Below are 72,089 nucleotides of genomic sequence, written 5' to 3' on the forward strand. Positions count from 1 at the left end.
TTGAGGCAGTCATAAATTCTCACACGAGTGTAGGGGGAAGGGAATTAGACTCCATCTCTTGATGACTGATGGCAAGGTTCTGAAGAACATGGGGGACCAGAGATATTGCTGTGATCAATTTTGGAAAACACAACGTGCTTCTGACTTAATATGGTTTTCATTATGATTAAATGAGTCAATTCATACATAAAATGTTTAGCACATATTAAGTAGTAAATATAAGGGTGTGGTGTTATTATGGAGCATGTAAAATGTGTGAGGGGAGTGTCTAAATTCTTTAGTTTGCAGAGACTCAAAATTCTAGACTTGCCAGTTTAACCCCTAATTTGCACATAAGGAAATCAAAGCCCAGGGGTTAAGTTGCTCAGTCATGCAGTGAAAGAACTGGGGTCATGAGACTAAAGTTGTGAGTACTTATTACTTAAGGTCAGACTATGGAGTGTGGAAACTGACAGAGCTGGCAATCATGGAAGTAGACCTTTAAATAGTTAAAGTCAACTAATGTGTGGTCTGTCTCCAGAGATCCTTGGAGTCAAAGATAGACTTGATACAAAAGGAATAGTCCTTCTCTTTAAATTGTGATATATTTGTGCTCAATGGCAAAGTTGTTTTTTTTTTGCCTTTATTTTGTGATTGATAGGATCGGATAATTTCTGCCCAAATCTGTACCATATATTTTGCCACATAATGCATAATAGGCAGTATTTTTGTTAAAAATCAGAATATTTTTGAATATCCCAGATATGTAAGCTAGTAATACAGAAAGTATGCCCATCTTATATACAAATATAATTGTACCCAATGTAGAATCTCCAATGGTTACAGTTATTAAAACTTTAGTCCAGCACGGGACTGAAAGGTCACAGGTGAAAAGTAACTATAATTGCTGGGCATTGACTATAATTGTAAATAGTTAATATGAACAGGTTTTAATATGAGTATGCTCATTTCTTTCCTAAAGAAGTATTTGGATAGTTTATTATAAATCTTTATCATTTTGTTAAGAAATATGCTAACTGAGAAAAAGTGCTTTTCTCACTTTTAGTTTATCTGGATTTTCTAAATCTGTCCATCGGACCCTCTAGGGACCTCATAGGAGACTGGAATTGCCAAGTTAGTTGGTGGGCACGTTGAACATGATCCATGGTCATGGTGCTGGTGTAGGGAAGGATGCTACCAATATTATCTCATAGGCCATGGATGGCTAGTAGATTCCATTTAATATTCCAACTCAGCCTGGCTTCCCGGAGCTAAGCTGTGTCGAACTCACTGGGGAAGAGGGCCTTGGCTGACGAATGGTGTCTGTCATGGTCTCAGGCAGAGGTGGTGGCTGTGCTGACATGCTCTGTGTTTTCTGTCCTCACTGTGATTTTCTCTCAACCCTCCTGTGATGGTTAATTCTGTGTGTCAACCTGGCTGGGCAATGGTACCCAGATTTTGGTCAAACACCAGTCTTAATGTTGCTGGGAAGGTAGTTTTTAGATGTGAATAACATTTAAATCAGGAGATTTTGAGTATAGCCAATGACCCTCTATAATCTGAGTGGGCCTCATCCAATCAGAGGAAGGCTTAAGAGAAAAGGCTGAGGTTCCCTGAGAAAGAAGAAATTCTTCCTTCAGATTGTCCTTAAGCTCAAGACTGCAACATCAACTCTTCCTCCTGTCTCCAGCCTGCTGGCCTGTCCTGCAGATTTTGGACTTGCCAGCTCCCACAGTTGTGTTAGCCAACTCCTTAAAACCTCTACCCTACTTCTACTGCGATCTCTACCTCTCTCTCTCTCTCTATCTGTACCCTATTAGTTCTGTTTCTCTGGAGACCCCTGACTAATACACCTCCTTTAGGTCTCTTTTGTAGTCCCTCCACTTTCATTAAGAATTGCCTCATGTAGAGAGATGAGCACCTGTTTATTATCCATGTCATCCAAACGCCACATTTCTAGGGAGTCTAGATTTGGAGGCAGGAACCATAAGGAAGGGTTCACACTTTACACACCATGTTTGGATAAAGATACAAAAAGTTGATAATAGGTTTCAAGATAAAGTGGCATTTTAGACAAAATAAGATACGGAAACATGAAGACAGTGTGATCCTGAGGAGGAAGGGGCATGAATTTTAGAATCGGGTGGCTTGGATTTGAATTGTGATCTGCAACTTACTGGCTGTGTTACCTTCGAAAAGGTACTTAGCGTTTCCAAGCTCCCATTTCCCTTATCTATAAAACAGGGGAAACGATACCTCCCTTTTGTGATTAGTAGATAACGTAGGTGCTTAATCAATGGTGGGTGCTTTGGCTGTTTAGGTTATTAAGAAAGCCTGTCGATGGCAGAATAAGGAGATGGGTTATGTTTTTATTTATTGCTTCCTTCTGGTCTGCTAAATACAAATTTTTCGTTACTGTCCTCTCTTTACTTCACCCAACCCTGTTTGTAGACTCTTCATTCACGTCAAGACGTACGTGATAAATAAGAGCACAGATTGTTACCCCTTTTTGGGTAACAGGGCTTAAGAATAAGCGAAAGTGACAAAATTCTGGCAGCAACCACAATGCAGGGGAAATTGTGTTCAGACTGACTTGGGGGCAGGGAGAGAAAACAGTAGAATTCTCTGCAGTCAGCTCCAGCCTATGCTCGTGGTCCTATCTTTCCGCCCGTGTGTAGGAAAGCAGCGCTACTTCCTAACGGTGTTTAGAGGAATAAGTGAGATAATTCATGAAATGTGCTTAACCGTGCTGGGGACGTAGCAAGTTGCTCAGTGAAGGTTAGCTAGAAACAGTAGCAGCCTCAGCAGCAGTAATTTTGTTACAAAGATTGGCATAGAGCACTTCAGTGGGGTCAAAGTATGAAAGAAGGCTACTTGGGGAAATACAAGTGGTGTGTTTTCTGGTGCCGGTCAGACTGTAGGAAAAAGCTTGTACTGGGGATTAGTGAAAAATAAAATATTTAAGGTAGAGCCAGACAGTGTCATAAAACTCAAACCACTGTTATGTGTTTATTCTTACCCCTGTTTGGCAATGGTTTATAAGAAGCTGTCCTATAAAACATTACTTCTGTTGTAAATGCAATGATGTTGCGTGGTGTTTCTGCAAAGTTGACAACACTGATGTGGCAAACATTGATGCTTGCCTAAACAATAGCAACTCCTCTTTCATGAGTATGAAAGAGTCTTCATTTTGTCCTACTTTTCACCCATGTGACTCAGGTAAATGCTGACTAATCTAGGCTATAACGATGGTTCCATGTCTATTGCCAGTGATTGGTTCAGAGGTGGCCGTTTGACCAAAGAATAAGAAAGGAAGCCTTCTGGTTGAGATGTGTGTGGAAGGGGATGGAAAGTGTAGAAGACATCTTGTAAAAAAATTTCCTAGCTCTTAGAAACAGTCACAAAGAAGAAGGAGTCCACTATCTGCCTCTGGATGTTGTTTTATAAGGATGTGTTACCTGGATCTATTGCAGCCATCTTGTGGACATGAGGGAGACAATAGCCATCATTTTATTTTTATTATTGGTTTACTTTCGCCAGGGGAGAAATGCATATTGTAATATTTTTATTCTGGATGAAGACAGGGCTGAAGAAGGAGGATGAATACATGTTGCTGTTGTTTTTCGACGTTCTGCCTGTGTTGAATCCTACTGCTTACTTCTATCTCCACAATACTGTGGATTTTGATTCCAGGGTTTCTCTGTTCTCTTAGGCTGACTGAGTTCCACTTTCTTGGCAATTCTCTTAGGGTACATTCCAGGCTGTGGCTTTTCTTGACTATTTCTTATGTCTACTCAATCCCATATGCTTTCCTTCTTCCAGAAATTTGTAGAGATCTCTATTCATTGGTGCCCTCTGTTTGACTCTCCCTTCTTTTCATGGTTGTGGGTTTATTCCTTTTTGTATTTTTATACATTGGAAGGTGCACAGGCTAATGTTTGTATTTTGTTGATCATTATCACTATTTCTTTTGTAAATTATCCATTACAATTAACTCATATTTCTACTGGGATTGTTACCAATTTTCAAGATCTATTTTCATATAAAGATATCAATGCCTTTTCACACATATAGCAAATATTTTTCCTAGTTTATTCCCTTTTAAAAATTATTTGTGTTTTTCTTGACAGACTTATTTTACTTTTCTTGAATATTTTATTGTAGTATAGTATAATTTATCCATCTTCCTCTCTGTGTTTATTCTTAGAAGCACTTTTTCACCTCAAGATCAGATATATGCTCACTATGTATTTTTGATCCTCTCTTCCTCCTTTTCTCTCTTTTTTCTTACTTTTTGATCCCCAATGTGCTGAATTTGATCACATTTCTCAGTTCATGGTCCACCATCATCATTGATCCATGCAGAGTCTCTACTTTTTATTTTATTATTTTTTGCTCTTTAATCCTCCAGCCTCCATGCCATTCCTCTCCATTTCATTTCTCCAATCATATACATCTACTCTAGTGTCTATAGGAGATGTTTTTCAGGTTTTTTTTTTTTTAAAGTCACTATTTTTTCCTCCTTTGGGAGTTAGAGATTTTAAAAACATTTATCCAATTTTCTCAGTACCTTTTTCTGCTCATTTGAACTGCCATCTTTACCAAATTCCAGGTACCCAGGCTTTCTAACCTGTTCCATTTATCCACCTGTCTGTTTTGGTGCCAGGATCACAGGGATTAATTATTATACAATTTTTAAAACATGTTAGAATGTAGGAATGAAAATCACATGTAATGTCCTTCATATATCATTTAATTCCCTTTTCTCTTTTTTAATATGGCAGAGAAGGGAGACCATTCTTTAATAATTAGCACGTTTGTATGTTGACATAGCAAATGGCTAGTCACTGTCACCTAACCTGATCACTTGCTGCTTTTTGCAGATGGTGAAAAACATTGTGGAAGATTTGACTTTAGGAGCAGAAATGTATTTAAAAGAAGTGCCTATCACTGATTTGAAAGGAAACAGATGCTCACTTGTTTGCGTGAACTCTGACTGAGAGTTACTCGAGATGCTTACTGTGATTAACATTCTTGCAACCTTAAATCATGCTCTGTCAACTTTTAAGAAAAGAATTTCAAGTGTCATTTTGAGTTTTGGGGAAAGAGGAACCAAGAATGAAATCAAGTTTTGTCTTTTTTTATCCATGTTGAGCAGACTCTTCTATCTGGAGTTGATTTTTATCAACAACTTTTGTCTTTTCTGCATGTTTATCATCGAGATATGGTTCAAATATGGTTTTTGTTCCCTGAAGTATGTGGAAATATCATGGTGGCCCTCAGAATCAGATAGTCTGCTCTTGAATACAAAATGGTGCCTTGTTCTGGGAAGCAGCACTGGACAATGGTTCTATGTGCCTGATGTCAGGGAGGAAAGAAATGGAAAAGTGCATAGCAAAGATGTTTTCTATGCCTCCAAGGACAAAACGAGAGGGGAAAAGTTGGCAACTCACTAGTGCCTGAGGAGTCAAATTTATTGATTCAGAAAAATTAAAACTCTAGCATTTCATTGTGGCAAAACAGCACAAACCAAATTCATTGCTGTAAGACTTGAGCATTTTAATTCCTACCAATAATCAGTAATATAATAATGACTTGGAGGGGGGCTTATACACAGATGACAACATGATACTTTAGGTAATTTGTTATTTAGGTCAGGGAACTTTCTTGCTAATAGATGCTTATAATCATTCTGGATACTGTCTACATTTTAATTAATTTGCTAAAAATCAGATAGTTTAAAAGTGATGAAAATAATAGCTTATCACAATAATTGCATAACACATTTTAAAATGTGGAATATTAGAGGAATTTTTCTTTTCAGAAAAGGAAGCTTGAAGCCAGACAGGTCGAATGAATTGTTGAAGTGACTCAGTAGGTGAGTGGTGAAGCCTGCTGCAAGTCCAGACGTTTGTTTTCCGCCCAGTGCCGGTTCCATCATCGAGGAAATGCAACTGCTTTCTACGAGGATCCACTGGCAAAGGCCGTGTGGAGCACTGTGTGAAGGTTTCTGAGGCTACAGCCATGAAGGGTTGGCAGTGCCTGCCTTAGAGGAGTGGGAGCCCTGAGGCCTCTATCCACTCTTCCTATATTACAGCTTTCTTTTACCTCGAGAAACCCATTTATAGATATTCTTAGCTTATCTGTGAAGGGTTCCACTTAGGCCATAGTGGATATGTGGGTAGAGCCCCTTTTACCTGATTTGAGGACAGGGCATGGAGGTAGAACAAGTGCTCAGATAGAATCCCTTAGCGTCCTGTCTTCGAAAACTCTCATCTCTCCTTTATTCAAAAACTAGGTGAGGCCCCAGAGTCTCGTTGTTCTAACTAACACTGACTTTAGGAGTTTAAACTCATATTGTAATTGCAGAGAGGAGATGGAGCAGAAGGGAGTGAAGTGCTTCGTCATTGCTGCTCTTCTTTCTTGCACCTTACTCATCTTTTCCTGCCACCCTTGGGGTGTTGACAGGTATCTGCTAGGCAAGCCTTGCCACTCTCCAGTTACAAGCCAAACATGGGATAGAGCCAGTAACTGATGACCCATTTTAGCTGCTTTTATTAGGCACTGATTAAAGTCTGGGATGACATCTCCTCTTGATTAGCAGAACCGCAGGTTAAAACATATCAATAGAATATCTGGCTGGGTTCGTCTTTCTCTTTTAATGGGCATTTGTACTGATCCATATTTCCTCAGTTAGTTTTTATACTCTACAAGCTATTTGACTGGCAGGTCGGAGTAAGCATAAGAGAGACATCAGTTGTAAACAACAGGAAATGAAACGATGACTTGAAAATTAATAGGCTAGAAAGGTGGAAATTAATTCAAATAATTGAAGACAATGTTACTTATAAATTTTGTTGATTTGAGATATGATGGAATAAAAATTAATGGTTTTTACCCCAACTATTACTCCAACTCTTTAATATCCATGCAAAAAGACCAATGATGTTGCAATTTCCCTTAGCCATCCGACTGGGAATGCATTATTCCACCAATTTATTTTTATGTTGTATGGATGATATAAAGGTTATGAGCTGCCCTTTGTATAAAGAATGACACTAATGTATTATGTATTACTTGTAAGGCAGGTGCTTGTAAATGTTTTCAAATGTTGTGATGAAGTGTTTTTTTATTATTATTTTATTGAGGTCATATTGGCTTACAACTTTGTGTAAATTTCAGGTGTACATTATTATATTTCAGTTTCTGTATAGGCTGCATCATGTTCACCACCAATAGTCTAGTTTTTATCTGTCACCATACATATGTGCCACTTTATCCCTTTAGTCCTTCTCCCACCCCCTTCTCCTCTGGTAACCACTAATCTGTTCTCATTATCCATGTGTTTGTTTATCTTCCGCATTTGAGTGAAATCATATGATATTTGTCTTTCTCTGTCTGACTTATTTCGCTCAGCATAATACCCTCAAGGTCCATCCATGTGGTTGTGAATGCCACAATTTTGTCTTTTTTTAGCTGAGTAGTATTCCATTGTATATATATATATATACACCACATCTTCTTTATCCATTCATATAATGAAGTTTTGTTGAGCTACTCAGTTTCCCCCTTTACCCCTTCCCCCATGGCCACTGGCAGATATACTGAAGAAAGCTTACATGACTGAAAGACGCTATCTGTATTCCTGGAAGAGACTGAGGACTCCTGGTTCATTCCAGACTATAGGTATGACCTTGACCTTCTTACGTCTATGCAAAACAGTTGAGTTCATTGGATTAGAGATAATGCAGTAGAAGTTAGGAACAGATATTTTACTTCCTTTTCCAGAGGTAACTTTTTTTTTCAATGACTGAAAAATATATTTGATAAAATAAATACAAAATTGTAATATACCTGCAATCCACCAGTGGCTCTAAATTGTGTTAGCCCTACCCCAGATCACAAACAGTGAATTGCTTACTCCTCTGCTTCACTGAATTCTAGCCTGTTAAGGCAAATGAACTTTGCAATGATAGCAGGCACTAAGAGAGTATATTTTTCATCCTTTAGCATCTTGCTATGAATGAATTTATCCCTCACACTGAGGTAACATGATTTTATATAAAATCATTTCCACGTGCATTTAAATTCAAATATGAGATGCTTTTTCTTTCACTGTCCTTTTTTGATCTTGGTCTAGATTTTCTACACATGGTAAGAGAATATTTTCCAAAAACAGGTGCAATATCTACCTATGCTATCTATTCAGATGTGCAATGATCTTTCCTGCTCATCTGATAGTTAGAATTACAGCCCTCCTCTCCACCCCAGCCCCCTAGTTTTCTAAAAAGACATAGTTGTTGTACTACTAGATTTCTAAAATAAACTGTCCCGTACGTTATGTGACTCACAGAAGTACACCAGATGGATCCCCAAGATACTGAGTCATATTGTTCAGCCTTTTGAACACACATATTGATAACATTATCTGCTGGCATTTCTTTTTTATCATTTGTGAATGTTCTACATTGATTCACCTGTCAATGCTTCATGAGATTTGGAAGTGTGTCTTTTAATTTTCTTACTTCTCGGAACCCATTTTAGTTCATACCTATTAATGCCAATCAGGTATTGAAATCAATAGCTTGAAGGTTGCCAAGAAGACGATATAACTTTAGTTTAACATACAAACAATTTAAAGCATATCTATAAAAGGAAATTTTTCCATAGATAAGAGCGTCTAATTTGAGGCTGTTTCTGGCCACTGATGGCTTTGGCCTCACAACAAAGTAGAAATTGAATATTTTCCACTTAATTTGCTTCCATCTCTCAACGATGCAAAAATTATCGTAGAAGCAGTTCCGTTTCCCCTCAACAAAAGGTTGTTTCTTGTTAGGAACCTGAGTGCTTTGACAATTTTAACTATAATGAAAGAGGAAAACCCTGGAAATGATGCTAATCTCCATAACCCCAACTTGAGAAGTGGAGAGGCAGTAGATAAAGTTAACAGTCCGAATTTTGAAATTAAGGGTTAAAACCTTGTTGAAGATTAATGGCTGATTTGTTTCCCAAAGTACAGTACAGATTTGGTAGTTAGCTAATTCAATAAATGGAAAAGCCCTGCCTAGCAGTTCCGGGCTTGACTCATCTGCTTGGTTGTTCCCATTAATTAAATAAACTGTGAAATGGTCAATGCACTGCATTTCCTCATGCTCTGTGGGTATAGACCAAAGGTGAGCCTTAGATAACAGGGTGGCCCATCAGAAACCTGCGTCAGAATTACCTGAGGTCACGGCTAGATACGTAAATTCCTGAGCCACATCCCATACAATCTTCTCTGTAATCAGCAATCCTAGGTGGTTTGTAGGACGCTGAATTTTGAGAACCACAAACCAACCAGAAGCTCGATGACTTGCTTGAGGCCTGTCACTTAGATCTGACCTTTTCTGTAACACATCATCCTCTTTATCACTTTTCCTTTTGTCCTCTGCTTTCTATCTCCTGTGCCATGACAGGGCAAGCCCTTTCTTCTTTACATCCCTAGTAGTGCTGATTTTAGGTCATTCTAAAGAGAAATCTGCAAAATGAGAATTTTGAATTCAAGGAAGAATTTGAAAGAAGCAGCCCATCAGCATATATATATGATGATGTGATATATATATACACATACATACATGTATCTGTCTCACATTCAACTCTTCATATATATATATACACATACATATATATATCTGTCTCACATTCAACTCTTCATAGCATTTAAATATTTATTATAATTTTTGTCCTCATATTTACCCTATGAAATATACCTGGGAAAGCATTTCTATTGTGATTTTAAAGATAAGTTACACTAGGCTAGGAAGTTAAGAGGCTTGTTCATAGGACCAGATTATATCCTGTGTCTTCTGTGAACATCTTGAGGACCAGAAAAATGTGAATTATCTCAATATCCTCAATGCCTAGGACATTTCCTGGACATAGTATATGCTCAATAAATGTTTGAATGCCTCCATGTGTCATTTCTCTCCTCTGGCAGGCCCAGCCCTGCAGGGCAAGAGCAGAGAGCGAGCAGAGCAGAGGGTTAGCTAGATTGCTCTGAATCCTTACACAGGGACCAGGAGATGAGAACCACTTGTCCCAGCTCTGGGTTCCTGATTTCTGGGGTTTCTTTCTAAGAGAAGATGCTAGTAATAGACCAGGCGAGACAATGTGGCCATGAAACTATATTATTTGTTATTTTCACTGACTTCAACTTGAGTTCCTAGAATCTCTTTAGAGTGTATCAACTCAAGTTAGCTCTTTTATACATAAATCCTTTTCTTCCGTTATAACATAATTTTCTTCGTTTGTGGTACAAACCCCTCCCAGACCTCCCTAGACCCTGGAGAGCTCCGTGTCATTACTATTTCCTTCATTTGCACGTGACTCTCCTCATTATAAGGTGGTTACTATAAACTGGGTCCTGTGCCAAGGCAGACATCGGTGGTGGCAGGGCAGTCTGATGTGGATGCTCTGGTCTACTTTGTAGGATTCCTTTTGGGTTTCTGGTTACCATCACTTTTGTGGTTAAAATAATATCAAAAATAATATCAACCAATCCACAGTTCTCTCTGCTTTCTCACCTTGTTTTTCTGCCACAAACTCTGGCTCACTTTTTAAGGTGCAGCTGAACTGCACAGTTTCCCCAGAGTTCACTTCTGATGCCTATCCTTTATTCTATGTTCTAGAACCCTGCTCTGATAAGTACATTCTACTCAACGGCAACAAAAAAATGAAATGTTAGTGCTGTCTTTTCTCTAATGCAATAAGAAACACTTACATTTTAGAAAAAGTCTGACTTCTCAGTCATGTTCTACTTCAGGAAGATAACTTTATTTGTCCTCTCTGCCAAAAATCATACTCATCTTATCCCTGAAATCCTCAAGTGCTCAGATTTTACTCTGAAGGAAAGGGTACTGACCTGAGAATGAGATATGAGCTCTTGACACAGCACAGCATGTTACTTTGTAAAATGAGGACTTGGATTAAATGCTCTCTACAGTATTTTTGCCCTTCATTTCCAAGACTCTTATGTTTCCCTCATCTCAACAAACTGAAAGAAGATAGAGGCAGAGTGTTCCGAATTCTGCTAAATCCATGCGTAGGCAAAATCGCCCTTACTCGGGGCTGGCCCCTTGACCAAGTGGTTAAGTTTGCACGCTCTGCTGCAGGAGGCCCACTGTTTCGTTGGTTCGAGTCCTGGGCGCGGACATGGCACTGCTCATCAAACCACGCTGAGGCAGCGTCCCACATACCACAACTAGAAGGACCCACAATGAAGAATATACAAGTATGTACAGGGGGGGCTTTGGGGAGAAAAAGGAAAAAAAAAAATCTTAAAAAAAAGTTGCCCTTACTTATTATAGGAAGATTAAATTTCAATTAAAATGTGTCAACTTTTTACTATGTATTAGGCACTGTTAGAACATTTTATATATTAATATATATGTGCATTTATTTTTAATTTAAGTCTTACAGTGACTTCATGAATTAGGTTCAATAGTTGATAAATCCCTTCTAGCCATGAAGAATGTATTTCCAAAACTCCTTATGGGTAATTAGAACAAGTAGACTTGTAATAATCAGTAAGAACTCAGAATATTGAAAACACGGTGTAGGGATTTAACCAAGTAGACTTCAATAAGGCAATGTTCTTAAAACTGCAGAATACAAATTCTTTACAAGCACACGTGGAACATTGACAAAGACTGATCACATAGTCCATTAAAAAATTTCAAGGCATTAAAATCAAGCATATCTCTTCTGTGATGAAAATAAAATTAAAGTAGAAATTAAAATAAAAGATAAACTGCAAAACCACTATATGCTAAAAATTAAGAAGTATACTTCTAAGTAACCTAACCTATGGGTCAAAGATGAATAATAATATAATCTTAACTATAATCAATATATTTAATAATATAATATAACAATAATATTTGATATATAAAAAAATTATATATCAAAACTGAAGGAGTGTAGCTAAAACAGTACTTAAAGGAAAGTGTACAGCATTAAATGTTTGTATTGGAAGAGAAGACACACTGAAGATTCATGAGATCAGCATCCATCTTCATATGTTAGGGAAAAAAAGAGAAAAATTAATCCAAAGAAAGCATGAAGAAGGAAACAATAAAGTTAAAGCAGAACTTAGTGAAATAGAAAACAAACATAATAGAGGGCATCAACAAAGGCGGAAATTGGATTTTTGGATAGAATAATAAAGTTGGTATAAGAAAAAAGAGAGAAAGCCTATAATATTACAAATAAAAAGTTGCTTAACTATAAATGCTTCATCAATTAAAAAATACATAAGAAAAGAACACCGAATAACCTCATGGCAAAAATTTTGAAAATCTAGATCAAATGGACAAATTCATAGACAACTTGTTAAATAGACAGCTTGCCACAAATGACTTAAGAACCAAATCCAAACAACATAAAACAAAAACTCCACACTAAGTGCTTTCACCAAGCAAGTTCTCCTAAATATTTAAGGGACAAGTAAAATCAATTTTTTACTACTTCCTACAGAAAAATCAAAAGAAAGGAAGCATTCAGCAGCTCATTTAATGAGGCTGCCAAAATCTGCCAAGGATTGTCTGAGAAAAAAAATTACAGGCCACGCTCCATCAGATACATAGGTGCAAAAACTTTAAATGAAATATCAGCAAACAAATTCAGCAATGTGTTAAAAGAATAATATATCACAACTGATTGGGTTTATCCAAAGAATGTAAGATTTGGTAACATTAGAAAATTGGCTAGGGCCAGCTGTGACATCCTAGTGGTTAAGTTTGGCACATCCCACTTTGGTAGCCTGGTTTAGTTCCCAGGCACAAATCTACACCCCTCCTCTGTCAGTAGCCCTGCTCTGGTAGCAGCTCACATACAAAAAGAGGAAGATTGGCAGTGGATGTTAGCTTAAGGCAAATCATCCTCAGCAAAAAGAAAGAAAGACAATTGGCCAATGTAACTTGGAAGATTAACAGATTCAACCAGATTAAATCACGTTTATCTCAATGGATGCAGGGAAATATTTGAGAAAATTTGACAGCCATTCTTGGTAAAAGTTCCTAGCCAGCTTGAAATAAAAGGAAAATTCTTTACATTGATAAATGGTACCTACAAAAAACTCTAGCAAATATCACACTTAATGTTGGGATGGTAAAACTTTTTCTTTGAAATTAGGAACAATACAGGAATTACTACTTTTATTCAGTCTTTTACTGGAGATTCCAACCAGTGTAGAAAGGTCAATAAGTAAGTATATAAATAAATAGAAGGCAGAAGGATTTGAAAGGGAGACAGAAGCTTGTCATTGTTGGGCAATGATATCATTGGGCATGGAGGATTCAACGGAATAATGATTAGAATTAATAGGAGAACACGGTGAGTTCTCTGAATTTAAAATCAATAATTAACATAAAAAGATCTATTTCATTTCTATATGTCAGCAACACTTAGAACATAGATTTTAAGAAAAAAATTCCATTGACTGTGGTATGAAGTTCCTTGGAATAAATTTAACAAAAGGTGTACAATACCTTTACGGAAAAAACTTACAAAACTCAAAAAAGTGAAGGAGACCTAAATAAATGGAGAGAGACACTATGGGCATGGAACAGAAGACTAAAATACACAACTCTCCTCAAGTGGGCCTATGGAGTCAGAGCAATCCCAATCAAAATCACAATGGGCTTTTTTGTTTAGATGTTTCTGACATCTTGATCCCCAAATTCACATAAGAACTCAAAGGATCAAAATTAGTTAAGACATTATTTAATAAGAAGGATAAGATGGAGAAACTTACTTTTATAGATATTAAAGTTTATAAAGCAAAAGTATTTAAGGCAGAGAAATTGGTGCAAGTCAAATAGTCCGTTGGGACAGAATAAATTATTGAACAGTAGACCCCCACACAGGCGGGCACTTGATAAATGTACCATGGCAGGTCAGTAGGGAAAGGACAGAATTTTCAAAACGAATTCTGTGGCAATTCAGCATCCCATGTGGAAATGCATGAAATCACAGCCCTATCTGACACCATGCACAAGAACTGATTCCAAATGGATTAAAATCCTAAATGTAAAAGCAAAATTGTAAGGTTTTGAGAAAATAATAGAGGAGAGTAACTTCATGAGCTCAGGAATGAGAGCTCATGACCACAAAAAAATCACTGACCAGAAAAGAAAAAATTGATAGATTTGGCTACATTAAAATAAACAACTTCTGTTCATTAAGAGAACCACAGAGTTAAGAGGGGAAAAAAAGCCACAAAGAGGGAGAAGATATTTGCTGCACATATAACTGATGAAGGGGTATATTCAGAATATATACAAAACTATAAAGAAAAGGAAAACAACTCAATAAAAAAGGGCAAATAACAAACAGGTGCTTCACAAAAGGGGAACTCATAATAATCCTAAAAATAATAATAATGCTAAACTTCTTTAGTTATCTGGGAAATGCGAATTAAATCCATGAGATGTAATTACATGATTACCAGGTTGGAAATTTAAAAGATCTGACACATACTAGGTATTGACTAGGATTTTGAACAGTGGGAATAGGACTTGCTGTTGGGAGTGTAAGTTTGTACAACTCCATTGGATAACAAGTTGGCAATACTTAGCGAATTTGAGCGTGCTTATTCTCTACCACCCAGAAGTCTACTCCTACAAGATCCTGGAAACTCTTACACGTGTGCCTTAATAGGCAAAGTCAAGAATGCAAACATTCATACTGGGTAAAAGTTGGAATCAAGCCAAATTCTATTAGTAGTAGAATGAATTACATATTTTGATATATTCATTAAATAGGATGCTATATAGCAGTGAAAATGATCAAACTAGAGCTACAGCCAACAATATAAATATATAGCAAAATATTAAAGAACAGCAAGGAATGATTATGAGGAAATTCAGGAGATCGCTTACCCTTAGCAGGAAGGAGAGGGTGTGACTGGGTGGGGGGCACTCAGGTGGCTTCTAAGATCCTGCCAATCAAGGTCTGGTTCTTATATGGAGTGATGGTTAAACAAACTAAAAAATTATAGGGAGAAGAATTTGTGCCTGAGGAACTCGAGGTTTCATGAAAAAAATAAGATGAAAGGAGCTGTAGGCTATAAATCTCTCTGTGCAAACCCATGCAAATATATTATTTTCACTAAATGAAGCAAAAAGACAGAACTTTCAAGAGTATATCCATGTAAACCCTTGCATCTTAAACTAATTACAATGTGTCTTGTATAATTCATATCTATTTACCATAGTTTGCTTGCTACAAACTTTTTAAAGCACTGTCTACAATTTCAATTAGATGCAAGTAACTTTGTTTTATTTTGGGGTAGCTAATTTGCATCCTCAGAGATATTGTTTCTCTTTTCCTCTCTGCCTCCATCTCTCCTTCCCTTCCTTCCTTCTTTTTTCCATGTCTGGTTCTTAGACCAAATGCTTAATACGTTTGCTGTGCTGTGACCTGGAGTTTTGGATGCCGGCAGCAAAAGCTCCCAATGCACAGGGTGAGACATGAGATTAGCCCCCGGTCACACAGCTCTAACAAACACTGCTGAAGTCTGGGTTTATTTTCCTTCAGCCTCTTTTCCCTTCTGAAATATCACAGAAAAAAAAAGATAAAACTTGTGATCTTCTTCTTCCCTTCCTTTTCTATTTCCAGCCACCTGCTCTCTTTTTCTAATTAACCCCAACACAGTAAAGACAGCCAAGATTCTCATGGTTATATAAAAAAGGAAAAATAAAAGAAAATAGAAAAGCCAGATATACTAGAATTTTGCCCAAGGAAAGTCATGGTTGAAGGAGTTTTGTATTTCTTTGTCCAATTAGCAGATAAAGCAATGGTGACTTGTCTCATTCCTCTGCTTTAAAAAACGAATCACATGTTTCCACGGATATTCATGTGATTAATGATGACAAAGTGGAGGCTTGTTCAGGGGAGCTCTGAAAGACCCAGAGATGGGAGTCACACTCTATGCCTCTAGGACAGGGGCCTGCTCAGGACAGGCCGAGGGCTACAGATTCATTATATACTGATGTGTGCAGGGTTCAGGGCGTTTATAAACCTGTGGAGAGTGTTTTCACAGCAAATGGGTAGCCAATAGGAACAAAATCACCTGAGAACATCAATGGGCCCAGCTTCAGGGAGCTTGTTTTCACACTGCCTTATTCTGAAAAGCATTTGAAACCAAACAGAGGGAGTTGAGAACCAACCCTCAGCTTATCAGGATGCAAAAGGAGGAGGGAATGGAGAAAACCAGGAAGACAGCAAATGAGAGATATGAACTTGTAAAATTTCAAAAATGGTAATTGGCCTAGTTCTATGCAGCCTGGAAATTGGAGCAGCCTTTCCAATAGTCTTACTCCAGCGTTATTTCTGCACTGTTTTTCGCGTGGAGGGTCTGAGCTGGTGCCCAAAGAGCGTCTCTTCAGCTGTTTCCTCCTGTGCTTGAACTCTAATTGCATTGAAGCAGCAAAATGTTGCAAAGGAGGCCAAGAGCAGGAAATTAATGGGAGCAGAGAGAAAGAGGCAAAGGAAGAACAGATTGGAAAACGGAAACCAGGAAACCAGTGCAATGATCATTCATTGAACAAATACTGAGTGTCTTCTGGGAGCCAGTGCTGTGCTAGGTCCTGGGGACCGAGTGGTGAGCAAGACAGACCAGAGTTGTGCCCTCGGGAGCCCACGCTCTAGTGAGGAAAGATGGATGCACACAGTCCACGCTGCGATTAGCAGATGGGCCGTGTTAGGTTCATTTCTGACAGCTGCATGTTCATTCCCTCTTGACGAGAGACTTTCAGAGCAGTGTTGCACATACAAGGCTTTTCTTCTCAGTACTGATGTCAGAAAGGTAAGTGCAATATTGCTACAAGGGGTCGAACGCCCATATAAAGGCTTTAAATTTTAGACAAAGACCACTTGGAATCTGTGTAGACCCAAACTCTTTTTACTTGTGTTATTTTAATTTATTTAACAGACACTTAGATACGGCTCACTTTAAGTCACAGTTCTAAGTACTTTACAAATATTCACTTATTCAATCAACCTTAATCTTAACATCCCTTATGACAACCTGATGAGGTAGGTGTTATTATTGTGTTCATTTTATAGGTAGGAAATTGGCTTGGGCAAGGTCCCACCGTGTTAGGGACTGAATGTTTGTGTCCTCCCAAAATTCATACATTGAAATCCTAACCCCCAAGGTAACGATATTAGGAGGTGGGGCTTTTGGAAGGTGATTAGGTCATGTAGGTAGAGCCCTCATGAATGAATGAGATTAGTGCCTTATAAGAGACCCCAGAGAGCTCTCTCGACTCTTCCATCTTGTGAAGAGCAATGAGAAGACAGTCATCTATGAGCCAGGAATTGGTCCCTTGTCAAACACAGAATCTTTTGGCACCTTGGTCTTGGACTTCCAACCTCCAGAACCGTGAGAAATAAATGTTTAATATTTAAGCCGCTTAGTCTTTGGTGTTTATGTTATAGCAGCCTGAACAGACTAAGACACACAGTGAGTGCCAACAGGCTATTCTTACATTCAAAACTGGATCTTATCTCTGACGAATTGGATACAAAGCCAAGTGAGAGGAGGAAGGAGGGTGTGAGGTCGGACAAGAGGCAGGTGCCTGGTCAGCAGGGCCCTGAAGGCCGTGGTGAGAGGTTGAGCTTTCATTCCAACTGCAATGGGAAGCCAAGGAAGGTTTTGAGCAGTTGAATGACATATTGGATTTCCATTTAAAAAGGTTACTCTGGCTGCAGTCAGGGGAGCAAGTAGAAGGACAAACAGAAGGTGTAATCACAAGACAATGATTTGGAAAAAAACAATGAGGAGGTGATGGGGTCATTTGTGGACATGTTTTCCAGTTTGTGCAGAGAAGGAAATCATCTTCGGCTCTATTACTCTTTGCCTTCCTGAAGACCAGGCAGCCGCAGGAAGGTCATGGAAAGGACTCCAGAGCATGCACTTCTAATCCCAGCTCTGGACTCACAAGATGGGATCCCAAGTGAGTGACTCTATACAATATCTGGCCCTCCATTTTCCCACTTAAAACACTCATAAAATTGATTCTTTTTGTCTGCTAATCTTTTTAAGTCTTTAAATATTTTATGGTACTTAAAAACTGTGAGCAATCTTACATATCACATCCTTTCTGAAGGTGAAAACTTGGCCTGTCTTGTGCAAACCTGGCACATTTAGACATTTAATAAATGTTTCATGAGTGACTATTTAGGAGAGGGTAGATTTGAGAAAAGCCGGTGGAAGGTTTCTAGTTCCACCCCACGCTCTGGCCCCTATCTGGCATTCCATCATCGGGAATTAGTTTATAAGATCTGTCTGCTTTTTTATTGCTTCTAACATCTTCAGCCTGGGGTGGGAGCAAGAATGACCCTGGGGCCATGGAGCTTTTTCAAGTGGCAGGGATGCCACGTTTGCACCACACACTTTTTGGGTAGGAATACACAGTCTCACATAACTCCTGCGACTTTTCAAACGTATTTGGAGGCTGTTGTGATTAACAACATTCAAATTCATCGAAAAGCATTACTGAACTCGTAGCCTCTTTTTGTCATGGTGTCATGAAAGGAAATATGAAATATTTTGACACTACACAGGAATCTTCTTCAAAAGGTTGGAGCTGCTCCTTCAAGGAGAGAAGAAAAGATTTCACTTTCTGTCAGAGCGTAATCTTCCTCTGGGTAGCCTCCTGAGCTTCTTGCTATGTACTCACATCCTCCAGGGATGAATAATTACTTTTGAGAAATTATTTAGTTGAATTCTAGACTTGCACTGTCTTGCATGTGATGACTTGTCACAGTTGAGAATTTGATTCCTTCTTTAGCAGAAAAATGGCGATTGTGAGGATGATGCTGTTTGTTAAGGAGGACAGTATGAGAGGGTTTTTTGGTTTCGTTTTTTAAAGATTCCTTTAAAATCACTCAGAGAGCTAATATCAGTTCCTTCTTCCTTCCTTTCCTTCCTTCCTCCTTCCCTTCCTTCTGTCCTCTCTCCCTCCCTCCCCCCCTTTCTGTGATGGATAGAAGGGAGAGCCTGTGGCTGGTTTTGCCTAGGAACTTGAAATCTTTTGTTAAATATTTAAGAGATCTGGTAATTTGATCAAGTAATTTTCATCTGAATGAGGACAGGAAACCTCTGGACTATATTTCCAGCCACTCTAGAACTCTCGGGTGGATGAATCTATAAATGGCCTTGCGAGAGTTTTTGTGGTCAGAAAGTACCTTGAATGTGCTAGTTAATCTAAGTGTGTTTGATAAAATAGAACAATACTCTTGTCTCATGAGTCAAGGATTTCCCCTACCAACACTCGCACACTCATTTACACACTGACACATCCACACATTCACACATCCAACACACACCCCCCCCCTCCCCCCCCCCCCCCCCCCCCCACACACACACACAAGCTATCCAGGAACCAGGGCAGACCTCCTTCCTTGCGTCTGTGGCAACCATAGGAGTCACCACCAAGGGGCAGCAGAGGCTGCAGAACGGGCGGTGGCCCAGCTGGGGAGGTGGTGGACTGGGAGCTGAGTCTGTGAGGGTGGAGATATGCGTTTGGGGGCAAAGCCCTAACTCTGAGGATGGGTAGCAAGCACATGGTCCCCAGGGTTCCAAGTTTTGTTCGGCTTTCTATTCAGGTCTAGTGTGGTTGCTTTCTTTAACGCACAGGTTCACATGGTGCCTACTTGTTCTGTCCCCTAAGTATGTGACTCCCCTATTTCCAGAGAGCAGTCTGAGCTCTGCTGCCTGCACCTACTTTCCCTTCCTGGCATGCCCCTGGGGCAGGAATGAAGGAGCTGACAGTTTGGGCCAGCTGGGTTTGTTTAGCGGCTCTGGGAGGGGGAATGGACATTGGGCGACACGGCCACTCTGGAGAAGTGAGCTAGTTAGAGAAGGTGAGAAGATGGGCAATGGCCATCACAAGGGGTGGGGGGCCCCGTCTCCTCCCTCCCACCCCCTGTTCTCTGGTACGGAAAATGGACATTTTATCAGTTCTGTGGAGACTCATGCACTCTGGCTTCAGGACAAATTTTCGCTTTCTGCCTTCCTTTGGATTGCCATTCATAAATCCTTCCTTCGTAGAAATTCTAGAACTGCTGCTGACTGCAAGAAACTAGGATCTGGGAGGAGTTTGATTTCCTGAGTCTTCTGGGGTGAAAAGAGGGGAACCTGTAGCTAAATTTTGCAGAAATCCATGGAGTGGCCGAAACAGCCTTTTGGGTCTCTCTGAACTCACAGCGCAGTCTTGGTTGAGTTGTTATCCAAGTGTTTAGAAAATTAAATACTTAAAGCTTTTCCAAGATGGCATTTTCACAAGCATTTCTCCCTCCTCAACTTTCTCAAGTGAAAAGCTTTTTCCATGTGTGTGTTTCCATGACAAAAACCACTTAGTGTAATGTAGCTTGATTTGTCAGTTTTTTCTTTATGGTTGCTGATTTTTTGTCTCCTGTTTAAGAAATCTTTGCCTACTCTTGGGTCATAAAGATATTCTTCAAATTTTTCTTCTAAAAGCCAAAAGACTATTACTTCAAAGCAGTACGAGGTTCAAAGCAAAATTGAGTGGAAGTTACAGAGATTTCCCATACACCCCCTGCTTCTCCCCCAAACAGACTCCCTCTTATCAACTCCCCCATCAGCGTGGTGCATGTGTTACAAATGATGAACCTACATTGATGCATCATTGTCACTAGAGTCCATAGTCTGCATTACAGTTCACTCTGGATGTTGTACATTTTATGAGTTTGGACAAAAGTATAATGATATATATCTATCATTATAATATCACGTAGAATATTTTCACTGACCTAAAAATCCTCTGTACTCTGGGTTGTTTTGCTCTTCAAATATAGATGTGAAATCCACCTGGAACTTATTTTTTACGTATAGTGTAAGGTAGCCAACGTTCTTTATTTTTCTGCATGAGCAAATACTTGGTCCAACCCCATTGCTTGAAAATACTGTCCTTTCCCCACTATACTACAGTGTCACATTTTTTTGTAAGTCAGGTGGCCACATATGTGTAGAGCTGTTTCTGGATTCTTTATTCTATTTCATTGGTCAACTTTTCTATCCCTGTATCAGTATTATACTTTCTTAATTACTATAGCTTTATAAACTGGTATTGACAGCTTGTAAATTGGGTCCTTCCTATTTGTTATTCTTTTGCAAAATTACCTTTGCTGTTATTGGCCAAGATACTCAAATTTGATTTCTTGATTAAAACTGTCTTTTCCTTGTCAAATTTTATGGCACTATTCCTTATGTATTTCCTAAAAGTAACATTGCAGGCCAGTAATATTGTATAAGTTGTGTTCTAATGTACTACAATAGCTCTACAAGGTGAAAGCTTTCTAGGACACTGTGAGTCAGTGAGTCACATGTCTGTCCTTCCCTCCAAGGCTAGGGAAAGAATTCCCTTTCTTTTCCCATTGGCCTTTCCAAATTCCATCTCTCTTTCAAGGCCTGCCCCAAATCCTGTGTGTTTCCACCTCCATTATATAACTCTCCTCCGACTCCTCCAGCTGCCCTGCGTGGCACAGATTTGCTGATACACTGCAGCTTTACTCCTAGCAAAAGACCCAACGCCTCCCAGCCTCCCAGGACCTGTGCGTCTGGGCTGGCCTACTTTCCACAGTGTCATCTCCAGCCTTCCCCTCCCCCAGTGGGCGCCCAGCCGCTCAGGCTGCCTTCAGTTCCCCTCAGGATCCTGGTCCTACACATGTTGGGGTTGGATCTTCCTGCCTGACATGTTCTTCTCTTCCTGCTCCCACCACCTTCCTTTTATTGGTTAGTGCCTCATTAACCCTTAAGTCCCCTGTCCAGGCATCCTTCCCTGACCCCTGGTCTAGATCAGTTCCTCTTGGAATGTGCTCCCTGTACCTCCTTCATGGCATGTGTCACAGCTCAAAATGATAAACTTGTTTGATTATTTGATTAACACTTGACTCTTTCATTAGATTGTAAGCTCCAATAAGACCGGATCCACAAATGTTTTGCTCAACATTTTAATTTCTAATTTCTAGCCTAGTGTTTGTCCTGTAGTAAGTGCTCTGCAGTTCATTTATGAATGAATGCATGAATGAATGAAACACTTTGGCTTGGTGGCCTATGTTACTCTCCATAGTACCATACGTATAGATGCTCAATACATATCATTCTAATTCATCTCACCTTGTTTGATAAGAACTTTTAATAAAGAGCTCCATATAATTATGAAAGTAGCTTGCCACATTATGAAATGACGTGCCTGGCCATCCCAGGCAGAGTAACGGGTGATTCTTAATTCCCCATACCCAATTTGATGGGGTATTGGTGATAATAATGGGACATAACTGAAATATGATTTGGAAGTGTCCTACATCTGCAAATACCTGGCTTGCCTTCTGTGTCTCAAGTTTACCTTTTGGAAATCTTAAAAAGCTACTTCTGATTTGGTTGTAGCACATGGGTACGCAGCATTTGGTTATGGGTTGGTGGGGTTGGGAGGAAGCTGGAATCTTGGAGGCTGTGACTTTCTGTCCCTGGGAAGTCACACAACTTGAGCTTATTCAGGGGCAAAGGAGGGCAGCCAGGATGGCTTCATCAGCAATTGGCATAGATGAATGAGTTCTAACATCTGGTCTTTCATGGAAAATTCCTGTAGTTACGGAGCTGGAAAGTAGACTATCATTCCATTAATAAAGAGCCCAGAATTAGTTCTTGTTCTCTGTGTTTCATATGCTAGTCATTGATGAATGATAATACTGTCATTATGGTCTTAAGCAATCACAGGAGAAGATAAAAAGTATGTTGCATGGTCACCCTCAGCAGCACTATGCGTTGCAGAGTTGGACAGGCAGTGGGGGCACAGCCCTATCCTGCTCTGATAAGGACGTCTGTGTCTGTAATTTGCTTATTTGGTGACCCAGTCTGGAGAGACGAGAGATAGAGTGCTACTTATGATACAGCCTCTGCTACATTCTGTGCAAGTGAGGGAAAATCACTACCTGGGTTCTGCCTCAAAGTGGGAAACACCGACCTTTTCTAAAACCCACCTCACTGGAATGAAGTAAGGTTAATGTAATAAAGGCAAATGGCACTTAGGTTCTTAGGGGGAAAGAAACAAGGTAAATTTTTATCAGGAGGATCTTCCTATGGTCATTAGAAGCATGACTTTAATGGATATAAATAAGGAATTCAGACCAATTATCAAGCATATTGCAATTGAGTTCCTCAGGTACCTTCCAGTGGGGCAGGTGAGAATGGCACGTGGAACAGCAAGCTCTGAGGGGAGCAAGGAGAACTGCAGAGCTCAGGGCAGCCTGTGGAAGGCTGGCCCCCATGGGTGGGCTGGGTGGTCACAGGAAAGCATGCCCACAGGATGGCTGAGTGTGTGTGTGTGTGTGTGTGTGTGGAGGGGTGTGGGTAATGATCGAAGGTGGAAAGACACCGAAGACAAATTTAATTACACCACATTCTTGCTTTCAATGTGTTTATATTGGGCATTTAGAGTTTAAAGCTAATTAAGTCAATTCATCATATTTTGTGAAATACAAAAGTGGTTTTGTAAATTCTAATTAGGCTGAGGACATTTGCATTATTTAAAACTAGGCAATTGGCCACCTACAGCATATAGATGATTCATTAATTTCAAGTAAATGTAACACATGTGAGTAAATGGCAAGACCCTGAGGATTTCTGTGGTTGGCTCTGCCTTCTGTCAGGCTATCATGCACCTCTGTACACTGTACTTATATTAACGGTCTCCACCAGGATGTTCTCAAATACCTTGTCCTTTCAAGTGAATGCCATAGGAGCACCAGTTGGTTATTATACTAGACGAAGCCAAGCCTGTGAATGGCTGCTCTGCCCACAGTGTCTTGCCAAGCCATGGGACGTGGTGGTTCCCTCCTCCTAAGTGAACGTGTTCATACGTCTTGATCCAACCTTTCGGGCCACTGCTGATTAGATCAGAATGAACCATGGGCATTCAATCTATGGCTGGCCTAAGAGGTGGCCTGGCATGAAAATGCTGTTTTTCAGGGATAATGGTGGTATACTGAGTCTTTCAGGTTCTCTCTCAGGAATTTTAACTGAAGATGTGGCAAGAGTCAGTCAGTTGCAAGCAGAACCTTAGCTGAAATGCCCTCAGAGAGAAGGCAGTACATAAAATCATGAAGTAGTGCAAGTCACAAATAAGCAGAAACAAGAGTAAGTAAATACCATGAAGTTGGGGAGACTCTGGAAGAAAGGGAGAGCTGTTAGCTGGTAGTAGCAGATGGGGAGTTGAGACTCTAATGGCCGAGGATAATCTAGATAATCCCATTACTGGAGCTATATTGGATTCTTCCAATTTCTGAATTGCAATGTGAGGCTCAACTAAATATTTCCATGATTCCTGGCTATGACACGTGTATCCCCATAGTAACTGCTGCCCCTATCACCACCATAACTTTGAGTAACAGAAGAGAGTATCTTTCCTTGCACGCCAAAGTGCCTAACACACAAGTATGCACAGCCATGTGTCACTTAATGACAAGGATGTGTTCTGAGAAATGCATCGTTAGGTGATTTTGTTGTTGTGTGAACATCAAAGTGTACTTACACAAACCTAGATGGTATAGCCTACTACACACCTAAATTATATGGTACTAATCTTATGGGACCACCATTGTATATTTAGTCCATCATTGACCAAAACATCCTTTTGCAGAGCGTGATTGTAGATGGTTTGCATAATTTTTTTTTTTATTATTTTTATTGTCTTTTAGGTGTTCTGGGTGGCTTTCTCCCTTATCTTCATTCCTCACTTTCTCTGCTCCAGTCAGTTGCCACTTTCTATGTCCTACATCCTCCACTACAGATAGATAGATATTCATGACCCAGAGCAAAGTGGTAATGAGGGCAGTGAGGGTTAAACCAACCTTGCCAGTCACCAAAGCGTCCTCCAGACACAACTTGGCACAGACTGCCTTTTACTTTTTAATCAATTTATCTTCATACTGGATGATGAGGACATGACAATTTAGCTCAGATATTAGCTTGAAGCTAAATTTAGAGTAGATTTTCTCTTCTCTCTCTGCCTATTATTAAGGAATCAGCTTACTCTTATCCCTAGATTCCTCCATTCAAAGACAGAAAAATACCTGCACAGCAGGGACATTTTAGAGTTAACACACATCTGGTTTGGCTAAGATACTCTCTCCAGGAGCAAGCCTGAAGCTTTTGAACTTTTTTTTTTGTTTGTCTACACATGGATACTGTACAGTGGTAGCAGACAGAGCTCCCTGAGTATCAGCTTTGACCTGCTGCAAGTATATGCTCTCCTTTTTCAATTGAGCCTTGGTCCTTGCATGGAAATAATTTTTTAAAATCCTTAACTGCTTCTTTGTTTTAGCATTAGAACCTCGCTGAGTTTTAGTAGGGCATATGACTGCCCAGTTTGCAATTATATTTCCTAGCCTTCTTTGTAACTAGGTGTGGCTGTGTGACTCAGTTTCCCCCAACAGAATATGAGCAGAGTGATGATATGACAATTCTTTAAAAGGAAATTGCTTGCCCTCCATTTTTTTCTTTTGCTACTTTCCAGCCCCAGATGGGATTTTGGTTCACCAGCTTCACTCATACAGTTAAGGGTAATATAATAGGAAATAGCAGAGCCATAAGATGGAAGGAAGTAGAGTCCCCAGATAACCTGGTGGAGCCAAGCCACGTACCAACTGGGTACCTCTAGGCTGTGACATGAACGAATAACAAATATCTCTTCCTTGTGTGAGCTGTTCTATGTTTGAGTTCCTCTATCACGATAGCTTCATCTATACTGTAACCAATACACAATGGTGGACACTTACTGCATGCTTACTTTGTGTCAGGAACCACACTAAGAACCGAATAGGTGTTATGTCACTTAACTATCTAGCAATCATCCTAAGTTACTACTTTCTCATTTTACAGATGTGCAAACAGGCTTAGAGAGGCGAGGTAACTTGCCCAAGATGGCATGACTATAAGTGGAAGAAAGGACTTGAACTCAGCTCTGAAGTACTTCAAAACACATATTCTTAATTGCTACACCCTCACTTCTCTTAACATTACTGTTTACCCTTTTTCTACAGAGAATATGCAAAGTATTCTTCTCTGCCACTTTGAAGTTTCAGTCTGTTACATGTTGTAGCTCTGGAGTCCTTTTCTGCTCAGTTTGGTATAGATTTCTCATTTTATCTTAATTTTGGGGGTACAGGCACGAATATTCTTTAGTTTTGAATATATTCATCTTGCCTTGTTTTTTAGATTGTAAATCCATCAGGAGATGGTGCTGGTGACAAGAATGCTGAATAAATGACAATTATACGTCTAGAGATCAGAATTGTCTGGTGTTCAGAACGACTCAATATTCTCTTATGTGATGTTGTTCTCATGAGTGTATGAATTCTATTAATGAATCAATCCTGGTGAAAACTAGCCCCCCCCCCCCCCCCCCGCCCTTTAAAATACATTTTCATGGTGGCAGGGACTTTGAGTAGAGGAAACATCTGAAAAGATGATTTTGAATAGGGAATGATGCCCATTCCATTTATCGCTATACATATAAGCTGGCAGAATTTAAAATTTTCATGATTGCACTTTATTCAAATGTTAAATTCATGATCATTCTGCCATATATGAATTAGTAATAAGTTTTCTGCATAATAAAAGAAAATCCAAAGTAACAGTGCCTTAAATAAGATATATTATATTTTCTAACAGGAAAGAGGACTAAAATTGGGCAGCCAAGGACTGATACGGTGGCTTTTTGATCATTGGGATCCCAGGCTCCTTCTAACTTTTTCCTCCCCTATCCCTGAAAATGGTTTCTACTCTAAAGGTTCCCTCATGGTTAGCAAGAGCTCGTGTGATGACAATCATTGTGTCAGAACTGCAGGCAGTAGGATGTGGAGAGGGCAAAGAGCCTGTATCTACCTATTCCCTTTTAAAAACCTTTTACAGGATTTTTACTAAATGAATTTCTACCTCATTGGTCAGAACTTAACTATACCTAGTTACTTAGCAGTCCAAATAAAATCAAGGTTTTGTCTTGTTTTTAACGAAGGAAGAATCAATGTTGGGTAGACTGCCTTGCCTTCCAACTAGAAAATTCTCACCTTTCTACATCAGGGTTTGACAAACTATGGCCCATAGGCCAAATCTGGCCTGTACCCTATTTTTGGTAAATAAAGAGTTATTGGAACAAAGCTGTATGCATTCATTTATGTATTGTCTACAGCTGATTTCATGCGACAGCAGCATATTTGAGTAGTTGTTACAGAGACTGTATGGCCCACAAGCCTAAAATGTTTCCTGTCTGATCCTCTATAGAAAAAGTTTGCCCTCTCCTGTTCTAGATCAAGGAGGACAGATTCTGATGAATGGATGGCTTTATTCCTTGAGATGCTACTGTAACAGCAGAGTTAGCTTAACGTGGATTCAGTAATAATCTATTCTTCTCCAGCCCCAGTGAGGTTATATCTTTAGGTATATGTTTGGTTGCAAGTAACATAAAACCTGACTAATAGTGGGTTAGACAAAAAGGAGTTTGTTTATCTCACATGCAAGTCTACAGGTGCAGAGTCCAGGGCTGTGCAGATGCTCAATGATGCCTTCAAAACTGGACTATTGTATTCTTCCCCGGTCATGCTGAGAATGTTGGCTTTCATCTCCATGCTTATTGTGAGATGGCTGCAGTACCTAAAGGCATTATGTCTGCATCCCATGTAGGAGGAAGGAGAAGGTGCCAAAGGCCAAAGGGGGCATGAGTCTGTCCCTTTCCAAAAACTTTCCCAGAGGTCCTTATTGGCCAAGACTGTGTCTCATGACCACCACTAGCAGCAGAGGATTCTGAGGTGATGAGAATGTAAGTTGGGCACATTACTGGGGCAAACAAATGGAGAATCTGTTGGAAACAGAGAATAGGAGACAATGGTGGTATCTGCTACAGAGGGCTCCTCACAATTAACTGGACCACTCTAGTATGTTCTTATAGCCTCACCTTCCCTTCTACCTTTCCTACCTGCCCTCCCTGTCACAGTTCCCAAAATTAATTTTGTTCTTTTCCCCTCCCTCTTGTATTTTGGCTAGGTGAGAAACCTGGAAATGAGCCTGAAGAGGTGAAGCTGCAGAATGCCAGCAAACAGATTGTGCAGAATGCCATCCTGCAAGCTGTGCAGCAAGTCTCCCAGGAGAGTCGGCAGAGGGAAGAGAAAGGCAGTGGCAACCGGGGCAGCTTCCAGCTGGGTGTAGGGGAATTAACCAAGAAGCATGAAAAGAAGTAACGCAGTGGATTCGGCTATTGTCATATGCTTGGTTTCCAGCCTTCCTCTTAGTATAGGATGCGTCGCCAAAATGTTGCCAGTAAAGCAAACCAAAGTGTCATTGGCACCTAGCAGTAGAATGAAGTCGCACTAGCCCTTGGCTGAGAAGCACTGTTGTGAAAAAGTGCATTAGATGATTCTGTTTATCTTAATGCAGTGCCTCTGAAACATAGTGGGGCCAAACATGACACTGTAATTGCAAAAGTAGTTTTGCAGCACCATTTATTTTTAAAGTTCTTTTTTAAAAAATGATCCTGTCTTGTTTATTTACTTCTGCCTTTTATGCATTCTTTCTGTGAATTTAACCAGCAGTCCTTTTTGCTGAAATACTGAATGCAGTACTGTGCTCTTTATAATATTTTAAAAATATGTGCTGGAAAGGTGAAGGAATGGAGTTTCACCACCTTCAAATATAGAATTGGGGGCTTTTATAAAGTAGGTCCAGGTCCAAGATCAAATTTAGCAAAGGCAAATTCTAAGACCGAGTCCCTCAGGATCTTCCCTGTATTTATATTTATTTACTTAAGGCATGTGTTTATATTACTTTTACGAGAGGAGGGGTTCAGGTTTTTAAGAACTCAGTCTGTTAGTCTCAATTCTCTCAATTGTTAAATAGTTGGTGTTTCCTCCCTGTGCAGAAATCCTTTGGAAATATTATGGATTTCTTTTTCCATCTCAAGATTAAAACAAGACAAGTGAATCTATATGCACAAGTTGCCAGTGACTCAGGTCATAGCAGCTCCGTGAAGAGCAACTAGAATTGTAGATTCCATCCTGGAGATTCACTAGGGTCTGATTATGGGATGCAGTGTCCTTGGAAGGAGCTCTGGAGCCTTCTAAATGTTATGTTGCCATCAGGCTATGCAATGCACTAGTATCATGCTAACAGAAACATTTCTTTTCCCATCCACAAATTAGAATTTTTTTTCAGACTTTAAAAATCATATATCTCAGAAAGGAATAACACTTAAAATGGGAAAATCACTATCTCAACTCTTTGAAACATGAAAATACAGTGGGCACAATAAAGTAACAGTGTTGTGAATGCAGTCATGGAAATATATGTGTGTGTATGAATAAAGCCATATCTGTTGCAACAGTATGACTTCTTCTCCGCTCCCATGTGGATAATGTACATCTTTCTGGGTCCTTAGAGTCCCACTTCACAAAAGTTATTGCGTTGGTGCTACTGAGGACAAAGAAAGAATTTGAACTTTTTTTGTTAAAAACCTTTTGGCTTCAGAATATCTATGTCTAAATGTAATAGTTTTTTAAAAAGTAAAGTATTGGCATATAAAGTGTGGCTGATATTAAGATATACTTCTAAAATTCCAATACGTTACGCTTTCCAGAATGGATACTATTGTTAAATGAATAAAAACAGTTTCTTATCAGCTCTTTTAGACTATCTCATACATGCACAGATGGAATAAATTCATAGGGAAAATGGTAGCAGGAGGGAGCAGATGGGTTAAAATTTAAATATGGTTTATTCATAAATTTTTTAGCAAACTCATGAAAGTTGAAGAATGAGTTTAAGTCAACTGGAAGTCATATAATTGGTGTGATATAATGGCACAGTGCAGACAGTTGGAATGAAGGTATTAAGGGAAATTATCCAGGAGTATCCACAAATAAAAAGAATAAACCCAAAACTTGTAGTTTGCAAGTGATCTGGTACTATGTGTACTAAGATGTCTGGATATAACCAGCCTTGGATCTTGCTGTCATATGGCAGAAACACTTAAATGTGCTGTCTTTCCTCTCTGAAGTGTCTGTGCTAATACAATGGGAGCCTTTGAGAACATCTGATTAACCTCTGTATTTAAATGTTATTTATAAAAATAAAAGATATCCAGCTTTGAAATATGTTCATTTTCAACAAAATTTTCTATGCCCTACCATTTGGCTCATTTTCTATGTGGACCTCACATTCATATGGCACCACGAGGCATCCCAAGTCTGTTTTCCAAACCTCTAGAAATCAGGACCCTGAAAGTGCTTCTTCACTGTAACTGTCTGAGGAAAGCTGTGGGATGGTGGCTCCTGAGGCTTGATGGGAAAAAGTCAGGTGCTAAGAAGTGACCTTTGTTCTCAGGAAGTAAAAGTAATTGGGTCGGGAAAGTTGAGTGTGATCTTTCCGATCGTGTGATCTCATGATCTTTCTGAGACAGAAAGTCTACAGCAAGGAACAGAGATGTTGAGAAGTTGTGGGAAGAAGAAAAGAGTTAATCAACCCTTGCTCTCCATAGGTAGGTGCCATATTGGCAGAATCCTATGAAAGCTCAGCCATAAAACTGCATGCATCTATTAAACTCTTACTTAGGTCTCTCCCAGTATAAATTTATTGGCTTTAAAGGGGCTCATGGAACTTCCTTTGGCATAGGATGAAGGTGGCCTCCACTTGGTTATTACCACAAAACAGCACACAGCTTTCAGTTTTAGAAATTAGTGGGAACACTTACGTAACGTCCTTTATCTTCTCGACTACTACACGGTAAAATGTGTGTGGGCCTCCCAGCTCTGTGGGTTCAGCTGTTCATCTTTTGCTTTGCCTGTCTCTGGGGTAGAACTAGAGAAAGAAATCCTTTTATGATACTTTGCTTTTCTGTAATCACCTATCCAGTGTGAATAGTATTATAAACAGATACAAAACAACTTGCCGCTTCCTGGGCTTCCTCCTTTTTTCTCTTTCAGCTGCTAGTCTTCCCTCATGGTGCGGTTTCAGGTTACAAATAAATGAATCAACCACTCAAAAATAATCATTAAATTTATGCTGTTCAGGTTATTTTCAAGGTTTTAAGATCTCCATAAAAAAATACAAAAAGAAGGCATTCTAATTGTGTCCACTGTAATAGCTATTCTAGTAAAACACAGTGGAGAATGAAATCTCTGAAAAGTCTGCTACTAGTTTAGCAACGATAGTGCCCAAACAGATGTAAAACCTAAATACTTCAGTTTATGTAATTCCTCAGTTTATGTAAGGAGAACGTGGAAACTGCAACAATATTATCATCTCTCTCAAGTGTGAGAAAGTTTTCTGAAGTATATTACTACCCATTAACTCATTTATCTCATTGTCTCAGCCTCGCACTAAGGTGTAGCCGGCAAGATCTTACTCTCCTCTTGCAGATAAAGTCACACTGAGTCTCAGAGAGGATAAGCCTCTGCTGGTTGGAGAAAAGTGAGTACTGTTGGGTGTAAGAATGCATAAATCACTGATCTAGGACTTTGTGAGCCTATGAATTAGCTAGGGAGCTTATGAATATCAATTCTAGGGATATGTATGTTAAGAAGGAAGAATAAAACTGCCTTACAGAAAGCCTTTCTGAATAAGAAATGTAACAAAAATAACAAAAGGCCAGCAAAAGTCATCATCAATAGAAAAACCTCAATGCCATCACCCTCAAAGAGTGAGAGCTGAGGAGAGAAACAGCAAACTCCAGAGGGAGCAAAACAGAAAATCACAAGAGAGCATGGCACACGGAATTCCATTTCCTCTGTTCCTCAGAAGCCCACGGAATCCTGACCAGGGATGGAGAAGGACGAATGAAAGGGGGGACTTTATTATTTGTCTTCTGCTACAGTGTGGTGGAAACGACTGTTGGGAAGAAATAGGTGAAATAGGAGAAGGGACTCCTCTCAGACAGAAGTGACAATGTCATCTTATAGAAATGAAAAAAAGAAAAAAAAGAGAGAAAATTCATATTAAAAAATCCCCTCATCACATTTTAGGAAAATGGGTACAAATGATCAACAGCCGTATTTCCAGAATAAAAGAAAAATTCTTGAAACTTCTAGGCTGAGAGAGTCATTGACAAAGCTAATACTTCCGGCTGGCATCAGAAGACTTCACAGCAACATTCAATACCCTGACCGAAGGGAGAAAAGGCTGCAGAGTAGCAATGAAGGAAGCAGAGTGTGAAGTGAGGGTATTATTTCCAGCTAAGATGTCACCCAAGACTAAAGGCAAACAAAGCAGCAAAAATCTTAAGCGTTACCAGTACTCAAGGGCCCTTCTTTAAAAAACTGCTTGACTGTGAACTTTGGCAACAAGTATAAATCAAAATAAAGAATCTAGAGGTCGGGAAGCTGCAGTAAAAGGACTGGTGAGGAGCAGTGCCTTCATTTAAATATCAAGTGAATATGACATAATTGGGAAAATTAGGCTAAAGAATGTAAATTGTTATATCTTGACAGTATAAAATTATACTGACAAAAAGCAGGAGTCAGGGCAAGGGAAATGACATCATGCTAATGACTTCATCTATTGGAGAAAGAGGGAATTTATATGATCTTAAGTTGCATGATTTAGTTAAAAACTCCCAAGGATACCAACCTCTTAACAGATTTCATAATTCCTTTTCTTAACCTTAGAGGAAAGTATTAGAAAATAATATCTTATGGTAAAGATTTGTTTAAAATTTAACAATTCCTTTAGCTTCCATTTAGTTTCCTTTTCTTTCATTAAATTGAAAATAAATTAAGTGATATATCTATAAAATCCCTTGATACCATGCGTGACCACTATTCACTCATTCTTCCACTGAAGTTGACCAGGAAGACCTGCAGCCCGCGAAGACCCAGGGTGATCTTCCCATTGAGAAAAGTAATTCCTTTGGTTATTAGACAGGCTACAGATGGTCTAAGTAATAGCAGAAGAAAAGAATAGCTTTATGAGCATAGTGCTTTTCAATTTTAAAGCAAGTTGCTATTTCGTAATAGATCCTCTGTTAGCTGATTTCTAATTAACTGGTGCTTTTTCCACATGCCTGATACTTGTGTCTAAGACTCGACTCTCTTGCACGCCCTTGCACTAAGGCTCCACTAATTGAGTTACAGGTATAGCTGACACTGTTGGTGGCCATTCATATTCCCTCAGCATTCACCATTTTCCTGTGCACAGACGGCTTCTCATTGCAAATAGCTTTCACTTTTTGCCTGTGGGCTTTTTCTAGTTGAAGCTGTGTTCTCAGCCCACACAAGGGGTAGCTGGAAGCACCAGGGAGCTAAGTCCCCAGGAGTAGCCTCAAATGCTGATGGATGGGAGCTGGAACATAAGTACCCCAGCCTCCTGGCCCCTCAGGTGGGCCAACTCTGAGGCACGGTCCACAGTCTCCTAGAGGCTGCCAATCTGATGAGCCCCAGGTGTGCACAGCTTTCCCTTTCTCTCTCTCTCACTTTGCTGTATTCTCACCAGAGCTTCCTAGGTGAGCTCCCAAATGAACTACTTTCTCTCAAATCAGGGAATACTTCTCAGGGAACCAAACCTGAGATGGTGGTATTATGGTTGTTTCTTATCAAAGCAAACTGAGGTTACTAATGACTTGTGTTTTGTTGCAGGAAAATTGGACCAGGCTTTCTGCAGAGGCAATCTGCCCCAGCCGGATATTGAGCAGTAGCTGGCATCTTTCAAAACAAATCCCCAAATTAATAGACTCTGAGTTGGTTAAGAAATCAGATGTGTTGTGTATTTTAATTTTATTACAGCTATCTTGGTTGTCTTAAGATAGATTTTTCTCAGTTCTCTTTTCTAAGTTGGCTAATTTATAACCATTGGATCCACATAAATATCAAGTAAACAGGCGTGGGAGGCTGCTCTGCTAAGGGAAAGTGGTTGAGAGACCACGGCCAGGCATACACCTTATGAATCTAAAGAACTTGGTTTTAACAAACACGGAACAAATTTCAAATCCAATAATTTTAGGAATGCCTTCCCTGCTGAAATTGAGTCCTTTTTGGCAAGTCTTGGGAGGGAGTCATCCTTTTAAATTTATTTATTCTTTTGCTTATGCTAAATTTAGAATTAAATGTTGCCCTTTGAAGTCAGGAGAAATAGATTCATGTAGATCTGTAATTTGCTCCTGGTTTTTAAAAAGTTCAAAGTTGATGGTAAAAGACAGTGTTGCTGGAGTCAAGATAGCACTACTCTGTCAGCCAGGTGAGCTGGGCTCCTGCCTGGGTGCTATTGCTGAAAACATGTTGTGTTGGTTGGTCCTTCACAACATTTATCACAACCCGCAATTACATATTTATTTCTTAGGTTATTTGTTTAATTTCTGTTTCTACAGCTAAACTGTAGGCTTCATGAAAGCTGGTAATGTGTCTGTCTGGTTTAACCTGTATCCTAATACGGTTTCAGCAAAGAGTAAGTGTCTAGTAATTACTTGTTGAAAAAAATGAATAAATTACCTGTGTGACATTAACAAGCTTCTTAATTTTTCTGAGCCTTGGTTTCCTCATCTGTAAAATAGAAGTTGGCCAAGGTGGCCACTGAGCTTCTTTCTAGTTCTAAAATTAAATTAGTCTGTGTTTTTTCTATTTTTTATTGAGGTTTCATGTAAGTGTACAGCTTGATGAATTTTTATGTATTTTTAGCCAAGTAAGTGCCACCAGATTGATATAGAACATTTCCACCACCCCAGCACATTTTCTTAGGCATCCGCCATTTGATACCTCCCCAAAGCTTACCATTCTGACCTACAAAATCAGATTAGTTTTGCTCATTTTTGAACTTCATGTAGATGGAATTATGCAGTATACATTAATTTTTCGCCTTTTTTCCTCAACATTTTATCTGTGAGATTCACTCATGTTGATGCAAATAATAGTAATTTATTCTTTGTATTTGCTGTGTTTTCTATTATTTAAATATACCACCACTTATTTATTGATTCTATTAGGGTTTCCCCTCAATTTTGACTATTACAAATAAGGCTGCTACAGATATTCTTGTACGTATCTTTGGGTAGGTATATGTCATCTCCTTTGGGTAAATACCTAGGAGTTGTACTCCTGGGTCATAGTGCATATGTATTTACTAGCTTCTGCCACAGAGGTTTCTCATGTGGTACACTAATTTATCCTCCTACTAGTAATGTGTCAGAGTTCTATTGCTCATATGTTTGAGGCAGGGTTCATCCTGCTAAAGGGACTTTGTTTCCTGAGCATCACGAGATTATGGGAAATTTCACTCTGCCTTTCAAAGCTGTTGGTCCTCCAGATTCCTACTTGCAATGCCAGAATTCAGCAAGAGTCCTCTGGGGGAAAATTGGCCTCATTTTGGATACTTCAAGTTTCCATTCAGTCCATCTGACTGCCAAAAACCTTGCTGATTTCATGTTCCTCCAGTTCTCACCCAGAATCCACCAAGATGTCCCTCCTCTCCCCCTGGTGATATCAGCTCACCCTGGAAAGATTTCCCCTAATCTGGATTTCCAGTTCATCTAGTTCCCATTGCCTCCACACCACACTGCTTTATTTAAAGTCTGCTTGTTTTAATTTATCCACTCTTTTTTCTAGTTGCTACAGTGAGAGCATGGGGCTTACATCTTTCCCAGAAGCAGAAATCCTCTGATTCTATGACTTTATGAATCCATACATGTCAGTACCAGTGTTATTGTACCATTTACAGATCACGTGTATGATATTGGATCAAATATGAGGACGAAAATCCAGTTTTCACTCTCATTTGTTTGAGAATCACAACATTGGAAGCAACCTTGAGTAACAATTTACTCTACCGATGTGCTTTCTGATATACAGTTCTTTGCAGGGAGGAAATTTTGATAGGATTATAGTGGATTAACATTATGCTTGAGGTAGGTCATAAGGGAATCCATCACTATTAGAAAACAACTCTTCTTCATCTCTTGTGTTTTTTGTTGATCTTTCTGCAAACCCTGTTGTACTCCTCTACAATAATCTCTTTCCTACCTCCACCAAGCTTCTGCCTCATCACCATCCCTTAATAATTTTGAATCCACTATGAAAGCAGAAGAGGTGAAAGAGAGAAAAGAGGGAAAGAAGGCTAAAGTGAATCAGGAAAGTAGTAAGTTTTATGCTCAGTGTAGAAATGTGCATGTATGTGCATGTCTACATGCATACACATGTATGTTTGTGTGTGTTAGGGTGTATTTATGTCCTAAGTCTGAACATGCACATTTAAGATGAAATTAAGTAAATTTTTTTGTCTTGGTTATAAATGAAAAGTAGGGCTATTTTGTAACAATTCACAGAAGTATTAAACAGAAACGATTTCATAAAAAGTAATTACTTAGACTTTTATTCTTGTCAGAGACTGAAGCTCTGTGGCATTAGGACAATTAAATATAGTCCCCTTCAAACACAGGACCTCTTGATTTCCTGGAAAGTTGCCAGCCAAACTTCCAAAGAGAATTCTTTCATTCAAATTGAGTGATGAATTCAGAGCCTTCCTATTGTTTTAGAAAAAATGGAACAGAACAAAACGAAATATACACAACAAAAATGCCATCCATCATCCTTGTAAAATAGTTTTCCTTTTGAAATAGCTTAATATCCTAATTTGTCTCAAGTAACTTATTTTTATTAAATTAAAAGTTTATTGAAAATCCGAGTTCATGTTGAAATAATATAATTATTAAGCTATTGTAAACCACTCTGCTGCTGCTATTTATTCACAACTAATTGGATTTGTGACCTTAAGCAAATGAGTTTGTCTTTCTAGTGTTTGTTTTCATTATTTTAGAAAAAGAGGATCATAATAGCAGTTCCACTTGTTATTGGTTATGTTAGTATGTGATCAGTGTCTGAATGTTGGTGGCATTAAATTCAGTCCTGGGGGGCAAGGTCCCAAGAACTAAACCAATGGAGAGCTCTTGAGGCAAATGCATCCTTAATACTAGCTAGACATCAGTGCCAAGACCACTATGTGGTTTCTTAACTTGGTTAAACAAGCAGGATAAACTCTTTACCTAGACTAGTAGAAGGCTTCGGTATCCTCCTGTACGCTTGCTTTGTGGTTTGTTCTTAAGTCTGCCTTCATTCTTTCTGGGCTCCAAGGATAGGGGAAATCCTTGACAAGGTCCTTTCATCCCATGTGTCTCAGAGTGTGAGAACCATCAAAAGGTTGGTCCCATGCAGAAAAGAGTTCCAAGAAAACATGTTTTTCTCCAATCCATTTCTGCTTATATTACACATAAAAGCTACATCCAATCTCTTAAAAGCTGTATTCCCTGCTTGATGACCTAGTTATAGATCTATGAGGATTTCCTTTTGTCCTTAAACCTACAAAAAAGAACTCTTTTGAGGTGGAGTGAAAGGAAGTGCCTCGCACTCCCTCTAGAGGGAGAGGTGTGCTATTAACATTACATTAGAGGATTAGTTCAAGAATTTGTGTCAACGAATACTCTTAGTTAGAAAGGTTCAAAGTACCACACAAGTTCATTCAATTCAGAACCTGTGATACTAGGTACTGTGTGAAAATCCTAATTTGCAACTTGTTTTTAAGTTGGAGGAAAGGGAAGGGAGGTAAAATATTATTTATGCAAATACATATAATATAAAGTAGAAACTAATAGGTTTATTAAGATAGATACAAAATGATGAAGAAGAGCAGAAAAGGTTCCATGGAGGAAAGGATATTTCAGGGGAAATTCTTTATGAACTAGAGAAATGGAAGAAAAGGAAAGAAAAGTCATTGTTTTAAATAAACTTTCTAAATTAAAATTTTTAATTTTTTTGGATTTCAAAAATATGTTTTTCATGTCGAAAATACTCTGTAAATTGTAGCCTTCTCTACCTGTTCAGCTTCCTCTCCTGCCATTTTCTACCTTTATGCTCTAGTCATTCTAAAATACTAGTAGTCTCTCTTTGATTTCGCACTTTAGTGTCTGTGATCATGTAGTCTCCTCTGCCTAGAACATTTTCCCCAGCCTCTTTTATCTTAGAATCTTTTATTCACTTTTGAGAATTAGCTGAAGTATCTTATCTTCCTGAAAGTATTTCTTACACTGCTACATTTTCGTTCATTCAGTTGATGAGATTGTTCCAAACATGGCCTTCTGTGTGCCTGAAGCTCCTGGAGATGCATCTGTCTTAGTATCTACCACATATTCTTGGCAATTGTCTACCGAAGTGTCCATCTCCCCTGCTAGATTATAAATTCTCCTAGGGCACAGGCCATGTCTTAATTATTCTTGTCCTCACATGATATAGTACAGTGCCTTGAATATGGTTTGTACTTGGTAAATGTGGAATTGAGTTATACCATTAGAATTTGCAATGTGTATTCTTGGCTGGGCTGCATTTTAGGGATGGGGCACAGGTGAAGGGGGATCCTGCTCAGGCTGGCCTTCCTTTATTTTGCATGTGTGATGAAATGGGTGAGGGAATTTTATCACCCCTAATTATGATGATCTTTGGCAGCTACTAAAATGTGTGTGAGGACTAAGATTTACATTATCTTGTGATAGGAATTACTTATGTCGAAGGCGTATTCAATAGCAGTCCATACCTCAAGTCAATGAATCAGAAAACTCTCAGGCACAATACCAGTATTGGTGTCTATTGTAAAGAAAACAATCACTTTTATGTATTATTACAGTTGAGAGTGATCTGCCTCTAATTTTTCAGTAGCCACAGAGAGAGATTTAAAGAGACCCTCAGACCTTATAAGGATTCTACTACTTTGTATCCTCTCCAGTAATGTCAGCCCTCCCTCTACTGCTCATCCCTATCCCCATCTCTTCTGCTGCTTTAAAAAATCACCCCCTTAAGAGTACTGAAAGCATCACCAAGCCAAAGAGAAGAGCATGACTGCTGAGCAGAAGGTGAAAAGTGCTCAGGAGGGAGTCTCAATTGTGATTTACAACAGGACCCCTCAAGACAGAAACCAACCAAAGGCTGAATTAAAATGAATTTGTTGGATCCTTCAGAAAAACTGTATCTACACATTCAAGACCTAAAGACTACTTGGGAATTGTATAGGATATTTTCCCAAGCTTTTGGATGTCTCTTGAATTTTTTTTTCTCTATCTAATTGAGAATTTAAGATAGTGGTTTAAACTAACTTAAACCTAAGTGGCATGATGGAAATTCTGCTACCAAGAAATCAGTTTGAAGAGATGAATGCAAGTTTAGGAAATCAGAGGTATGAATACTATTAGAAAAGTGTTAGTAAGCTCAATTTTTCTGATTTATTACTATTATTTTAAAATGCTTTGGCCTACCTAGATATATTCCATCCCCTTCTCATGGGGTACTACTCTTGCTTCATGAAGTACTACTATTCCTTAGCCTTCAGCTTTCTGGTCTCTGCATGTAAGTGCTCATATAAATTATATTAATGATAATAAAATAGCCACAGAATCCATAAGGGCAATGACCACAACTCCCTTGCCTGGCACAGAGTTGGGTGCTCAATATACATGTTTTGGATGAATAAACAAATTAAGTAATTAATAGAAACCTTAATTAATTAATTAGCATTTACCAAAATCCATGGTTAGTTTCTTACATGCACTAACCAATGTAATCTTTATCTCTCTATAAAAAGCTTGTACCATAATATGCTCATTTTACAGTTAGGGAAATTGAGATGTAGAGAAGTTAAGGAACTTAACCAAAGCCTTCCTCTAATAATGATGAGATATAAAAGTGGTGCGATCAGAATCTAAAGAAATGCATCCTACTCTTTGTAAGTTCTGACCACAGCCTATCGTGGGGCCATGTGGCAGACTAGGAAGCATCATGGGAGTAGCCAGAAAACAAGGCCCTAATTTTATCCTCTGATGAGCGTACAATCTTTCCCAGCCTGAGTGTCCTCACTTGTAAATGTGGAGGGTAACAACCTCCTCCCTGTCTTTTTGCCACATTATTTGAGGATTCGATTTAAACCAAGGTGATGATAAAATGTCTGGCAAATAAGTAAATGTATTTTTGAAAAGCTAGGTGATGTGGGAATTGGGAGTCTGTACAGGGTAGGGATGGAGAGGTCACCTCTCAGAGTTTACTGAACTGAGGAACCTGAGGGCTTGGGGGAGCTTCAGATTTCCTGGGAAATCTTGGTCAGAGCCAAGGGCCTTGGGAGTAGGATGTGGGAAGAAGAGGAATCCTTTTAGGGATTAGTATTTGCAGAATCCATATACATATATAGACCATAGATGTTAATTGGTCTTAGAAGGTCTTAATCAATACTATAAAGTATTTTGTTAATAAGCCTTAAAGTGCATATTAGTAATTAAAATTGATTAGAGAATGTCTGTAGTCACAGAATGATGCTGTCTGTTTGCTAAAGCTTATTCTTTTTGTGCTTTATCTGGAACACATCTCAGGGTTCTTTTCAAATATGGGATAAAGTTCAAAGGTTTTTCTTATCTAATTAAGGATGCAAGATTATCTAACTGAATTACGAAGGGGCTGATCTCTTTCCATCCCCCTCCCCCTATCCTCCTGATTCTTTTTATAATTGAATTAACATGCAATTTAAATTGAATGAATTATAACCCATCAGGAGATATACTTTAATAGATGCTGGAACAAAAACTAATAGAAAAATAAACTTAATTGAATCTAAAGTTGTCTTCAAATTTAATTTGAAATTGGGTTTTGAATCACTTAATGTAGAAGTTCCAGAGTTCAAAAATGTAATGTATTTTGGTTTTTATTGTTTTTGTGTTATGTGTGTGAAAATTTGACACATTTCTAAACTATGGGATTTAATTGTAGCAATAGTGATCATATTGACTTTGATCGTTTATAATTAACCAAATATAGTCATAAAATGTTAGAACGGAGTCTTTCGGCACAGCATTTCTCAGAGTTCTACAGAAGCCTAGTCCTGTAAGATGTTCTGGAAAGAAAATTGTTCTGCATGTGGTCAAGTTGGGAAACACTCTACACCAGAGTTCACTCTTGGAAATTGACAATGCACATGAACTTATTAATGACTCTTAGAATTTCTGTGATAATGAAACCTATTGATCTTTGTTTAACTGACGGTATATTTCACCATGAACCTTTCTGGCTAAACAGCTATTAGTGACTCGCAGGGAAAACACTTTGAGATATTTAGGCCCAGGTCAAATGACTTGCTCACAGCCACACCACCTCAAGGATCTTGATTCCCAATCTATGACATGTAGCTGATATCTTTACCGAAAAGAAAAGAAAATGTGGTTGTTATAGCCTATTTTTGGAGAACATGTCGTTACTGACTGGGGGTTGCTTTTTTTCTAAATGTTCACAAACCATCTCTTTAATCTGTCCTGAGGTGTTGCTGGTTATTGATGTCGAATTCATCAATCTGTAATTGATACTATTTGAAACAAAAAATTTGCCAATTTTTAATCTTCTGGTATCTTTTTCACTTGTTTTAGTTTCCCAGAGATTATTGACAATGGTTCTGTAAACACTTTTCAGGTCTCAGGATATGATTCTTCTGGTTTGGATATTTAAAATCTTTGGAAGCAACAAATCACTCTGATGCAATTACCTCATATATCTTGGTTTCTTTTCCCTTTTAACCTTTGTTTTGCCTTTTCCAGTTCTTCTCCTTCTTAAAAGAAAAAAATAGAATATTAGTTTTATTTCTGTTTATTGCCAGTTCTATACAACGTTAATGGTGTGTAATATAATCTAATATATAATATTTGTATATAGGCTTTTGGAGCTTTAGATAAACATCAATAAATATTTTTGCTCATGCTATGCCTATAATTTGAATTTAACCCTGTAGTGTGTCTACACCTTACCTTGAAAAATTAACTCCCACATTTGGATTAATCTCTGATTAGTTTAACATGTTAGTGCCCACCCCCCAACAAAAAGGAAAACTAATATAATGCAGGCTGTCATGTGCATTAAGAGCATAAACTATCTCTTGTATTAGTAGTAGTAGGTCCATCCTTGGGATACTTGTGAAACTCTTAAGGTAAAGTTTCCCTAAAGATATGCTAGAGCTGAGAGAGTCCACAGGCTATTAATATAAAATAAGAGAATTTGGAGGGGCCAGTATCCAATGACATTTATTAGTGAGAAGTCACAAAGCCTGAAGCCAGGAGGGGATACAAATCAGTCATGCAGCTTTGAGTAGGTACGATATGTATAACAGGTCCAGACTGTTGCCCTGAGTAGTGGAAGTGTTCCTATACTAACTACTGATTGATGGTCAACCATTGAGAAAACTGTCTTTCAGAAAAGTTAAGAGCTTGATATAATGGAGGGTTCAGTTCCATGTGAGTGAAAGGCCTGGTAAGCCTCAGAAAGAAGCTAGTGGAAGAGTGAGGGAAGGGAAGAGGTGTGGGATATGGACCCAGGTTTCAACCAGGAATCGTTTGAGACCACTGTGTGAGGCATGATGCAATGCAAAAAACCGATTCCAGGTAGCCTAGCCACATAGTAATAAATAACATTTGCTAAGCTTCCACTATTCCAAGTATTTTCAAAGTATAATTTCATTTAATCCTCAGCAAAGCCACATTAAATATCATCATGCTCATTGTACAGATTTGAAAGCTAAAGCTTAAAGGGGGGTAAGGAATTTGTTGAGTATCCTAGAAAAGTGGGAGGGCTGCAATCTAGATCTGAGTCTGTTGTCTCCAGAGTCCAGAACCTTGGCCAGGTCTTGGCTATACTGTCAACTGATAAAAGTGCAGTTGACCCAGGATATCTAAACAGAACAAGTACAGCAGTAGGGACATTTGGCAAAACATTCACTCACGTACTGTGTTCTGAACTTTAAGATGTGGTGCTACGCGCCAGGGCTGTAATGAATTAAACACATTTGCTTTAAGGAGGTCTCAGTCTAATTCCTGAGACAAGTGCCTTCAATGCATTCGGACAGCAGGAAAGAAGACGTTAAAGCATTTGATTTTGCGTGCGCTCTGACCAGGCATGCCCTTCTCAGACCCCACAGCCTTCGTCACTTCCTGCAGTGATTTCATTCACCCATTTTCAATATGCTCCCAAACCCTAAGACATTTGAGTTGGCAACTTGACCCCAGAATTTGCTGCACAGAAGAGAGAGGGGCAAGGTTTGAATAGATCCAATTGTAGGGAAATGATGAATATATGAGCAGGAAATAATGTGACATTTTATAAATTTTATGTTTATCAATAGTTTCTTCCTGCCCTATTTTATGTATAATTTTCTCCTAATTTTAGCAAAAATCAGTCACACTTTCATTTATTTAATTTATGACAGTTTAGTGTCTCTTAGTTCTCTTCTTATTTTTGCCTTTGGTAAAAAAATTTAAATTGTATTTTTATTGCAAAAGTAATATATATATTTATAAAAAGAGAAAAAAAAATCACCCTTAATCCTATTGCTCAAAGGCAAATGGTGTTACTATTAACTTCTGAGATTTTACACACAGGTATATGCATTTTTAAATTTTTGACAAAATTGGAATGTTCTTTGTTTGTCTTTTGTAACTAATTTTTTTCCTACTTAGCGGGATATCATAAATGTTTTCCCCATATCATTAAACATTTTAACCTTTGAGTTACATAGAGTTTTGTTGAAAGGATATGTCCTAATTTATTTAATCAATCCTCTATCGGAGGATATTATTTTACCTTTATATTAACGATTTTTAACCTGAATTTGCAATAAATATCCAATGTGCCTTGTCTTACGGTTAAGAAAGAGTTAAGTTTCTCCATGATTCTTAACATTGTCGGTGCTGGTGACTCGAACAGCTCTACCTACAGTTTCCTATTAATGTTTCTGAGATGAAAGGAGCCAGGAGGGTCCATGTCAACTAGCGCTTGACCGAAGGACGTGCAGCAAATGAAGAAAGCTTCAGGCGGCTCTGCACTTGGGAACTGACTAAATTCTCTTGCTCAACACTAGGTGTCACTTTAGCTGTTGAAAAGCAGTATCAGGCATATTCAGAAACCTTCTTCCGAGTAAACATTTAGCCTTAATTTCTGCCTAATCTTTTCAGTAATGATTACTTACGCTCTTTCTTTATTGTGAGCTTTCTCCTCTATGACTTCCCTACAGTAGCACCATTACGCTGGCTTAATCAGATGAGTACATTTCTGCCTTAGTTTGCCTACTTTTTTTTAACCTCCAAAATATTAGTTTCCCTCTCCCTCTTAACTTGTTAGTCTGAACAGAAAAGCAAAACAAAACCCAAAATAAACAAATGAAAACCAAACAACCAACCAACTCACCAAAAAGCCTTGATTGAACGTGCTATAGCATCTTAAGTTTGGGGAGTCTCAACTCACTTGTAACATCTGGCATAAAGAAATAAAACTTTCTTTCAGTTTTCTATTAAATAATGAACATGACCTTTCAAAAAACATGCTTACGAATTATCTATGTGTTGATGATTTGTGGGGCGAAGTTGAGTCTGGCCCTGTTGTCTTATCGTCATCTTGTTAAGTACTAACTCTCAAGGTGTGTGTTTGTATATGTGGAGAAGAAAACTTGCTTCAGGCATGCAATAAGAGGGCACATGCCACATTAAACTCCTTTTGATTGCCACAGTGGTTTCTTTCTTGGGGTATCCGATGAGTAAAATGATGGTGCTCAGTCTCCTTTGCAAAAGGGCAGATCATTGGGAGTTAACCTATAAATTAGTTAGGTCAAGTTTGACATTGATGGAGGTACAAATCTCCCTACCAGCTTGCTTGCCTCTCTTGTCGGGGCAACTACATTAATTCCAATTGTTCAGGGAAATGAGTATATTTGTGCTAAAAGCTTTATTTTACTTTTTAAAAATTCAGCTTATTTCCCAAGAATAAGCTTCTATAAATGGAATTACCAGGTCAAAAGGTATGCACATTTTTAAAGTTCTTAATACATATTACCAAAATGATTTTGAAACAGATCAACTGATTCTCAATGTAGAAGGGCCATAAATTTGTTCTCCCATGTTAGATTCTTAATTTAGTTAGGGTTCAATTACTCAGGACATGACCATTGTAGAGATGTTCGAAGGTTTTTCTCTTTCAGATTTATGGGATCATCTTTCTTTCAGAGAAAATTAGATCTCTCTCTTTTTTGAAATATTCCATATTACATTCAATGATATTGTTTGCAATAAACTTTAAGGCTTAGGTAGACCCACTTGATAGTTCCCTTGTTGTCTTAGGATTTGTTCCATATGGACCTGCAGATTTTATGGTTATATCATATTTTCCAAACATCCTCGTAGACTTTTTCTTTTGCAAGTTTTTTCCAGCCTTGTCTTCTATGAGTTAAAAAGCAGACTTGACATACAAGTAAGAGGACAAATCTTTAAATTACTGTAGTCTGTTTTCCTTCCTTATTTGATTTGTAGTTGAAATGCACACATTATTCTTGGCTTTCTGATAATCTTTCTGGATAAGCTCTGGGGTTGGCATCTATGATACCTGAAAAAAATCCTACCTCTTTAAAGGACTGTGGAACTAGGATGAGACAGACAACCTCTTGGACCCTGTGGATCATATACCAGGGCCCTCTGACCTGCAGTCACTTATGTGACTGTCCCCTGTCTGCTTGAGAAAATCTGGTTTACTCCTTTGATGCTTTTGAGCCACTTATAAAAGATATACTAACAGGATGCTATATACTAGAAGTAAGAAAAAGATGCAGTAGACTAGTTAGAATAATAATTGGTACAACTCTAACCAGAATTTTAGATTTGCCTTTATAATTATCTTAAAAAATAAGCTATTACTAGCTGATTACTAAAACAATATATAAAAACTCTAGGTTAACAGTGGCCTTATCAGCTGATAGTGATCCCTTGGAGAAGAGAGGGCCTCTTTTCTGATGGCTCCAGGAAGGGTGCTGATGAGCCAAGTTGAAAGCCTGTGCACATCCCTGAACTAAGCACTGCGACCAGTGGTTTACCAGCATTCTCTGCTGGGCCTGGATCACGTGCTCCCCTCCGCACTCAGTGATGAGAAGGTCAAGCTCTCTAAAGCTCATAGAAGAGTTACCCATAAGATAGAGAGGTTGTGTTACATAAAAGAGTGGAAAACGGAAGGGTTCTGGGTAGACGGAACAATAGCTACTCCAGTTATCTATAGAAGAAAATTAAGTTTTTAATGATACTACTCAGAGATAATGACCAGTCACATTTTTAGGTATATCCTTCCAGTCTTAAATGTATACATTTAAAAAAGTTAAGCCTGTCCTGTATTATATTTGATATTTTGTTATGTTTTCTTTTTATTTAACAACTTATTGCTGACTTTGCCAGTGTCATCTACTTGTACATGCAATGCGTTTAACACCACCTAATTTATCCATGGGTAACTCTGCCCTTCTATTACATCTCAAAGTGAAGAGGCTGTTATACCCCTACTCTACTATTTAGCACTCAATGAATTTGTGTGTTCTGGGCTTCAAAACTACCCCACCCACCTTCCTGGTTAGAGTTCTCTGAGATTGTCTCCTGTTTTCTGTGGATCACATTATTGTAATTACAACTGGCCTTGTGTATTTACTGGTGGGGTCATTTCTCAGAGTCTCTCTGGTTTTCTGACCAGTCCCAGACACCTCCCTCGCTGTCCCACATGAGGTCCAGGGCAGGAGGAAGATGAGGATAGGAGGTACTTGTATTGGCCCCCCAAATTTAAGGGGGTGCCAAAACTCAGTCATGAAAATAAATAATATTTTAATGATATAATTTCAAAATCAAAATTAATGCAAAAATCCATGATGAACAAAATAACATTTTAAAGGAAGACAGGATCAGTATTAGTGATTGTCCTTTTGCATCCAGTATGGCTTGGCACGACACTGATGTGAAGGTCCTGTCCAATATGTCTCCCTCCTACCCATGCATACACTCGGGTCTTCCTCCTCAGTGCTGACCACATTGAGGGAAGGTTTGGCTTCCTATATTACCCAAGATTAATTTTTCTACACATAATTCATGTTTAAGATATAATAATTAGAAAACACAGACAAGAAAAATTACATATGATACTACCACCAGAAATAACCATTCACATTTTGGAATAGTCTATTTACAAAAATGGGAATATATATATATACACACACATACACACATACCCGTATGTACCAGTACGCACTTTTCTTACTTATAAATTTGTAGCAAACATCTTTCTATGTTAATAAGTACATACCTACATCATCACTTTTAATTCTCTTTGATTTCTATAACCCTGCCACCCTGCCTTTATTCCTCTCTTTCTGCCAATGCAGATTTTTTGGCGATACAAGTCGTCCTCAATCTAATCTCAATCCCAGCAAAGACTAGTTGTTTGTGGGTGGAGGTGGGGAGGACTGGGATGGTTTGGTAAATTTTTGCAAAGGCAGAGAATATCTTGACTTCAAGTGCCTGGAACCTGTCTGGGTCATGTATCACAGAAGGGACAATGGGGAGGAAACAATTCTTTAGGTTTGAGCCATTCACGCTCTCCTTCCCACCCTCGTCCATTTCACAGGTCCTTGACTCATATTGCTATTTTCAGTCCTGGCATATGATGATTCCATCTCCCAGCCAGTTTGTGGGTAGGTGGAGCCATGTGATATATTCTGGCCTTTAAAATATGAGTGGAAGTTGTAGGGATCGCTTCTGGGCTAAGGCAGTATATCCCTGCACAATCGTCTAGTCTCTCCACCTGAGACTTTGTTTTCCTGTTAAGAGAACAAAAATCACAAAAGTGGTGAAGTCTTTACAGCTGCTGACTTCCTATGCATGAGAAATACACCTTTGTTGGGTTAAATCACTGAGATTTTGAGAGTGATGTTCACCACAGCATAGTCTATTCTATCCTGAACAAATTCGCTCTCCTCGATGGTATCACTTTGAATAATAGCTGCCCTTAATTCCAAAGGGAAAGCAATTCCAAAGCTGAGTTTTGGAAATTTACTAGTCCAGGGAGACTTTTAGTAGATCTGTAGGCTCTTTCAGGTTCGAGGCTAGCTTGGAAAACCCTTCCTGATAAGATTCTACAATTTTGAAACCCACGAGGAAGAAAAGAACTCTAGAAATACTGGTTTCTTCAGGCAAGTTTCATCCAGGGTGATGGAAGGAGCTTGGAGAAGAACAGGCATCTGGGCACAAGAATGTGTTGTTTCACATGATGTGCCTGGAATGTGTGAATGGGAAGCTGGTGGTAGTAGGCTCTCTTTGACCTCAGGTCCCAGGCACTGGCGACCAGGGATAAAGTGTCACCAAAAAACATGTACTCTGCTCTCCAGCTCCCTGCCATTAGTCTTCCTAGTCTCTGAAAGACCAAGGGTCTAATTTTAGGGAATAAAAACTAAAATTATGCATTGTTGAAGGAACATGAATCTTCGATGTACATAATGTAACTGAATCTAAATAAGAAGCGTGGGAAGCATCAATCTGATCCCTTTAACTTTCAACTCACATTGTGACATATTAAACTATGTTTATTATTATTTGAGCATCTAGTACATGAGCAAATGAAGGAAAATATTTAGCAAATTTTAGATATTTGTGCCTAGAACTTTTTGCCATTATTAGGCCATAAGTTTCTTCAGGGAAGGGACCTCTGTATCTTGTTGATCATTATGTTTACCCAGCACTTGACAGAATGGCTGGCTCATTGTAGATGCAGTTTAAACAATTGGATGGATTTAAGTAATTCTTGCTGGGTATGTACCGCTGGAGGATCCAAGACGTCAACTGTTCCTCAACGATTTATGAGCCACAGATGTTCATGCTGTTTTCAGCAAGGACACAACTTCCTGCCGCATGGAATCTTGGGCATTTCTCTGTAACTCCTACCCAGAGAGCACCAGGGGAAGCAATGCTCCAGAAACAGAAGACAGAATGTCACCTGCCCATGACTTCCCAGCCACTGGAATTCTTCCTACTTTGGTGGGTAGATAATCTGAGTGATATTTTTGCTCTAGACTTAGTAATGGATCATCTGCTGATGCAAGTGGTGTTCATGGGCAGGAAAGAGTTTAAGAGTTGAGGTCAGAGAGGTGTAGTGGAGGCATGGGAAGATAAAGGAAGGAAAGACTGAAGGAAGGAAGAGGGGGAGAAAAGGAAACAAAACAGAGGAATCTTGAACATTATAGAGGTAAATATTAGTTTATGTGTATATGTCAGAAGCAATGTGGTCAAATAGCATTTTCAGCCATTTCTGTAATTTTTATCTGAATCTCAATGACCCAATTTGGGGGGATGGGAGAAGACTTGGAATAATGATGACTCCAAAATATACTCTTTATTGAACTTCTTATTACTTTGATAAGTAAAGTGGCTTGCAAAAAATCATCCTTCTCCAGCCCCGACTTAAAAGTGTAACATATGCTCTGGTTTATGAAATTTGTGCTCAATTAGTCACAGAAGACAATGAATCATCACTTAGAAAAAAGACTCTTCTTTTTGGGCCCTGCATGGTTGTTTGTGTTAAACCTGTGACGATTTTGAAATTGTTTAAGCTTTAAAGCAAGGAGCCAATTCTCAAGAGCTGGATTTTTGGGTGCAATAAAAAAGATAATTTTTACTTGGGTATTCCTGTATTAATACCTTGCAAGACAGAAAACCCTCATTATTGGCTGATCTGTGTGCTAGTAGCTCAGGTGTAACTGCTGTGGATATTGACGATTTGAATAGTGAATAAGCACATGGGGATTATATAACATATACAACACAGTGTTTAAGCTTATAATCTACCCACAGCAGCTATTTCCTCCAAATGTTTCAAGTGATTTTGGTTTAGTAACACAACTATATGAAATGTATGTTTTATTGGCTTTCAACACACACCACAGGCAAGCTCGTGTAGGACTCCACACCTCATGCAAAGTCACTTCAGGGATTTCTGAGAGTCTCCAGATGGTGCCCAAGTCCTCCCAAACAGGATCGATCAACTACCACAAGGAGACCCCTGGCGACCCACCTTTTGCTCTAGGCACCACTGCTTCTGCGGGGCATTGCAGCTACCACCTACCTTAGTGATTTTCTTGTAGTATCCAGCTTAATACTGAATCTCATTCGGTAAGGATTAAAATGTAGATCTGCTTTTGTAGCTAGCAGGTTTTAAATGAGCTATCCAGAGGTGAGCCCTAGACCTTGGGTTCCCTCAGTTCTGTCATTTTGGGCCTCAGGCACAACCCCCAATTTCCTGGCAAAATGGCACTCTTAGAGCTCAGCCAATTGATGAATGAACTGCTCTCTCAGGTTCTGCAAGGAAAACCCCCTGTGGATGCTCCTGATTCTTCCCTGTTCGGGTCAATTCTTTGAGAGGCTTTTTTCCCTTAATCTCTTAGTTTTATGAAGTTACATTATTTTAAACCCCTTCTGGTCACTTTCCTTTTTATTGAATTGATCCTTGTATGAGTCAGTGTTCTCCAAAGAAAAGAATCAATGAGGGGAGAGAGAGACAGAGAAGGAGGGAGAGAGGGAGACGGGTAGGGACAAAGGGCGGGAATGAGAGGTGGAGGAGTGCAGGGGGAGAGGGAGATGGAGGGAGATTGAGCAATTTATTGATTGATTTGTTTTTAAGGAATTGGCTCATGTGATTATGGGGGCTGGTAAGTCTAAACTCTGTAGGGCAGGCTGGCAGACTGGAAACTCAATGAGGATTTCTATGTTACAGTCTTGAGGGAAAATTCCTTCTCAGTCTTTGCTCTTAAGGCTTTCACCTGATCTGATGAGGCCCACCCACATTATTGAGGGTAATCTACTTAAAGTCAGCTGATGGTAGATGTTAATCACATATGCAAATGCCTTCACAGCAACATCTAGATTGGTGTTTGAACAAACAGCTGACCTCCACAGCCTAGCCAAGCTGACACATAAAATTAATCACCACAATCTCCTAATATCCCTTTCCTAAGCAGACTGCCTACCAGACAGGCCTTCGAAGCACTTATTTATTTACTTCATTTAGACTTCGTCCTAATTGTTCTGTCAATCAATACCCAGACCCTCATGAAATTAGCAAACTCAAATACAAATTTCCATCAAAAACCTGGTGTCTTCTATGAAAAGAAGGAATACTTGAACATGTTACTGAAGAGGTACCTTTTTCATGACAAGTACACATAAAAAGGACAGATTTAAGTTTGGAGATTAAGGGGTGTAGTTTCATAGTTTCAATTGCCAATGGATTATATTTTGAAGACTAGCTATGATTAGTTTTGAAGCTTGATTTTTAAAAAAGAAATGGTGGTTAATTATTGAGCATGTAAGAAAATTTGTAATTCATAGTATATATGATGAGAGTGTTATTCTAACAGTTCAAGAAAATATACCCACATTTATAATAATGTTTCAGTAAACAAATATGGAAATTTGGGTTGTCTATCTTGGGAACTATAACTGCATTACTTTGCAGATACACTATATTTGCCACTAGATTGTAAGTATGATGAGGGTAGGGGCCCTGTCTTATTTGCTATTATTTCTCCAGTGCTAGTACAGTGCCTGGCACAAAGCAGGTATTCAATCAATGCTTGTTATTTCAGTAAACAGAACACGAGGCGCATATCTCCCTTCTCCAGTATATCCTTACAGATGGGATTATGGATTCCCTGGATAGGAGCAGAAAGAGTCCCCAGAAAGACATTCCTAGTGGTGGCTCCCAAGACATGGACAGGTGCTGTGGCACGTATGCATAGGCAGCAGAGGCAATGCCTCCAGGGTCTACAGCGAGGAACTGAGGGGCTGACAACATCTCTTTTTTAAGATTACCCTCTATTCTTGAATAGACACCTAGTCCGTTTGAGGAAATAAAATATAATAAATAACAGAGAGGTAAAATGCTTTCCCCTAAGCCATTCCTCCACATCTATATTTTTATTTAGAATACAACAGGGACATGCAACTCTAAGTAGGAACCATGCCTCTATGATGAGACTTAAAATGAGTCTTTCTATGACAGAAGCTAGAACGTAGGACATTCTACTTTCATCCCACACTTTACTTTTTCTTTCCCCTTCACTTCTTGTCCACTCTCTTGTCCTATTTTGTGTACATGTTTCTCTCTTCATTCTTGACATAAGCTCCTTTGAGGTTAGTATTGAAATGTATTTGCTTTATTCAGAACAGTTTCTAAGATGGTGCTTTTTAAATAAATGCTAAATGCAAATTTTGACATAGACCTTTCAGAAAAAGGAAAACATCTATAGGTGATGAGCAGAACTTGTTAACTGCCTACTCAACCACCGTCTCTTTTATTTGCCTTGCTGTTAGAACCCCAATTTTTAAGGGATTGGATAGTAATGGGCTCAGGAAAGATAGGCTCATCTCCAGGGACAAATTGTGATTGGTTTAAACCAGTATTGTCAATCCCATTCTTTGCCAGTTATTGGTTTAGGGGTGGCAGTTCTGATCAATGAAACATAATGGAAAGACAGACAGGATTTCTGGGAAGACTTTTCTTCCTAGCAAAAAGTGAAGCAAAACAGGAGAAACCCTTTTTCATTCCTGCCTTTGGACCTCTTCCTGTGAGGAGGTGACTGCTTGGAGCTGGAGCAGTCATTTTGTGGCCATGAGGAGAGAGCCAAGAGAATCACAGTGAAGCCCATTCAGAGTCCTGACATCGTTGGGCTGCTGAACTAACCAACCTCGAGGACTCCTGGTTCTGAACTTCTTGTTATGTGCGATAATAACACCACCGTTGTTTAGGTCACTGTCAGTCTAGATTCCGTAACTTGTACCCAAAAGAATTCAAACTGAAACAGAAAAGCATTCAAGTGCATTTTGTGATACAAAAACACAAGTACATTCTAGAACAGTTCTCCTGTGGGGAACATTCCAAAATCCCCTGTGGGAAATTCTAAGTGAGCTTTCCCTAGAAACATTCTATCCTCACTGCTTGTTTGCTTGGCAATATCGCCCCACTAGATTGTGAATTTGGGAGGAAGCTTCCTACTTGATAGGATGGGAGGATCTCAGAAGTATGAATAAGCAAAAATCTGAATGATATCTAGACACTTTTAGAGTCACCTAACATTTTCTCAGGTGAAAGGGTAATCTCAGATGTCTTAGTTTTAAAGTACATTCAGTTGGATTCCTTAATAGGCACCAGGAAGAAGATATCTAGCAAAAACAACTCTTTATAAACCATGTCTTTTGTACTCTACAATAACATTCAATGTTTAAGATGGAAAAGGCATCCTCTGGGTTTGGCTTCTTCAACAATACCATTTTCTTGAAAAGAAAGGACCTAGTGATTTGAGGAGTTCCGCTCCAAATCAATTTAGGAAATGGAAAAGTCAAATCCCTGAAACCAGGGTTTTCACTTGCTTCTTTTAAGATTAGTTTTAGCTTTGATTCTCTTCCCTGCCACTTAAGAGCAGCAACTCTGACTGAAGGGTTCAATTATTTCTTACCCTTTTCTGTTCAATGTAATCAATCTTTTACTCCATCAGGTTTTATGCTCTCCATTATGCTCTTCCTGAAGTCCCCATTTCTCTACTCTTTTGAATCTCTAGGTGTTTTAGGCACACCATTTCCTTAGAATCTCATCCACTGTTCTCGTCCAACCCATGGTCAGTTTCAGAATAGATGAGAGTGGACTTAGGTATTAGGGAGGGACACACACTCTGGGCAAGCTTGTTTACCTTTGAGGCAGCCTTGAAAGTGGCTCTCTTCCTTTCCTTCCTAATGGTAAAAATTCATGAACTGAATGCCCCTTTGACCACTACAAAATGGTTTTCAAGCTTTCTTCCATAGATGAAAGGAAGCAAATCATGGGATTACCAATCGTGAGAACACTACTGCTAGGTCTTCTAACTGCATGATCACAGATTCATCATCAAATATTGTGCCTCAGTTTCCTGGTCTTTGGTCATGGGAGCACATTCTTTCTACGGTTTCTTTCTCTGAACCAATAGCATCATTGACAAGAAATGAAGCTTATTTGCCCTGACCATGACTGAAGACAACTCAGATACACATACACGTATCACCCAAAAAGTTCCTGAGCTTTGAGACCTAGCTTACACTTTGTGGTACACATATATTACTATTACTAATTTTTCCACTTATGACATTATTCAGTGGCATTAGCTGCCTTCCCAGCTCCTCCCCAGAAGTTTCCCTAGAGTGGAATTAGCATACCCAACATGCTTCTTTGCTTTTACATCGTTTATATTAGCCCATGCTCCTTTCAAAGTTATCATCAGGCTACGGGGCTCATTGTGGAGTAATGGGAGTGGTGTGTGCTTAGCTAGTCCTTACAAAGAACTCAACTCCATTCTTTAGAATTCATTTGTGTTCTAGACTCGCCTCAATTTTATCATCACAAGAGTGCAAACTATTCTGGGTTCTCTCTCTTCCCATTGTGTCTGTTTCTCTATGAAGTCTCATTGACTGATATAATTTTTAAAAATACATTTGCCAACTTAATTCATTGTATTTTCACTAACTTACCTTTCTCTTTTCCAATGCAATAGATTCCATTTCCAATAAGAATTACCCTCTCTACAGAAGCAATGATATTTTCTCTGTGTGCCGAAGGATATTAATGAAGATTAAAAGGAACAGTATACCTAATAGCACTTGGTCCATAGGTCCATACTTTTTCATAGGTAAAAATATTATGTTTAATAATTATTGTGACCTACTATCATCAAGATCTACTTTCTTTTTCTTTCATCAACCCACAGTAGTTGACTGTCTAAGTCAGCTTTTTGTTTGTTTTGTATTTGGTTAGGAGCCTGGACTTTTGGAGTCAGAAGAGCCCGGATTTTATTTCTCACTCTGCTATTTACTAGTTAAGTGACCTTGGACAAATTCCTCAATCATTTAGAAGCTCTCTCAGAAATGAGAATATTATTGCTTTTGCTAGAATTAAAAACAATAAACAATAAAATAGAATGCAAAGTTCCCTAGAACATAGGATGTCATCCCTATGTCATTTCATAGGCTGTTGTTAATCCTTACAAGAATCTTGTGAGTTGTCTTTTTTAAGCCAATATTTTACTTTCTTTTTGTGTTGGTGGATGTTTGATTTTCCTTTATTCCAAACAGACTGAAAATAATTATCTACACAGCTCAGATGACTCTCTTCCATTTCCTCACTGTAAAACTGAATCCTTTTTTCTGCTTAATTTTCATAAATCTATGTGTACTTTTCTGGACAAGCTGGTGTGACACCTGAGATATATTTGACTCAGCCATTTCTTTCAACCTTTAATTAGTTAGCAAGTTCTGCTTATCCTTCATGAGGTTGTGTTCATCTCTGGTGTTCCTCCACCCTCAACACCCATTTGCTCATTACACCATGTGCTTAAAATATTGTACCCACTCTCCTTTTCCATATCTGGCCTCCCTTTTAACCCACTTTTCACATTTACTAAAGCACTATTTTGCCACTTTCCTGCTCTTAAAGCTCAGGGGCTTGCCATGGTCTGTGGAATAAAGTCTAAATTACTTAAGCTATTTCCTTGAGAACCTGGGAAACCGAGATCCATTTTACATCTCCTATTTGTATTTCACCACCTTTGGCATGAACCCTCTGCTACCACCAGACTATTCTACTCCCTCTCCCCTTTCCCAAATCTAAGTCTGCTTGTAAAATCCTGACCCCACTAGGAAATGTTCCTGGAGAACTCTTGCCCATAATTATCTTCCCTTGTCTAAACTTAAGCAGTTTTGGCTGAGTGTCATTGAGTTGAGGGTGAATATTTTGGTTTACCACATAAATCATACCATATTTTGCTTGCATTTGCTTCACCTGTTAGGAATTGAATCACTTCCTCATTTCAGCACCTCTTTATCCATGTCTCTATTGTCTTCCCATTTATGGTCCCTTATTCCTTACCCAACCTGGACCATTCAATTAATCATCTAAACAACATCCTGACCAAAGCTTCAATTCTTTACATTCTTTTCTTCTCCCGTCTTCCAAGAAAAATTAAAGGTCTGAATCTACTTTCTTTTTTATTCTGTGCTCCCAGACAGCTGAGCACTGTTGAGGAGAAACTTGCAACCACAAATATTGGTTCAGCTACATAATCATGCCTTTAAATGCATCAGGGAACTTCACCGCCTTTTGATAAATCTTTGCACTGTCCTTGGTCATCTTCCTCTCCCATCTCTATCAGCTACCATTCTAAATTTACATCATTATCAATCATCCTTCTCTACTCCAAGCCCTCCCTCTCAGAAGATGAGCTTGCTTCAAACTTTGTATAAAATATGGAGGCCATCAAGCATGACCTTCTTTGATTATCTCTATCCATCCCAATACAATATATATAAATATATATTTGTCTGTTGTTACCTGCTTTCCTCCAGTCTTGGAGGATCAGATGTCTCTATTCTGGCCAAGGCCAATTGCTTCACCAGGATCCGAGACCTGATCCCAACATATCATTCCAGAATCTTGCTTATCAATTATTTCTTCTCTGTTCTATCTTTACTTCTCTTCAGAGACTATAAGAACGCTCAAGATTTTCACCAGCCTAGCCAGACATCAGCAACACGGCAGAGTGAGTTGCTCCCTTTGTTTCTCCTCCTCTGAATTACAACTAAATGGACACTCATTGACTAATGGAGGCTACTCAAACAGCACAACAGGATGCCTGAGAGACCCACACAGCTCAACATCTGAAGGTTGATGGACTGAGTCCCCAGGAAACAGTGGAGATAGGTGAGTATACCTGTCTTCCTCCCCAGCAGCAGCAAGCCAGGTCACAGACCCTCACACAGTAGCCACTGTGGCTTTAAGAGGAGGAAGAGACAGCCCAGACTGTGTGAAAATGCTATCTTGGCCTACAGGAGTGCTCACTTGGCCATGGCAGCCCTACCATTGGGAACACTCCCTACCAAATGGCCACAGCTTAGGCCCTGGGAAGGGGCCCTGCCCACCAAGCACAGTGGCTGGTGTGACTACAAGAGGAGGTGGGGGAAGCCTGGTGCACACGTGTGTGAATGCCTTAAGAGGGGTAGGCTGGCCTGAAGAAGCACTCACCATACCCTCCTGGCCCCACCAGTGGGAATGCTCCCTATCTGGTGGCCACAGCTCAGCCCATGTGAAGGTGCCCCACCCACCAAGCACAGCAGCTCAGCCAAACCACCAGTGAGTACAGTGCTGACCTGTGCCTGTGAAACGTGCCCAATGAGCACAGAGGCACAGAGGCCCCGAGGCCCCACCCACATAAGAGCAACCCGCTAGGGGGCTGTAGCCAGCCTATGCAAACACAGAGCAGCTCGACCCATGCAAATTCCAGCAGATGAGGCAGGATCAGAAACACAGCTCCTGCTTCCCCCACAGGTGGCAGGTGAATCTGAAAACTGATACTACCACAAATGTGCTGGCAAAGGATCAGGTCATCAAACACCATGAAAAACTAACACTCCAGAGCAGGAGGAAAATGACAAGCTTGTAGAAACCAATCCTAAAGTCACAGAAATTCACAATCTAAATGACAGAGAATTCAAAATAGTTATCATAAAGAAACTCAATCAGTTATAGGAAAACTCAGAAAAACAGTTCAGTGAACTCAGGAATAAAATTAATGAGCAGAAGGAATACTTCACCAAAGAGATTGAAACTCTAGAAAGAAACCAAACAAATTCTGGATAGGAAAAACAAAGTTAGTGAGATAAAAAATAATCTAGAATCATTAAAAAATAGAACTGATGTTATGGCGGACAGAATGAGTGATTTAGAGGATAGAAATATAGAAATGCTTTAGGTGGGAGAGGAGAGAGAATTAAGATTTTTTAAAAATGAAGAAATTCTTTGAGGAATATCTGACTCAATTAGCAAAAGCAACATAAGGATTATAGATATTCCCAAGGGAGACAAGAGGGAGAAAGGAGCAGAGAGCTTGTTCGAAGAAATAATAGCTGAGAATTTCTCAAACCTGGCAAAAGAACTGGACTTACAAGTTCATGAAGCCAATAGAACTCCTAATTACATCAATGCAAAATGACCTTCTCCAAGGAACATATTAGTAAAACTGGCAAAAGTCAATGACAAAGAAAAATATTAAGGGCAACAAGGCAGAAGAAAATACCCTACAAAGGAACCAACTCTTACCAGGCTTTCAGTGGATTTCTCAGCAGAAACCTTACAGGCTAGGGGAGAATGGAATGATATATTCAAAATATTAGAAGACAAAAACTTTCAGCCAAGAATACTCTATACAGTGAAACTATCCTTCAGATATGATAGAGAAATAAAAGCTTTCCCAGATAAACAAAAGCTGAGGGAGTTCATCACCACTAGACCTCCCCTACAAGAAATGATGAAGGAAGCCCCCCTACCTGAAAAAAAAAGGCAAAGGTTTACAAAGCTTTGAGCAAGGAGATAAATAGAAAAACAAAATCAGAAAATTGCAACTCTATATCTGAACAAGTTAGCAAACACAATTATAATGTAAAAGATAAAAAGGAGAAAAACATAAAAAATAACAATAAACACTTCAATTTAGTCACAAACTCACAACACAAAATGGGATAATTTGTGACAACAATAACTCAGAAGGGGAAGAGGGAGGGATGGAGACTGCTTAGGCTAATGGAGATAAGAGGCTATCAGAAAATGGACTATCTCATTTATGAGATCCTTTATGCGAACCTCACGGTAACCACTAAACAAAAGATCAGAGCAGAGCCACAATTCATAAATAAAGAGAAAACCATCACAGAAAACCACCAAACTGAAATGGCAGTCAGAAATACAAGAGAAAATAAACAATGGAAATATAGAACAACCAGAAAACAAGAAATAAAATAATCTTTGACAAAGGAGCCAAGAACATACAATGGAGAAAGGAAAGTCTCTGCAATAAATGGTGTTGGGAAAACTGGACAGCCACATGCAAAGAATGAAAGTGAACCATTATCTTAGACTATACACAAAAGTTAACTCAAAATGGATTAAAGACTTGAAGGTAAGACCTGAAACCATAAAACTCCTGGAAGGAAATATAGGCAGCACACTCTTTGACATCAGTCTTAGCAGCATCTTTTCAAAAGCAATGTCTACTCGGCCGAGGGAAACAAATGAAATAAACAAACGGGACTATATCGGGCTTAAAAAGCTTCTGTAAGGCAAAGGAAACTATGAACAAAATGAAAAGACAACCCACCAACTAGGAGAAAATATTTGCAAATCTTTTATCTGACAAGGGGTTAATTTCCAAAATATATAAGGATCTCGCACATCTCAACAGAAAATAACAAACCTGATCAAAAAATGGGCATAGGATATGAACAGACATTTTTCCAAAGTAGATACACAGATGGCCAACAGGCACATGAAATGATGCTCAACATCACTAATTATCATGGAATTGAAAAACAAAACTACAATAAGATGTCACCTTATACCTGTCAGAATGGCTTTAATTACAAAGACAAAAAATAGCAAATGTTGGAGAGGATATGGAGAAAAGAGGACCCTCATACACTGCTGGTGGAAATGCAGACTAGTGAAGCCATTATGGAAAACAGTATGGAGATTTCTCAAGAAATTAAAAGTAGAAATACCATAAAATCCAGCTATCCTACTACTGATTATTTATCAACAATTCAAAGAGACTTATGCACCCCTATGTTCATTGCAGCATTATTCACAATAACCAAGACATGGAAGCAACCCACGTGCCCACTGACTGATGAATAGATAAAGCAGATGTGTTATATATATATACAATGGAATGCTACTCAGCCATAAAAAAATACAAAATTGTTCCATTTGAAACAACATGGATGGACCTTGAGGGTATTATGCTAAGCAAAATAAGTCAGACAGAAAAAGACAAACACTGTACAATTTCACTCAAATGTGGAAGACAAACAAACACATGGATAAAGAGAACAGATTAGTGGTTACCAGAAGGGAAAGGGGAGTGGGTGAAAGAGTGGGTGAAAAGGAACATATGTATGGTGATGGATAAAAATTAGATTATTGGTGGTGAGCACAATGCAGTCTACACAGAAACTGATAAATAACAATGTACACCTGAAATTACACAAAGTTATAAACCATTATGACCTCAGTAAAAATAACTGAAAATAAGATTTTCACCAGTCTAAAACACTTCAATTTTCCTGACCTTGCATCCGCCTCTCCCTCTCTTAAGACTTCAAAACTCTCCGTCGTCATGTCCTCCCTTCTCATTCATCCCACTCTGTTGCATTTGGCTTTTAGAAGCTGTACTTGACTAAAACCACTCTCACGATGGTATCCAGACTTCCTATTTCCAAAATCAACTGCACAGTTTCAAGTCTTATCTTGCTAGATCTCACTGTTGCATTTTACATTTTTACCACTTAAATTGTATATATTTCTTCTACCTAGACTTTACCTTGCTAAATCCTTTGAGTAGTATTAATAGCTACCATTTGTTAAGTATCATGAGCTAATTGGTGAACATATATTCCTTATAATAATTCTGATAGGTAAATCTCATTAGCTTCATTTTACATAGAAAATCAAGGCTCAGGAAGATTAAGTGACTTGTTCACGGTATCTGAAAGGGGCAGAGCCAGGGCTGGCAGCATGGTCTGAACCCTTCCAAAGTCTACTTCCTTCTCTGCTCACAGAGAATATAACTCAGGGGCCACTTCTTCCAAAATACCATCCATGACCACTCCTTGGGTTAGCTGCTCCTTGTTGGCTCCCATTATGTCCTATATGTGTCTCTATCATTGCACTGAACACATTATATTCTAACTTAGCTGTTTGTGTCTTCCTCTCTATCCAGAGATTTCCTCACTGGGGATAGATTCATGCCTTAGTCATTGTCTGGTTCAGTGCTGGCAACTATGTTTTCCAAATGCTCCTTGCCGGAAGACAACATATCTCTACTTTGAATTCTCCAAGATGTGACACAGGGTCCTATCTATGCTCATGTTATTTGTTTACAAATAATACATAAATAAATATAAAGAATATAAAGAATAATAAAATATTTCTTGTCACACACCCATAGGCTTCCCAATGACAGGTACTTTTTCAGGACCCTTTAATAACTAAAAACTGTTCTGGCTGAATATCCCTTCCTCAATCTGTCTGCTTGACGTGACAGTGGATTTTATATCTGACTAATGGTGGTATGCAGGAAGATCACCAGGGCTTTGCTTCAGGGCAGACCACCACCAGGAAAGATGCTTCTTTGGAGAAATGACACTATTTCTCCACCCTCTTTTCTTATTTTTCCTCCAAAGCATTCCCTTATGTCTGTCTGTTAGAGAGAAATTTTGACCCTCTGGCATATCAAAGATTTTCCATCACTTGAGGAAATAATCTACCTTCCTTCCCCTTCCCCATTATTCAGGAGTTAGAGCAGAAAGCATTGAGGGTCTGGGGATGTGCTTGGTGGTCTTGTGGGTTCCTGCAAAATTCTGATCCCTAAAAGCCTATGAGCTCCCTTGTCTGGGACCCTAATGCTCTGGAGTGCTGTGGAAACCTGCCAGAAGCAGCACCTCACAGCAGGCAAGGTCAGATGGCATGCGTGAACGATTAGTTAACTCTTGTCCTTTCTTCTGTAGACACAATTCTTTATGCTTTTGTATGTTCACTGCTGAGTAAGGACCTTCTAAGCTGTGACATGAACAGAAGTGGCGGAATGACCATCTCTGTAAACTTCTGATCTTCTAAACTGTGGTCGGTAATTCTGTCTTGGATTGAGATGGAAAATTTCAGCATTATCTCTTCACCAACAGGACGTTTTTTCCTCTCACTCATTCCAAACTGTTATAAATGTGGTGCTGAATGTCCTATTTATTTTGGGACAGAGGCCAGAGTGAATTGCTTCTCCATCAGTTATGCTAAGCAGTGTGTAATGGGGTAAATTAATAAAACAGCCACAGCTCGCAATGTGATTCTATTTTCAGAATATGATATACTCCTTGGACCAAAGGATTGTCTTCTTTGGAAGCCAGGCATGCAAACCAGTCCCTGAGAACTGGCCTCCTGGCCTCTCTTACACCGTGTGCAGCCTTTGGTATGAGTAATATTGCCAGACACACCAAGGCCTTGCTCCTGAGCTGGCAGAGCCCTCTTAGACAACCCTTTGCTTATCAGCTGTGTGGACCTCCTCGGAACAATTAAAGCTGCTTCTGTTGGGTTAGCAGCAAGCACATTTGCACAGAGTGCAAATGAAACAGCCAGACTGCTTTCCTTACAAATCCGCCCACTGTTCATCAGGAGAAAAACACGGGGGAAGACTGGGAAATGCAGGCCAAGTTCCTGTAAGCAGAGCACACAGAGTCACCACCATGATATTCAGGGAAATGGAGCAGAAGCTGGGTCAGGGCACTGCCTGCAGCCAGGAAGCCAGCTACGAGGTAGCAGATAGCACTCATGCTGTCTGAGGGACTGGGGCCTGGAGAGGAACAATTTTTAAAGGAACTTACTTTTTTAAAAATAAAATTTATTTTTTAGAGTACTTTATAATTCATAGCAAAATTGAGAGGAAGTTACAGAGATTTTCCACATACCCGCTGCCCCCACACGGGCACAGCCTCCTTCTTTGTCAACATCTCCCACCAGAGTGATGCATCTGTTACAACTGATGAGCCTACATTGGCCCATCTTTATCACCGCGCTTCTTTTTTATTTTTTTTTATTTTTTAAAGATTTTATTTTTTCCTTTTTCTCCACAAAGCCCCCCGGTACATAGTTGTATATTCTTTGTTGTGGGTCCTTCCAGTTGTGGCATGTGGGACGCTGCCTCAGCGTGGTCTGATGAGTAGTGCCATGTCCGCACCCAGGATTCGAACCAACGAAACACTGGATCGCCTGCAGCGGAGCGCACGAACTTAACCACTCGGCCACGGGGCCAGCCCCTATCACCGCGCTTCTTTTTAACGGACCCTCTTCAACAATCCTTTAGTAGCTTGGATTTATTTAGATTTGGAAAGGAAGAACTAGGACTAGTTTTTCCCCCCTATTTTATTCGTGATGCAGTTTTCTGCCCTTTTCTTCTTTTTTAGAGGAAGATTAGCCACGAACTAACATCTGCTGCCAATTCGTCTCTTTTTGCTGAGGAAGACTGGCCCTGAGCTAACATCCGTGCCCATCTTCCTCTACTTTTTATATGTGGGACACCTGCCACAGCATGGCTTGACAAGCAGTGCATAGGTCCGCACCTGGGATCTGAACCGGTGAACCCTAGGCCACCAAAGCAGAACATGTGAACTTAACCACTGTGCCACCGGGCTGGCCCCTTTCCTGCCCTTTTTATCAGGACTAATTCTTACTGAAGTACCCATGGCAGGGTCCTAGTCTGACTGTTCCCTGAGCTCCCATATAACTTAAAGGCCCTGCTGCTTCATTGAGCACATCTGGAATGCTCACTGCTGTTGTATGTACATTAGTTTTAGCTTTTCAAATAGATCGTGTGCCCTCTGAGGGCAGGGGCCATTTCTTATTCCTGAGCTCACATGCTCTCAATAAAATACATGTTGCTGTATGGAAGTTTGTTTATTTGGGAGTATAAACACTAGACCAAACACTGGGATAGTTCTGAAAGAATTGTTGTCATCTATTTTGTAATCACACTGCTATGATAATGGAAGGACAATCTGCTTTAGGGTATGACAGTCGCGCCATATGCCAGGCTGTGGAAATGGGGAGATATGTCCCCTTGGCCCAAGCTACATGATCCAGCTGGTGTGATGGGGTTTGTAATAGACATATGAAAAATGACGCTGTCAGCTGTTGTTTGATGTTATGAAAATCTTATAAATTACATGGAACAAAGGTCATTTACTCCAGAGCAAGAGATATTCCAGGTGTACAAACAAATAAAATTTGTAAAGGAAGATGTAGTGAGAGCCAGCAGAGGACACTGATGGATCTTTTCAAAGATCCCTTCTGATGGTGAGTGATTTTTGCCACACTCCTACCCACAGGTCAATAAAGATTTCAGGAGCACAAAATTTCCATAGATATTTTACAGCTTACTTTGCTTTTTTAAATGAATATGTAACACTAACTTTTATTTTTTGTGTGAAAATTATGTTAAATGTATTCATTGTGTTTATGGTATTAAGTATTTGGAATATTATATGACTTTTGTTCATTTATAGGTAAAATCAAGTAGTTTTAATTGATATTAATTGGTAGTACTCAATACATTCTTCAGTTGATTTGAACTAAACAAAATACTTTGTAAATTTTATTTAATTTGTACTATATTCCATTTTTTTTCTCCCCAAAGCCCCCCGGTACGTAGTTGTATATTCTTCGTTGTGGGTCCCTCTAGTTGTGGCATGTGGGACACTGCCTCAGCGTGGTTTGATGAGCAGTGCCATGTCTGCGCCCAGGATCCGAACCAACGAAACACTGGGCCGCCTGCAGCAGAGTGCGCGAACTTAACCACTCGACCACGGGGCCAGCCACACTACATTCCATTTTTTGGTACCATTTCCTTATGAGCTAAAGTGTCTTTCTAAAATATTGTGTTATTTTGAAGTTAGGATTTCTAAGCTTCAGAAACATTAACCTGGAAGCAGTCAGTTTCCTGACATAATGAGTAAACCCTCTACTATATTTCTATGTTTATCAGTAGACTTATAAGACATCTTAAAAATCATGGCAACTTGAGTCACCATCTCTACATTATGTTTTACACTATCAATTTAATTAGGTGAACTTAAGCCATACACTTAGGACTTGTTCTTTTTTTTCACTGATGTGTAGTTGACCTAGAACATTATATTAGTTTCAGGTGTATAACAATGATTTTATATTTGTATATACTGTGAAATGATCACCACAACATCCATCACTATAAATAGTTACAAACTTTTTTTTCTCATGATGAGAACTTTTATGATCTACTCTATTAGCCACTTTCAGATGTGGAATACAATATTATTAACTAAAATCACCATGCTGTACATTACATCCCATGACTTATTTATTTCATAACTGGAAGTTTGTACTTTTTGACCCACTTTGCCTACCCCACCACTCCCTGACTTTGGAAACCACCAATCTGTTCTCTGTATCTATGAGCTTGTGTTTTAAGATTCCACATATAAGTAAGATCATATGGTATTTGTCTTTCTCAGTCTGACTTATTTCATTTAGCATAATGCCTCAAGGTCCATCTATATTTTCACAAATGGCAGGATTTCATTCTTTATTATGGATGAATAATATTCCATTCCATTCCATACATACACACACATACATGCACACACACACTCATACACTACATTTTCTTTATCCACTCATCCATTAATGGACACTTAGGTTCCTTCCATGTCTTGGCTATTGTAAATAATGCTGCAATGAACATGGGGGTGCGTATACCTTTTTGACTTAGTGTTTTTGTTTTCTTCAGATAAATACCCAGAAGTAGAAGCAGGATCATGTGGTAGTTCTATTCTTAATTTTTTGAGGAACCTCCATACTGTTTCCATAGTGGCTGCACCAATTTCCATTCCCACCAGCAGTGCACAAGAGTTCCCTTTTCTCCACACCCTTGCCAACAGTTACTTCCTGTCTTTTTGATAATAACCATTCTAACAGGTGTCAGGTGATATCTCACTGTGGTTTTGATTTACATTTCCTTGACGATTAGTGAAAATTTTTTCATATGCCTGTTGGCCATCTGTATGTCTTCTTTGCAAAAATGTTTATTCAAATCTTCTTCCCATTTTTTAATGGGGTTGTTTGTTTTTTGCTATCGAGTTGTATGAGTTCTTTATATATTTTGGATGTTGACCCCTTATCAGATATATGACTTGCAAATATTTTCTCCCATTCAGTAGGCTGCCTTTTCATTTTGTTGATGGTTTCCTTTGCTGTGCAGAATCCTTTTAGTTTGATAGTCCCACTTGTTTATTTTTGCTTTTGTTGCCTTTTCTTTTCCACTCAGATCCAAAAAATCATTTTCAAGACTGACATTAAGGAGTTTTACTGCCTATGTTTTCTTCTAGGGACTTATGGATTCATGTCTTACATTCAAGACTTTAACCCAATTTGAGTTAATTTTTGTGTATGGTGTAAGATAGTGGTCCACTTTCATTCTTTTGCATGTGGCTCTCCATATTTCCCAGCACCATTTATTGAAGAGATTGTCCTTTCTCCATTATATATTTTTGACTCCTTTGTGTAAATTAATTGACCGTATATGCATGGATTTATTTCTGGGCTCTTTATTCTGCTCCATCGATGATTTGTCTGTTTGTATGCCAATACCATACTGTTTTGATTACTATAAATTGGTAATGTAGTTTGAAATCAGGAGGTATGATGCCTGCAGCTTTTTTCTTTCTCAAGATTGTTTTGACTATTCGAGGTCTTTTGTGGTTCCATACAAATTTTAGGATTATTTGTTCTATTTCTGTGAAAAATGCCATTGGAATTTTGATAGGGATTGCATTGAATCTGTAGATTGCTTGGGTCATATGAACATTTTAACAATATCAGTTCTCTGATCCATGAGCACAGAATATCTTTTCATTTGTGTCTTCCTCAATTTCTTTCATCAATGTCTTACAGTTTTCATTGTACAAGTCTTTCATCTTTTAGTAAAATTCATTACTAGGTATTTTATTCTTTTCAGTGCAATTGTAAATGAGATTGTTTTCTTAATTTCTCTTTCTACTGGTTTGTTATTAGTGCATAGAAACACAACAGATTTTTGTATATTGATTTTGTATCCTGCAACTTTATTGAATTTTTTAATTAGTTCTAAAAGGTTTTTGGTGGAGTCTTCAGGTTTTTCTAAATGTATTATCATGTTATCTGCAAATAGTGATAGTTTTACATCTTCTTTTCCAATTTGAATGACTTTTCTTTTCCTTCCCAAATTGCTCTGGCTAAGACTTCCAATATTATATTGAATAAAAGTGGTGAGAGTGGGCATCTTTGTCTTGTTCCTGATCCTGGAAGTAAGATTTCAGCTTTTCACTATTGAGTATGATTTTAACTATGGTCTTGTCATATATGGCCTTTATTAAGTTAAGGCATGTTCCCTCTATACCCACTTTGTTGAGAGTTTTAATCATAAATGGACATTGAATTTTTTCAAATGCTTTTTTTGCATCTTTTGAGATGATCATGTTTTATTTTGTTAATGTGGTATATCCCATTGATTGATTTACAGATGTTGAACCATCCTTGCATCCCTGGAATAAATCCCACTTGATTGTGGTGTATGATCATTTTAATGTGTTTTTGAATTTGGTTTGCTAAATTTTGTTGAGGATTTCTTGCATCTATATTTATCATGTATATCAGCCAGTAATTTTCTTTTCTTGTGATATCTTTATTTGGTTTTGGTATCAGGGTAATGCTGGCCTCATAAAGTGAGCTTGGAAGCATTCCCTCGTCTTCTATTTTTTGGAATACTTTGAGAAGGATAGGTATTAATTCTTCTTTGAATGTTTGGTTGAATACACCAGTGAAGCTGCCTGGTCTTGAACATTTGTTCTTGGGAGGTGTTTGTTTACTGACTCAATCTCCTTACTAGTAATTGATCTGTTCAGGTTTTCTATTTCTTTATGGTTCAGTTTGGAAAGTTGCATGTTTCTAGGAATTTAGCTATTTCCATAGGTTGTCCAATTTGTTGGCGTAAAATTTTTTATAGTAGTCTCTTATCCTTGGTACCTCTGTGATATGGGTTGTAATGTCTTTTCTTTGATTTCTGATTTAATATATTTGAGTTTTCTCTCTTTTTTCTTGGTGAGTCTAGCTAAATGTTTGTGAATTTTATTTATCTTTTCAAAGAACTAGTTCTTAGTTTCATTGATCTTTTCTATTGTCTTTTTCATTTATTTCTGAGCTCATCTTTGTTATTTCCTTCCTTTTACTAACTTTGGGCTTCATTTGTTGTTCCTTTTCTAGCTCCTTGAGGTGTAAAGTTAGGTTGTTTATTTGAGATTTTTCTTGTTTTTGAGGTAGGAATTTATCATTATGAATGTCCCTCTTGGAATTGCTCTTGCTGCATCCCATAAGTTTTGGTATGTTGTATTTTCATTTTAATTTGTCTGAAGGTAGTTTTTGATTTCTCTTTTGATTTCTTCATTGACCTGTTGCTTGTTCAGTAGAATCTTGTTGAATCTGCACATATTTGTAGTTTTTCCAGTTTTCTACTTGCAATCAATTTCTAGTTTCATACGATTGTGGTCAGAAAAGATGCTTGATATGATTTGAATCTTCTTAAATTTATTAAGACCTGTTTTGTGGACTAACATATGATCTAGCCTGAAGAATGTTTCATGTGCAGTTGAGAACAATGTGCATTCTGTTGCTTTTGGATGAAACATTCTGTGTATATCTACTAAGTCCATCTGGTCTAGTGCGTCATTTAAGGCCAATGTTTCCTTATTGATTTTCTGTCTGGATGATCTATCTGTTGATGTAGGTGGTATATGAAGTCCCCTGCTATTATTGTATTGCAGTCTATTTGTCCCTTTTGGTCTGTTAATATTTGCTTTATATATTTAGGTGTTCCTATGTTGGGTGTATAAATATTTACAAATGTTATATTCTCTTGTTGAATTGACTCTTTTAGCAATAGGTAATGCCCTTCTTGTTCTTCTTACAGTGTTTCTTTTAAAGTCTATTTTGTCTGATATAATTTTGGCTACCCCAGCTTTTTTTTGATTACCATTTGCATGGAATATCTTTTTCCATCCCTTCACTTTCAGTCTGACTGTGTCCTTATATCTGAAGTGAGTCTCTTGTAGGAAGCATATAGATGGGTCTTGTTTTTCAATTTATTCAGTTGGTCTGTGTCTTTTGATGGGAGAATTTAGTCCATTTACATTTAAAGTAATTAATGATAGGTACATATTTATTGCCATTTTTAAAATTGTTTTCTGGCTGTTTTGTAGTTTCTCTCTGTTCCTTTCTTCTGTTCTTGCTCTCTTCCTTTCTGGTTTGATGACTTTCTTTAGTGTGCTTCAATTCTTTTCTCATTATCTTTTGTGTATTGACTATAGATTTTTGCTTTGTGGTTACCATGAGACTTACACATAACAGCTTATATTTATAACAGTCTATTTTAAATTGAGAACAACTTAAGTTTGAATGCATTCTAAAGCTGTACATTTTCCCCTATCCCCCAACATTTTATGTTAAGTGATTAATCCACTACCTTTACTATATATTTACTTTTACCTTTGAGATTTATACTTTCATATGTCTTCTTGTTACTAATTAGCACCCTTTCTTTTCAGTTTAAAGAAGCCTTTTTACCATTTCCTGTAAGGCCGGTTTAGTGCTGATAAACTCCTTTAGTTTTTGCTTGTCTGCAAAATTCTTTATCTCTTCATCAATTCTGAATAATAAATTCTCCAGTAGATTATTCTTGGTTGGAAGGTTGTTTTTTTTCAGTACTTTGAACATATCTTGCCACTCCCTTCTGCCTTGCAGATTTTCTACTGAAAAATTTGCTGATTGTCTTATGAGGGTTTCCTTGTATGTAGCAAGTTGTTTTTCTATTGCTGTTTTTCTTCCCCTTATTTTGGTGAAGGAGATTCCTCCTGAGCTAACATCTGTTGCAAATCTTCCTCTATTTTATATTTGGGTTGCCACCACAGCATGGCTGCTCACAAGTGATGTAATTCTGTGCCCAGGAACAGAGCCCTGGCTGCTGAAGTGGAGCACATTGAACTTAATCACGAGGCCACTGAGATGACACCTCTATTGTTGCTTTTAAGATTCTCTTTTTAAATATCACGTCTACTCAGGCAAGGGAAACAAAAGAAAAATAAACAAATAAGACTACTTAAGATTAAAAACCTTCTGTAAAGCAAAGGAAACCATGAACAAAGTGAAAATACAACCCACAAACTAGGAGAAAATATTTGCAGATCATATATCTGACAAGTGGTTAATTTCCAAAATATATTAAGAACTCATCAACTCAACAACTACAAAATGAAGAACCCAATCAAAAAATGGGCAGAGGATATGAACAGACATCTTCCAAAGAAAATATACAAATGACCAATGTACACATGGAAAGATGTTCAACATCACTAATTATTAGGCAAATGCAAATAAAAACTACAATAAGATATCACTTCACACTCATCAGAATGGCTATAATTAACACGACAAGAAATAACAAGTGTTGGAGTGGATGCGGAGCAAAAAGAACCCTCATACACTGCTGGTGGAAATGCAAACAGGTGCAGGATGTATGGAAAACAGTAGGGAGATTTCTCAAAAAATTAAAAATAGAAATACCATATGATCCAGCTATTCCACTACTGGGTATTTATCCGAAGAACATGAAATCAACAATTCAAAGAGATTCATGCACCCCTGTGTTCATTGCAGCATTATACATGATAGCCAAAGCATGAAAGCAACCTAGTACCCATCAATGGATGAATAGTGAGGACGATTGGCCCTGAGCTAACATTTGTGCCAATCTTCTTTTAATTTTATATGTGGGACACCACCACAGTGTGGCTTGGTGAGCGGACTGCAGGTCTGTGCCCAGGATCTGAACTCTTGAACCCCAGGTCTTGAGGGAGTGGTCCCATGTGGGAGATTAACTTTATCATTCAACCCTGCACTAGCTTTTGGTTGTCTCTCAAACCTTGTGACTGTCCATGCAGTCTATTTTACTTTTAGTGGTTTCTAGTAGTTGAGGGTGTGCCAAGACCTGTCAGTGTCCCAAAGGTGAGGATCTTAGTTAGCACTTAGATTCAGGCTAACTGGAAGCCTGACCCTCAGGCAGCAGCTTTTAAAGTATGAAAATATATACAGTCCTTTGGGATCACATGTGTATGCCCTGTTAGCCACCAGAGTTGACAATCTGGAGGTGTACTCTGGGGGGCAGTTGCATAAATCAGGACTTCACATGAGCGTGTAAGCTCCTTTCTGGGAGATACCAGTGAGTTGGAGTGAGGCAGAGATAGAGCACAAAGATGGCATCTCCTGGCTTACACTCCCTGAAAGCACCTCCATAGCCAGTGGATGTGTGCTAAACCTGAAGCCTGCCCCTCAGACTGAAGTTCCAGGGCAAGCAAATAGGCCTCTTGCACAGAAAAAATGGGGTGTGTTTCAGCCTACCAACTGTGCAGTGCTGTGGGGCTGATAGCTTGCCAAGGACCATCTCTCCAGTTGTTACAGTCATGTGGGACCAATGACATAAGAGCTCCTGGCTACCAGTGGCAGGTGGTCAAAGGGCATACCCTGGGCAGCAGACACAAAAACTGGGCACTAGAGGTGAAAAACAGGAACTAGGCATGTTTATGCAGCCAACCAATGACTATTCCATAGATAAAGAGATAAAGTGAGCTTTGCTTGAGCCAAGCTGAGGACTAGCCCGGGAATGCAGTCTCCACAAAAGAGAGTTCTGGAGAAGCATGGTTTTCAGTACAGTTTTGTACCTTTTTAGGGCAAAGAACATACATCAAACATGCCCAGGATACATGTTCATTAAAGTTTCGAAGAGATATTTAATTACAGATTTTCAGATCAACATCACCCTGCTGTCTGGGAAAGGAAATTTATCGCTGGGAGTACTGATAGAGGCATCTAGGAAAGGAAGTGCACATTCTTATCTTCAAAGAGTGCATTCTTTTACTTTGAGATAATGCATTTTTAATTGTTTAATGCATTCTTTAATTGTTAAAACACATATACAATGTATGTTTGACAAGCCGTCAGTCAGGCTTCTTTTGCTCAGTCTGAATCAGGTTTAACCCAGAATAACTACCCCATATACCTCAATTGTGAAAATTTCTTATCATGTGTAACAGCTCACCTCTGAGGGATACTGGCACTCTGGAGGGCGGCAGAGGCAGAGCCTGAAAATGGCACCTATCCTCTGTGGGGACCTAGAAATGGCCACCCCAAGATATGTCTCTTTGGCATCAGGATTATTTGAGGCTGATTACTTTTGATAAACTGGGACAGGGAAGGAGGCTCTGAGGAATGGAACTTGCCCTTTGTTAGGACACATTTACATTTGTAAGGTAAATCTCTATCTGTAAAGGTGCCTCCCTCTGTGTACCAGGAAGAAGAAAGGCCATGACCTCTCTAGAAACTCTTAATCAATGCCAAAGGCAAGGACTTAAATCTGCATTTTATTGTGCTTGTCTGGTAACCTCCTGTAACTGACTTCCCTCCCCCTCCCATTGCTTTAAGGATTAAGT

The sequence above is a fragment of the Equus quagga genome, chromosome 9 (genome assembly GCF_021613505.1).
Source record: "Equus quagga isolate Etosha38 chromosome 9, UCLA_HA_Equagga_1.0, whole genome shotgun sequence".
Taxonomy (NCBI): domain Eukaryota; kingdom Metazoa; phylum Chordata; class Mammalia; order Perissodactyla; family Equidae; genus Equus; species Equus quagga.